Source organism: Oncorhynchus masou, chromosome 12 (genome assembly GCF_036934945.1).
Source record: "Oncorhynchus masou masou isolate Uvic2021 chromosome 12, UVic_Omas_1.1, whole genome shotgun sequence".
NCBI lineage: Eukaryota > Metazoa > Chordata > Actinopteri > Salmoniformes > Salmonidae > Oncorhynchus > Oncorhynchus masou.
The window spans coordinates 85,194,794-85,266,882 of NC_088223.1; positions in this window are offsets into that span (position 1 = coordinate 85,194,794).

Sequence of the window (72,089 nt, forward strand, 5' to 3'; positions counted from 1 at the left end):
GGAAGCCCGAGAGTCAGCCCCCAAAATTTATTGGGCGGGGGCTCACAGGGAGTAGGGCTACGCCAGGTAGGAGACCTGTGCAAACTCCCTGTGCTTACCGGGGGGCTAGAGAGACCGGGCAGGCACCGTGTTATGCAGTGATGCGCGCGGTGTCCCCAGTGCGGGTGCATAGCCCGGTGCGGTATATTCCAGCTCCTAGTATCGGCCGGGCTAGAGTGGGCATCGAGCCAGGTAAGGTTGGGCAGGCTCGGTGCTCAAGAGCTCCAGTGCGCCTGCACGGTCCGGTCTACCCTGTACCACCTCCACACCCCAGCCCTCTGGTGGCAGCTCCCCGCACCAGGCTTCCTGTGCGTGTCCTCGGCCCAGTACCACCAGTTCCAGCACCACGCATCAGACCTAATGTGCGCCTCGCCTGTTTAGCGCAGCCAGAGCCTTCCTCTCCTGCGCTGCCGGAGCCTCCCGCCTGTTCAGCGCTATCGGAGACTTTCTCCTCTCCAGCGCTGCTGGAGTCTCCCGCCTGTTTAGCGCAGCCGGAGCTGTCAGACTGCAAGGAGCTGTCAGTCTGCAAGGGGCTGTCAGTCTGCAAGGAGCTGTCAGTCTGCATGGAGCTGCCAATCTGCATGGAGCAGCCAGAGCTGTCAGTCTACATGGAGCAGCCAGAGCTGTCCGTCTACATGGAGCAGCCAGAGCTGTCCGTCTACATGGAGCAGCCAGAGCTGTCAGTCTTCATGGAGCAGCCAGAGCTGTCAGTCTTCATGGAACAGCCAGAGCTGTCAGTCTGCATGGAACAGCCAGAGCTGTCAGTCTGCATGGAACAGCCAGAGCTATCAGTCTGCATGGAGCAGCCGGAGCTGCCAGTCTGCATGGAGCTGCCAGTCTGCAAGGAGCTGTCAGTCTGCAAGGAGCTGTCAGTCTGCAAGGAGCTGTCAGTCTGCATGGAGCTGCCAGTCTGCATGGAGCAGCCAGAGCTGTCAGTCTGCAAGAAGCCGCCAGAGCTGTCTGTCTACATGGAGCAGCCAGAGCCGCCAGTCAGCATGGAGCAGCCAGATCTGCCAGTCAGCCAGACTCTTCCAGATCCGCCAGTCAGCCAGACTCTTCCAGATCCGCCAGTCAGCCAGACTCTTCCAGATCCGCCAGTCAGCCAGACTCTTCCAGATCCGCCAGTCAGCCAGACTCTTCCAGATCCGCCAGTCAGCCAGTATCTGCCAGAACCGTCAACCAGCCAGGATCTGCCGGATCCAACTACCTGGCTGAGCTTTCTCTCAGTGCTGGGCTTCCTCTCAGTGCTGGGCTTCCTCTCAGTGCTGGGCTTCCTCTCAGTGCTGGGCTTCCTCTCAGTGCTGGGCTTCCTCTCAGTGCTGGGCTTCATCTCAGTCCCGAGCTGCCCCTCAGTGCTGAGCTGCCCCTGTCCCGAGCTGCCTCTGTCCCGAGCTGCCCCTCTGTCCCGAGCTGCCCCTCTGTCCCGAGCTGCCCCTCTGTCCCGAGCTGCCCCTCTGTCCCGAGCTGCCCCTCAGTCCCGAGCTGACCCTCAGTCCAGTGGGGTTCTGGGTGAGGACTACTAGGCCATGGTCGGTGGCGAAGGTGGACTATCCTAGGACGCGAGGAGGGGGGACTAAGACATTTATAGAGTGGGTTCCACGTCCCGCGCCGGAGCCGGAGCCGCCACCATGGACAGACGCCCACCCGGACCCTCCCTATTGTTTTTATGTGCGTCCGGGAGTCCGCACCTTAGTGGGGGGTTCTGTCATGCCCTGGTCGAAATATATTATGTTTATTCTTCATTTATTCGGTCAGGCCAGGGTGTGACATGGGTTATTGTGGTGTGTTTTTGTCTTGGGGTTTTGTGGGATGTCTAGCGTTAGTCTATGGCTGCCTGAGGCGGTTCTCAATCATAGTCAGGTGATTATCGTTGTCTCTGATTGGGAACCATATTTAGGCAGCCATATTCTTTGTGTGTTTCGTGGGTGATTGTCCTTAGTGTCCTTGTTCCTGTCTCTACGTTAGTGTACACTAGTATAGGCTGTTTCGGTTTTCCTTACGTTCTTTTTGTTTTGTAGTATTTGTTTTGATTCGTGTTTTACGTTTTTTCATTAAACATGGATCGCAATCTACACGCTGCATTTTGGTCCGACTCTCCTTCACACCAAGAAAACCGTTACAACTGGCAGACTTTGCATACCATTGGCGAATTTGTATATGCACAAAATAAGGTGATTTTGTACACAGTCATATAATACATGGTATAAAAAAGTTCAATCTTAGGAGTGTACATGGGGATGTCACACCCTGACCATAGTTTATTTGTATGTTTCTATGTTTTGGTTGGTCAGGGTGTGATCTGAGTGGGCATTCTATGTTGGATGTCTTGTTTGTCTATTTCTATGTCTGGCCTGATATGGTTCTCAATCAGAGGCAGGTGTTAGTCATTGTCTCTGATTGGGAACCATATTTAGGTAGCCTGGGTTTCACTGTGTGTTTTTGGGTGATTGTTCCTGTCTCTGTGTTTGTTGCACCAGTCAGGGCTGTTTCGGTTTTCGACATTTGTTATTTTGTATTGTTCGTGTTTTCTTCATCATTAAAGATGTATCTAACGAACCACGCTGCATTTTGGTCCGATCCTTGTTCCACCTCTTCGTCAGAGGAGAAGTTAGAAGAACCGCGTTACAGGGGAGCTATATCTCTGCAGGTGATCTGTCTGTCTGGTCAAAATCACTGGTACAGGTCCCCCATCTGGTGGTATGGGTAACTTGTTATTATGTCTCCAGAGAAATCTAGATTCAAATAAAGGTCCTATCTATCAAATTACTATAGAACGAATTAGATGTTTTTAGCTGGGGTCAAACTGACTTGCATTTAGATTTATTAAGAGAAAGTTGATTGGCAAAGTCATGAAAAATTGGTAGAATTTAATAAACCACTTTTGGGCTACAATCAAAATATGCCTCTGGGGTCAAATTGACCCCAGTCCATAGTATGAAGGTTAATATGTGAACATGTAAAATTACATTCTGCTGTACTTTGCTCTTTACAATGTACTGTATGAGGCAGAAAGAAAATGGATTATCTTGTCGAAACAAAGCTGTTTTTGAAACCTGGGCACCTCCAATAATCCATTGGTCTGATTAATTCAGAGTACAAATCCCAGATAAGGATGGGCTTCTTTATTTCTATTATTTTGGTAAAGCATGGACCGAAACAGGAAAGTAATGTGAAACCTAGTAAACCGATTTAAAGTCTCTACCCTCTTCCCTCTGCTCAAATCCTGTGTGAATGTTTTTTGTCAATGCTGTGAAAATGGACAAATGAAAGGCTAAAGGGCTTTGCAGGTCTAATTCTCCCCTGTTTCTCCTTCACACATCGGTGTGGTCACATATGTTATCAGTAGAATACAAGAAAAAATGTGCAATTGTTCTGGGAAAATTGTAATAAGAATATATTGTCTGATTCACAAGTGATGCAAACAGGCAGCCTCCTGGGCACACACTGGCTGAATTCATGTTATTTCCACGTCATTTCAATTCAATTATGTTGAACCAATGTGAAATGGATGTCTATGCCCAGTGCGAGACAATGTAAAACCTTGACTCATAGTTATCACAATGAAAAACATATTTATTGGAACTTCATCATCTATTATCTGATCCCCATTTCAACATTTAGAGGCCTGCTCAAGGTCCTCCTGACGATAACATCAATGAGCACTCTTTGAAAAACTCTGCTTTTACCTTCCTTTGTTCTCAGCAAGGCGCTGAAGGAGTGATTCTCCTCTGAGTCTCACATAAACTAAATGGTATATTTATGAATGCTATTTCCACCTGCTTGAATAGAAATGAAATTGACCCTGCCGTAATCTATCTACAGGGAAAAGAGCTTCCCACGGGACTGTTAATATGTTGATGTGTTTTCTCTAGGACTTCCAGAACCAGGAAGTTAATGAAGTATACAAATGCTGCTAAGTCATGATTAAGAGCCTGGCTCAAACAGGAATAGAGATGTTCTGCTTTAAAAACAACTTGGCTCCTTAGAGAAACATGATGAATGTATGGATATGGGTGGATGCTACAGTATAATCAACATCCATGGCAGCCCTATAGTATCTTGCAACCAGATTTCCAATTCAGACAGCAGACAGGAATCTAACTTTTCACAATTTGACCCGGCTGTAAGAGTCAAAGTAGATGGCTTTGGCTTACCTGTACATAACTTTTTTTAATCAAGCTTTTGAGGCCCCTGTTTACAAAGTTGAAATATAAATTGAGCAAAACTTCACTTTTCTTCTAATCAGATTGGCAGATCTTGCCAATCATTTAGAGTGCAACAATTAAGCAATAAGGCATGAGGGGGGGTGTTATATGGCCGATACACCATAGCTATATACCTTAGCCGTGGTATATTGGTATATTGGCCATAAATCACAAGCCCCCGGTGTGCCTTAATGCTATTATAAAGTGTTTACCAATGTAATTAGAACAGTATAAAGTATTTTTTTTCATATCCGTGGTATACGGCTTTCAGACAGCATTCAGGGCTCGAACCACCCTGTTTATAATGTGAAATAGAGCATGAATTTAGGGTTGTTAAAGTTTTACTTTGAGTGGAGATTCATATTTCATCTCTGCTATCTTCTGGCTTTTCACCTAAAAACATACGGTACTTCTGACTGACTATGAGGCAGGACTTATAACACTGGATATCATCATATGCTCTAAAGGTTTGCAGACATTTGGCAGATTTTGCATTAACCCCCTGCAACCAGGGCTACATGTGAGGACACCGAGGACTGGGCCTCTGTAATTGTTTTGTAATTTGAAAATCAATTACAGGTGAACAGCTAAATACCGCTCCCAGCATTGATCAAAGCTCAGAAGGCTTATATTCTTGATCTGATTTAGTTCTAATCACGACTGCCTCTGTGAACGAGTGGAATCATGAACAGTGGTTTGTTCGTTATGTTCGCCTGCATCCCCCTAATTTGCCTTTCTAGCAGCACATTCACCACTCTCTCAAACAGATAACTCCGCCCTCTTGTGGCACAGGCCGAGGGTCTGAGGGTCTGAGACATGAAACGAACTACCCCAGCTCTGAGTCAGCTCAAGTAGCCGACTAGAGACGCACGCTGCAGACAGTGTGTTTGTGAGATGCAGGACAAAAGGCCATTTAAAACCATCTCGTGACTCCTGCCGTGTCTACAGACATCCTCCAACAAAAACCGACTCATTCGGAGAATGAGTGCTCAACTGGTAAATGAAAGTAAATAAAATTGTATTTGTCAGGTGTAGACCTTACCTTGAAATGCTTACTTACAAGCCCTTAACCAACAACGCAGCTAAAAAATAGAAATAAGAAAATATTTTGTAAATAAAATAAAAAGTAACACAATAAAATAACAATAATGAGGCTATATACAGGGGGTACTGGTCAATGTGCAGTCAATGTGCAGGGGTGCAGGTTCGTCGAGGTAATTTGTACATGTAGGTAGGGTTAAAGTGACTATGAATAGACAATAAATGGAAAATAGCAGCAGTGTAAAGAAGGGGGGCAAAGCAAATAGTCTGGGAAGCCATTTGATTAGATCTTCAACCTTATGGCTTGGAGGTAGTTACTGTTCAGAAGCCTCTTGGACCTACACTTAGTGCTCCGGTACAACTTGCCATGCGGTAGCAGAGAGAACACTCTCTGAGGCAGGTGGCTGGAGTCTTTCACAATTTTTAGGGCCTTCCTCTTACACTGCCTTGTATAGAGGTCCTGGATGGAATAAAGCTTTGCCCCAGTGATGTACTGGGCCGTACGCACTACCCTCTGTAGTGCCTTGTGGTTGGAGGCCGAGCAGTTGCCATACCCGTCAGGATGCTCTTGATGGTGCAGTTGTAGAACATTTTGAGGATATGTTTTATTTTATTTTTGATTTTACTTGGCAAATCAGTTAATTAAGAACAAATTATTATTTTCAATGGCCTAGGAACAGTGGGTTAACTGCCTGTTCAGGGGCAGAATGACAGATTTGTACCTTGTCAGCTCAGGGTTTTGAACATGCAACCTTCCAGTTACTAGGCCGACGCTCTAACCAATAGGCTACCCTGCCGCCTCTTATGAGGACTCATGCCAAATCTTTTCAATCTCCTGAGGGAGAATAGGTTTTGTCATGCCCTCATCGCGACTGTCTAGCGCATTCTGGTCAGATGCCAAGCAGTTGCCATACCAGGCAGCAACGCAACCAGTCAGGATGCTCTCGATGGTGCAGCTGTACAACCTTTTGAGGATCTGGAGACCCATGCCAAATCTTTTCAGTCTCCTGAGGGGGAAAAGGTTTTGTCGTGCACTCTTCATGACTGTCTTGGTATATTTGGACCATGTTAGTTTGTTGGTGATGTGGACACCAAGGAACTTGAAGCTCTCATCCTGCTCCACTACAGCCCCGTCGATGAGAATGGGTGTATGCTCAGTTCTCTTTTTCCTGTAGTCCACAATCATCCTCTTTGTCTTGATCGCGTTGAGGGAGAGGTTGTTGTCCTGGCACCACACAGCCAGATCTCTGACCTCCTCCATATAGGCTGTCTCGTCATTGTCGGTGATCAGGCCTACCACTGTCGTGTCGTCAGCAAACTTAATGATGGTGTTGGAGTCGTGCTTGGCCACGCAGTCGTGGGTGAACAGGAGAACACTGAGATGTATTCAATAAACAGCATTCTCACATAGGTGTTCCTTTTGTCCAGGTGGGAAAGGGCAGTGTGGAGTGTGATTGAGATTGCATCGTCTGTGGATCTGTTGGGGCGGTATGCGAATTGGAGTGGGTCTAGAGTTTCTGGGATGGTGTGTTGATGTGAGCCATGACCAGCCTTTCAAAGCACTTCATGGCTACCTATGTAAAAGTGATGGGGCGTTCTTCATTTAGGCAGGTTACCTTCGCTTTCTTGAGCACAGGGACTATGGTGGTCTGCTTGAAACATGTAGGTATTACAGACTCAGTCAGGGAGAAGTTGAAAATGTCAATGAAGACACTTGCCAGTTGGTCCGCGTATGCTCTGAGTACACATCCTGGTAATCCATCCATTCACGGCCTTGTGAATATTGACCTGTTTTAAAGGTCTTGCTCACATCGGCTACGGAGAGCGTAATCACACAGTCGTCCAGAACAGTTGATGCTCTTATTCATGCTTCAGTGTTGCTTGCCTCGAAGCGAGCATAAAAAGTATTTAGCTCGTCTGGTAAGCTCGCGGACAGCTCTCAGATGGGTTTCCCTTTGTATTCTGTAATAGTTTGCAAGCCCTGCCATATCAGACGTGTGTCAAAGCCGGTGTAGTAGGATTCAATCTTAGTCCTGTATTGACACTTTGCATGATTGATGGTTCGTCTGAGGGCATAGTGGGATTTCTTGTAAGCTCCCGGATTACTGTTATGCTCCTTGAAAGCGGCAGCTCTAGCCTTTAGCTCGGCGCGGATGTTGCCTGTAATCCATGGCTTCTGGTTGGGATATGTACGTACGGTCACTGTGGGGACGACGTCGTCAATGCACTTATTGATGAGGTCGGTGACTGAGGTGGTATACTCCTCAATCCCATTGAATGAACACCGGAACATATTCCAGTCTGTGCTAGCAAAATAGTCATATACTGTAGATATGTCAGTCAGGTGGCTAGCTGTTGGCAGAGACTTCTATTTCAGTAACTTTGAAGGGCTCTGGCTAGTATTATATAGCCAGCTAGAAGGAGGAAGTAAGTGGCTAATGTTAAATGGAGCATATATGCTTCTAAGTTCTCATAATAACTTTGCTTTACAGAGAGTAGGCTATTGAGACAGACAGTGATGTGGCACTCAGTGGTGAGGCTGAGGCAGGTTGCAATGCATAGAGGAGAAAGCAGAAGAGACAGAGAGAGGAAGCCAGCAGAGAGAGAAAGGTTAGTACACTGGTTCCCCATGTGAGGTCCCCTGACAAAATCTGTACTAATCTTATCAAACAAATTAGGAACTTTTAAAAAGAAGATATGTTTCAATATGAACATCTCCACATGGCCTGTCTTCCCTATAGGACTATATGAAAAATCTATAAAAACGCAAACAATACAGTTCTAAAAATGTAATACGTTTTAGTTTATGGCAGTGGTCGATCGCCTACTGGAGCTTACAGTTTACCCATTGTCCATCTTTTACCACTACATCACTGATATTAATACAGCATCGTAAGTAATATTCTAAGAATGAATGTGAATGTGATAATACAATCATCTGTGTGCTCCATTGATGTCTGTTTGTGCGAGGCTTGATTACCAATGCTTAGGAATACAAATGTGAATGCTATATCATTTGAGAAAAGAGATACAGTATCTATGTAAAGAGTTGAGGATTTTATGCAATTCATCATTACAACTGACTACCCCTGTCAGGGGTGTAACATTACAATTGTATGGCTAATAGACTATGTGTTATTAGTTCGACTGAGGTAAATGAACCTACAGCAGCCAAGGTGATAATGACTGGGGGCATTTTGCTTGTTTTTGCTGTTCTACAAATACCATTTTAACATGTTTTAATTGTATAGAAATGCAGTAAATGAGCTTCAACTTTCAAATCATTTCCCGGGCCTCACTAAAACTCAAACGCTGTTTAGTCATATAACCCTTAATTATTCTCTACATGCAGAGAGCATATCTTCAGTAGTCAACGGTCAGTCCACAGTCAGTAGAAAGTGTATTACAATCCACACTCTAACTGGCCCAACACTGTACAATCTAGTCATTGTTATTGTAGCTCTACATATGCATGACAGTTCCCTCTGGGACAATAAACAGGTGATGAGAGATGGACTTTATTTGGCTCTCACAAAGCTGGGTTAAAAGGGAAGGACAATGCTACCCTGGGGTGGCAGAACGAAACGAGCAAGTGGTGGACTCAACAATATCCTGGGAATGGTCACATCTAATCAAATCATCAAATGCACATCAAGGCATCTTCAAAACACATCTCCTTTTTCTATTTCAAACACTGGTGAGCAACAACAATGCCAGCCCACCTCCCCATTGAAATTTCGTACATCAGGCCTCCCGAGTGGCACAGCGGTCTAAGGCAATGCATCGCAGTGCTAGAGGCTTCACTACAGACCCGGGTTTGTTCACGGGCTGTATCACAACCTCTCGTGATCAGCTGTCCCATAGTGTGGTTCATCAAGCTCGAGCGACTCCTTGTAGTGGTCCAGGCCCCTGCAGGCTGACTGTGGTCATCAGTTGAACAGTGTTTACTCCGACACATTGCTGCGGCTGGCTTCCAGGTTAACCAGTTGGATTTAGGGGGCGCTATTTTAATTTTTGGATGAAAAACGTTCCCGTTTTAAACAAGATATTTTGTCATGAAAAGATGCTCGACTATGCATATAATTGACAGATTAGGAAAGAAGACACTCTGATGTTTCCAAAACTGCAAAGATATTGTCTGTGAGTGCCACAGAACTGATGTTACTGGTGAAACCCAGATAAAAATCCAACCAGGAAGTGCCGCATTTTTTGAAACCGCCTCATGCCAATGAGTCCTTATATGGCTGTAAATTAGCTACGAATGAGCTTATGTTTTCCACGTTTTCCCCAATGTGTCTACAGCATTGTGACGTCTTTTTAGGCATTTCCCTTGAAGAATGGCTGTAAGGGACCATATATGGCATGTGGTTACATGGTGTCTCCCGCAGAAAACCTTGCGTAAAATACTGAGGTAGCCATTTTTCCAACCAACTGCCTCGACGGATATATTATCGAATATATTTGTTAAAAACACCTTGAGGATGGATCCTAAACAACGTTTTTCGTGTTTCTTTCGATATTATGTAGCTAATTTTGAAAAAAGTTTGGCGTTAATAGTTGTAGCATTTTTCGGTCGATTTCTCAGCCAAGCATGGTGAAGAAACGGGAGCTTTTTCGCCTACAAAAATAATATTTTTGGATAAAATGAACATTTGCTATCTAACTGGGAGTCTCCTGACTGAAGGCATCTGAAGTTCTTCAAAGGTAAATAATTTAATTTGGTTGCTTTTCTTATTTATGTGAAAATGTTGCCTGCTGCCAGCAGAGCCTAGCATAGCATTATGCCATGATAAACTTACACAAATGCTTGACTAGCGTTGGCTGTAACGCATATTTTGAAAATCTGAGATGACAGTGTTGTTAACAAAAGGCTAAGCTTGTGTTTGAATATATTTATTTCATTTCATTTGCGATTTTCATGAATAGGAAAAGTTTCTAGGGGTATTTATGTCCGTTGCGTTATGCTAATGCGTTTGAGGCTATGATTACGCTCCCGGATAGGAGTTTGCTCATCGCAACTAAGGCGGCAGGGTAGCCTAGTGGTTAGAGCTTTGGACTAGTAATTGAAAGGTTGCAAGTTCATATCCCCGAGCTGACAAGGTACAAATCTGTTGTTCTGCCCCTGAACAGACAGTTAGCCCACTGTTCCTAGGCCCTCATTGAAAATAAGAATTTGTTCTTAACTGACTTGCCTAGTAAAAAATAAAAACTGGTTGCAGGCGGGTGTCATGTTTCAGAGGACAAATACCTCAAACCTTCGCCTCCAGAGCCCATTGGGGAGTTGCAGCAATGAGACAAGATCGGATTGGGGTGAAAAGGGGGGTAAAATGGAGGATTTCAAGTTCATTCCTGCAACATTCTGTCTTATAAGAGGAGTAATGTATAGTCTCTTACTGCTCCCATAGGTAAGAAAACCACACCAGAATATGTGAAGGGAAAACTGTAGAATATCATGTATCAACAGGAACACACCGTGAAGTCCAAAGTTATTAATGTCCTCCGAATTTTATTCAGAAATTAAATTTTTACTATTGCCATTGTCTTAATAAAGCTTATCTAAATGTCTAAGAGTACATCTCCTGGAGAGATGGATGTGTTGACATAAACAAACACACACACACACACACACACCTACAGAGAGAGACCTACATACAGTCGGTATCAAATCCACTGAAACAGAATTAATAAACTGGCATCTGAACAACAGTGGAGAGGACTGTTATGAATGAAGCAAATTGTTATACAGTGATAATCTATTTGGGTTGGTTTCCCCCCAGAGGCCTCACACTTCAAACATTATCTAACTGTCATCTGTCGCTATGACTGTGGGAGGTCGGGTTTTCCACCAACTCATTTCTTGCAAACATGAAAACAAAAGGAGATTTTAATGCTTTGTTTTCTGTGTCTTTGCTTTAGGTCTTGCTTTTGTTTGGACTTTTTGTTGTTGTGTTTTCTGAATCTGTTTTCATGCTTTTATTTTTGTGTTTGTGCTTTAGGTGTTGCTTTTGCATTTTGTACTAACAGGCCACCATACTTACAAACATGAAACAACACTTTTTCACATGTTGAAGAAATGTCTTTTGCAAGCATCTAGAGTTATCAAGCGTGGGTGTGAGATAGGTGGTTGAGTTGGGGATTTCCACTAAGGAACAAACAATCAAGAAGCGCAGGTAATTAAAAGTTGTGGTCAATGTCAATGATTAATCAATACTGTTTATCTAAGCCTCAGTGACCTGATGGAACGTGTCAGTGGCCAAGCCATGGAGCATTTCACAGTCAGTCTTGTTGCTAACACACGAGGAAGTGCTGATTACAGTCACTTCCCAGACCCAATCAATAGGACTTTGAAGTAATGGCAATGTGTTGCTGATCGGAATCTAATGAGAATTCACTCAAACCCCTTGAATTCCCCTGTTATACACTGTACCTGTAAAACAAGCAGATTAGTAAGACAGGAGTTAGTACATAATCCATCCAAAAAGATGGATTTATGACATGTCAACATTAATCAAGCCCAGGGGCACTGGCCTTAAAGCTGAGATCTGCACAATGTTTTGGCAATGGTGCAGGATACCCAGCTAGCACATAATGTTTTGAGAATCATATGTTTCTTTAGTGGGAATTTCAGTACTTCATCATAACGTTTCCTACAGGTTTCCTCATGGTTCTATTTAAAGTCTTGTTCTCAGAACGTTCAGAGAACATTAACAAACAACGATCTTTTGTGAGAATTTCAGTACTTCAGCATAACATTTTCTGCAGGTTTCCTCATGGTTCTATTTAAAGTCATGTTCTCAGAACATTAAAACAACTTTTCATTAAAAACACAAAAACACAGAATGTTAATTAAAAACATATACATTCCGTCCTCAACGTCAAAAAACTCTCTATATCCTCTATCTTGTTAAGTGTGTTCAGGTGTGTTGGCCACACCTACTAATTGTCCACGCCTCCTCTTAATGAGTTTTTGACTAGACTAAAATTTACAGCTTTGTATGAGTTAAATATATGACATTCTTGCTCCATCCTGGTGGCGCAGTGGTCTAATTCCATGTATGGAAAACAGAGGTGTATAGGTTCAAATCTCACTGCTGCTGTGCCACAATAGAAAATAAATGTGTTTACATTAATACCTAAACAAATGAAATTCTATCTGTGCTTGGAGTTCAAAACATCTTGCCAAAGCTAGCAAAATTATTAAAGGTCTTTCTGAAACATTCAGCAAAAACCTCCAAATAATCCATAATTTCTCTTCTCACAACATTAATAAAAACCTCCCAGGAAAACCTTCGGGGAACCATAGCAAAATGTTATCAGAACCTCCCTGCAACCTAAAAATCTAGATTCCTAGAACAGGTGAAATTGTACCGGTCAGGAAATGTATGGCTTCATTCCCAGAACCAAAACGATACCAAAAACGTAGTTTCCCACACCTTCAAAAGAACCAAATGTGCTAGCTGAGATGTTGTGTTTGTAAATAGAGAGCTGGGTCTTAGAAAATGTAACTATCACTGAGTTATTTGTAGTGTTTGGAAACTGCCCCCTCATCTTTGACTTGATTTGTTACCACAGAATTTAAATAACTGAATGGCCGTTACAAATACCCACCCCTCTGTTTACAAACACCAATGTTTATGTTGCACACCACCCCTCTGTTTACAAACACCAATGTTTATTTTTCACCCCCCTATGTTTACAAACACCAATACAATGCTATTTTTCAGAGAACGAGTTATCTACTAACTTTCAGCATGCATGTAGAGAATGGCATTGAACTTGTACTGCACTGATGACAGATGACTGGTTAAAATACATGGACAATAAGATGATAGTTGGAGCTGTATTGTTAGATTTCAGTACATCCTTTGATGTGGATCATATATTGTTATTGAAGAAACTCACTTGCTTTGGCTTTGAATCACCTGCCATCACATGGTTGGAGCATTATTTATCCAATTGAACCCAGAGATTGTAGCCTAGTGTTTAGGGTGTTGGACGAGTAACCGGAAGGTTGCAAGTTCAAAAACCCGCGAACTGAAAAGGTACAACTTTGTCGTTCTGCCCCTGAACAGGCAGTTAACCCACTGTTCCTAGGCCATCATTGAAAATAAGAATTGGTTCTTAACTGACTTGCCTAGTTAAATAAAGGTAAAAAATATCAAAAATGGAAGCTTCTCTAGCAGCAGATATTTACTGTGCAGTGTCCCTCAGTACGGTTAGGCTGTTACTCTTCTCTAATTTTTAAATTAAGTCTTGCCACTGGTCTTACACAGAGCTAGAATGACCATGTACAGTATATGTATGATTCCACACTCTAAATGTCAGCACCAAAAGCCACTGAGCTCACTGAAATGCTACATAAGGAGTAAGTATCAGAATGGGTGATTCATAATCAAATCTAATGGTATTTATTTCATAAACTGGTCTTAAATACATCTAAATAATGTTTGTTTTGTCCTCTCGTGTACTTTGTGTTTTTTCGTATTTTTTGTATATATATTTCAATTTATTTTCAATCTCTTCTCGATTTTTAATTCAATTATACCTTCCGGTAACCTGCCTCACCCAATGTGATACAGAATCGCTATTATTTTCAATTTTAGAACACATTCATGAGCTAGCTATTTAGTCATTGTTAGCCACTGCTAGCGGCTTTTACCTTCTGCACAGATACCAGTCCTGTTTTTAGCCTGGATAATACTCGCCTGTCTACCAAAATGACTTGTCTACCAATATCGGACTGTCACTCCACAACAATGCCGGATTCCTGCCGTAATCCCTGGACCACTACTTCTGATCTTCACTGCTAGCTTGCAGCTAGCTAGCTAGCTCACAGCTTGCAGCTAGCTAGCTCACAGCTAACTTTCACTCACCGTGGCACCCAGTACCGAAGCTATTCCCTGAGGCCCACCTCCCGGCCTACTCAGCTGTTCACCCAAACCCCACTCATACACGGCTAGAGCCCAAAACTCCACCGGATCCTTGCTGTGAACTCTGGACCTTGGCACCGGATCACCACTGCAACCGATTGGATATAGTGGCTAACGCCACTGCCACGAAGCTAGCACCAGTTAGCCGTGAGCCAGGCACATCTCCCGGCTAGCAAACTAAATTCCACAATACCTTGTTCGCCATCTGGCTTGGATTCTCTGTCGACAGGGCGCCCCGCTGCACCACCACGACTGGTCTGCTGACGAATACTCCATCCGCTGTGCCTCCATCCGGGCCTTCGTCGGAGCAGACGCTGTGTCGCTAGCGTAGTGTGGCTTCCCTGTCCCATCTACTGCTGCCCCCTGGACACTATGATCACTTGGCTACATAGCTGATGCATACTGGACTGTCCATTAATCACGGAACTCCATTCTGTTTATTTATTGTTTATCTGTTGGCCCCAGCCGCGAACTCAGGATCTGTGTGTAGTTAATCAGACCCTCTCTGCCTAGTCATCACCATTTTACCTGCTGTTGTTGTGTTAGCTGATTAGCTGTTGTTGTCTCACCTGTTGTTTTAGCTAGCTCTCCCAATCAACACCTGTGATTACTTTATACCTCGCTGTATGTCTCTCTCAAATGTCAATATGCCTTGTATACTGTTGTTCAGGTTCGTTATCATTGTTTTAGTTTACAATGGACCCCCTAGTTCCACTCTTCATACCTCTGATACCTCATTTGTCCCACCTCCCACACATGCGGTGACCTCACCCATTACAGCCAGCATGTCCAGAGATACAACCACTCTTATCATCACCCAGTGCCTGGGATTATCTCCGCTGTATCCGCACCCCACCATACCCATGTCTGCGCATTATACCCTGAATATATTCTACCAAGCCCAGAAATCTGCTCCTTTTATTCTTTGTCCCCAACGCACTACCAGTTTTGATAGCCTTTAGCCACACCCTCATTCTACTCCTCCTCTGTTCTGCGGGTGACGTGGAGGTAAACCCAGGCACCTTCATTTGTTGACTTCTGTGATCAAAAAAGCCTTGGTTTCATGCATGTCAACATCAGAAGCCTCCTCCCTTAGTTTGTTTTACTCACTGATTTAGCACACTCTGCCAACACTGATGTCCTTGCTGTGTTTGAATCCTGGCTTAGGAAGGCCACCAAAAATTTGGAGATTTCCATACCCAACTATAACATTTTCCGTCAAGATAGAACTGCCAAAGGGGGAGGAGTTGCAGTCTACTGCAGAGATAGCATGCAAAATACTGTCATACTTTCCAGGTCCATACCCAAACAGTTCGAACTTCTAATTTTAAAAATGAATCTCTCCAGAAATAAGTCTCTCACTGTTGCCGCCTGCTACCCACCCCCCTCAGCTCCCAGCTGTGCCCTGGACACCATTTGTGAATTGATCACCCCCCATCTAGCTTCATAGTTTGTTCTGTTAGGTGACCTAAACTGGGATATGCTTAACACCCCGGTAACACCCCGGCAGTCATACAATCTAAGCTAGATGCCCTCAATCTCACACAAATCATCAAGGAACCCACCACGTACAACCCTAAATCTGTAAACAAGGGCACCCTCATAGACGTTATCCTGACCAACTGGCCTTCCAAATACACCTCCGCTGTCTTCAATCAGGATCTCAGCAATCACTGCCTCATTTCCTGTATCCGCTACGGGTCCGCAGTCAAACGATCACCCCTAATCACTGTCAAACGCTCCCTAAAACACTTCTGCGAGCAGGCCTTTCTAATCGACCTGGCCCGGGTATCCTGGAATGATATTGACCTCAGTTGGGGATGACGTCAGTTGGGGATGCCTGGTCATTCTTTAAAAGTAACTTCCTCACCATCTTAGATAAGCATGCTCCGATCAAAAAATGCAGAACTAAGAACAGATATAGCCCCTGGTTCTCTCCAGCCCCCCCCCCCGCAGCTACTCGCCCAAGCCTCCCCAGCTTCTCCTTTACCCATATCCAGATAGCAGATGTTCTGAAAGGGCTGCAAAACCTGGACTCGTACAAATCAGCTGGGCTTGACAATTTGGACCCTCTATCTCTGAAACTATCCGCCGCCATTGTCGCAACCCCTATTACCAGCCTGTTCAACCTCTCTTTCATATCGTCTGGGATCCCCAAGGACTGGAAAGCTGCCGCAGTCATCCCCCTCTTCAAAGGGGGAGACACCCTGGACCCAAACTGTTACAGACCTATATCCATCCTGCCCTGCCTATCTAAGGTCTTCGAAAGCCAAGTCAACAAACAGATCACCATCTGACCATCTCGAATCCCACCGTACCTTCTCTGCTGTGCAATCTGGTTTCCGAGCCTATCACGGTTGCACCTCAGCCACGCTAAAGGTACTAAACAATATTATAACCGGCATCGATAAAATACAGTGCTGTGCAGCCGTCTTCATCGACCTGGCCAAGGGTTTCGACTCTGTCAATCACCATATTCTTATCGGCAGACTCAGTAGCCTCGCTTTTTCTAATGACTGCCTTGCCTGGTTCTCCAACTACTTTGCAGACAGAGTTCAGTGTGTCAAATCAGAGGGCATGTTGTCCGGTTCTCTGGCAGTCTCTATGGGGATGCCACAGGGTTCAATTCTCGGGCTGACTCTTTTCTCTGTATATATCAATGATGTTGCTCTTGCTGCAGGCAATTCCCTGATGCACCTCTACACAGACGACACCATTCTGTATACTTCTGGCCCTTCCTTGGACACTGTGCTATCTAACCTCCAAACGAGCTTCAATGCCATAGAATACTCCTTCCGTGGCCTCCAACTGCTCTTAAACGCTAGTAAAACCAAATGCATGCTTTTCAACCGTTCGCTGCCTGCACCCGCACGCCTGACTAGAATCACCACCCTTGGATGGTTCCGACCTAGAATATGTGGACATCTATAAGTACCTAGGTGTCTGACTAGACTGTAAACTCTCCTTCCAGACTCATATCAAACATCTCCAATCCAAAATCAGATCGAGAATTGGCTTTCTATTTCTCAACAAAGCCTCCTTCACTCACGCCGCCAAACTTACCCTAGTCAAACTGACTATCCTACCGATCCTCGACTTCGGCGATGTCATCTACAAAATGGCTTCCAATACTCTACTCAGCAAACTGGATGCAGTTTATCACAGTGCCATCCGCTTTGTTACTAAAGCACCTTATACCACCCACCACTGCGACCTGTATGCTCTAGTCGGCTGGCCCTCGCTACATATTCGTCGCCAGACCCACTGGCTCCAGGTCATCTACAAGTCCATGCTAGGTAAAGCTCCGCCTTATCTCAGTTCACTGGTCACGATGGCAACACCCACCCGTAGCACGCGCTCCAGCAGGTGTATCTCACTGATCATCCCTAAAGCCAACACCTAATTTGGCCGCCTTTCCTTACAGTTCTCTGCTGCCTGTGACTGGAAAGAATTGCAAAAATCGTTGAAGTTGGAGACTTTTATCTCCCTCACCAACTTTAAACATCTGCTATCTTAGCAGCTAACCGATCACTGCAGCTGTACATAGTCCATCGGTAAATAGCCCACCCAATTTACCTACCTCATCCCCATACTGTTTTTATTTATTTTCTTTTCTGCTCTTTTGCACACCAGTATCTACCTGCACATGACCATCTGATCATTTATCACTCCAGTGTTAATCTGCTAAATTGTAATTATTCGCCTATCTCCTCATGCCTTTTGCACACAATGTATATAGACTCTTTTTTTTCTTTTTTTCTACTGTGTTATTGACTTGTTTATTGTTTACTCTGTCAGGACCCGGTTACGAACCTGGGTCTCCGGAGTGAGAAACAGTCACTTAACCAACTGAGCCACGAATAGTCAGCAGAACCCAGAAGATGAGGCAGACACAGCAGTACTTAAGACGGTGTATTTAATAAAGTAAAAAGGAGAAGTCCTTCAATACAAAAATGGCAAATCCAAAAGGTGGTAGGAATAGCACAAAAAAGCCTCAAGAGATACTCAAAAACAAAAACAGAATTCCACAAGAGCATCCACCGGAATCGACAAGAATACACAGAACACTAGGGCTGGGTGCTAACATACAAACACAGAGCACAGAACTGAGGGAAACTAAGGGTTTAAATACAATCAGGGGAAACGAGGCACAGGTGCAAATAATAATGGGGAACAAGGGAAAAAACATGAGGTCAAAAAGCACAATGGGGGCATCTAGTGACCAAAACCCGGAACAACCCTGGCCAAATCCTGACATACTCCATGTGTAACTCTGTGTTACTGTCTGTTCACACTGCTATGCTTTATCCTGGCCAGGTCGCAGTTGTAAATGAGAACTTGTTCTCAACTAGCCTACCTTGTTAAATAAAGGTGAAATAAAAAATAAACAAAATAAAAATTCAGCTCACACACCCATACATATCCCACACGACACCAGGGGTCACTAGGGGTCTCTTCACAGTCTCCAAGTCCAAAACAAATTCACGGCAACTCACAGTATTTTACAGAGCCATGATCGAAAGGAACTCCATCTCAAATTACTCAAGCAAACAGCAATATTACCTTTAAAAAACATATTAAACAACATCTCATGAAACGGAGGAACTGTGAGGGACACACAAGCACATACACACACATTACTTTTTGTTGTTGTATTGTTTCTATAGCGTTGTTTCTTATCTATCAGTATATCAGTGTTTTGTTACTGATGTATGTTTAATAGTGGATCCCGGGAAGAGTAGCTGCTGCTTCTGCAAAAGCTAATGGGGATACTAATAAACAACCAAAACAAACAAGTAAATAAACAAACAAACACCACCACTCTGTTTACAAACACCAATGTTCATGGTGCACAGTGGGAGGAAATAGAGATTAGGGGTTGTGGCTTTAATAAGTACAAGGTTTGTAAGTCAGTACATAAATCATGTAGGAGGTACTATGATTATTCCACTAAGTATACCCGTGTGAGTGGCATTGTATTACTCACCCGAAGTATATTCTCGGAGACGGCTGTAACGCATTGGTAAGATCTTGACAATGCAGTTATTTAATGTTTGTCATCACTCAATTCAAGTCATGTTGGATTATCTACAGTTAAGAGATAAGATGGGAATGGCCAGAGATGTCTGAGACATACTCCACATTATCTGTGAGCATCTGCAATCGCTGTAGAATGCACTGCATCTCCTCTCCAAAAGTCCTGCTGAAAGAAGAACACTTATTAAGTGACAAGAGCAGCATGAGAGAGGCACACTAACCATGGCTTTGAAACACTGCCTTTGAAGAAGAGGGAGAAGAGTGATATTGTGAAGCCACCCTGCACACCACCAGTGAATGCGCACTCACAAGGCAGAGCAGATTGCTTCACAACGGAGCTAAATAAATGTGGGCTGCCCGTACATCTTGGGATCTGGGAGACGAGTGTTAGAGAGACAAAAGGGGACGAGGAGAAAAAGCAGAGGAGTCTGACAGCCCAGAATAAATGACTCAACATCAAAACCCCTCACATCTCCCACCACATCCCCCCCAGACTTGGAGGAACAGAACAAAAGCATTGTGCTACTCTGCGCGGCTGTTCATTAGGTGCTTGGATGTGTTTGCTGCATACTCTTTCGCTTCAAAGAAACCGACTCATTGCAACATCAGTGCCTTTCTGCAGGAGAAAAAAAACTTTTCTGGCAGAAGGACAGTTAAGTTAAGTTTTGGGTTACAAGCAGGCTGGCCTTGTAAACTGTGAGAACTCAAAGCCACATAATAATCAAGTGCTGTATTGAGAGAAGGACAGTATTTAAATGGATTACTGGTGGATGTTAAATAGCTTACAGATGGGATGTCTATGTAAACCTAAATAACCAGATAAATATTTCAAGACAAATAATGCCTCCATCCATTTTATTAAAATGTCAAATGTAAAAAAACAAAAATGAAATGACTTGAAGATGTAATTTCTGACATTGAAAGGAAGCATCTCCAGCTATTGGCAATGAAGACTGCAGGTATTGTGTGTCCTAGTGTGGGAGACAGTTAGTTACTCCAGGGGGTAAAATGTATTGTGTAGCCACGCTGGTGGAAAGAACCAATCATTTGGATGTGAATGACAACTTGATTTGTCCTTTGGAAAGAAAGAGTAATGACTGTCACAGCTTTCACCTTCAATTCCATCTTAATTAGTCAGAGGTGACCTATAGTCCAGGTACATCTGCTTTCCCAACAAAATATAACTGCTACATAACTGCTACACTGAGGAGGCAGGTAGCCTAGTGGTTAGAGCATTGGGCAAGTAACCGAAAGGTTGCATGATCAAATCCCTGAGCCAACAAGGTAAAAATCTGTCATTCGGCCCATCTTCCTAGGCTGTCACTGAAAATAAGAATTTGTTTATAACTGCCTTGCCTATTTAAATAAAGGTCAAATGAAATAAGACAAAGTGTTAGAAGTATTCCGAAGGGATGTTGGCCCATTTTAACTCCAATGCTTCCCACAGTTGTGTCAAATTGGCTTGAAACTCTGTGGTAGATTAGGATTATATTAATTAGCAATATATACATTGATTATACCAAACATTAGGAATATCTTCCTAATATTGAGTTGTTGTTCGTTCTTTACATGTATTTAACCCCCTTTTTTTGGCACTAAACAGTCTAAACTGTTCTTCCTAATCTATATGGAATTGTTTTAAGAAGGTCATACCAAGGATAATTTTGCCATTTGATTTTGAATATTAAGTATAAAAAATATATATTTGATAAAACATTATATATGTAGATATATAAGAAAGATCAGGAAACATTTGATATTTTGTAAGTTTATTTAATTAACCCCTTATTTTTGTCACTGAACAGTCTCCATATATTCTTCCATACATTTTTTCGACTTGTCCCGGGGGACCTTCAGACAGGTCTTGTGAGGTCTGTGGGTGTCCAGAGCAGAACAATATTAGTGTACGCGACAGACAGAAGTTGGCAGATTGGTTGTACCGACTTAAAACGAGTCCCAAGACGCTTCTGGGGGTCATAGAACACCATCGTGTTTGTGAGAGTCTCATCTTTCCATAGAGGGGTCATAATAGTTTGTAAGGTAAACCGTTTGAACACTACAGACGATTTTGTCAGAAGACCGATTTTATTTCGGGATGTCTCATGGTCTGACAAACACCACTATAGCTCTGTCACACTTCACTGCAGATGCAGAAGTGTTACATGGGCGGAACTGAGACACAGAAATATATATCTCTAGCTTAAAACTGACAGATTTTTATGGGGATTTGTTTTGCAAATTAGATTTCTGCGGGGGCACGGACATCAACCTAAGGGGTTAACCTGTCTTCTCCCTTTCATCTACATTTAACAAGTGACATCAATAAGGGAACATAGCTTTTACCTGGATTCCCCCGGTCAGTCTATGTCATGGATGGAAAGAGCAGGAGTTCTTAATGTTTTGTACACGCAGTGTATATTAGACATTATGTAAATAAAGCTGTTACATTGCCACTTATTTAATAAATACAGTTAATTTGATAGACCTAATTAAGGCTGCCATGTTTTACCCTCAATTATCCCTTCTTTGCTTAAATATGTATCTTGGCCCAGACAATGACCTTATTTCCTTTCAGCGACTATAATTAATATGTCTAGAAAGTCCAGACTACAGACACTCACTTTGACAGCGACTCTATTCAGACACCATTTCTGACAGAATCTTGTCCAGAAGTTGCACTCCATAATATCATGAAACTTTTCACCTAATAATGAATTCCTTCCCAGAGATGGTGGGTTTCAAAGGTTGACCATTTATTTTCTGAATAGTTATTTCTCATCTTGGAGTTGCCAAAAAAGGACTACTGGAGGCATAAATCCTGACTTGAGCTCAGGGCTCACAAGTATTGAAGTTACACCAAATTTGAAACGGAAATATATATCTAATCAGAGTGCTGCATGCCAGCTGTGGTCACTCCAGGACAGCATACACTCACTGGCAAGTTTATTAGGTACACCCATCTAGTACCGGGTCGGACCCCCCTTTGCCTGCGGAACATCCTGAATTCTTTGGGGCATTTTACAACGTTTCGGAAACGTTCCACATGGACCAACATCCATGCTGACGCGATTGCATTACTCAGTTGCTGCAGATTGGATGACGGTACATTAATGCTGTGAACAGCCTGTTCCATCTCGATGTTGTGTGCCCACTGGAGCCTCTTCTTCTTGTTTTTAGCTGAGGGTAATGGAACCTGGTGTGGTAGTTTGCTGCAATAGCCTATCGGTGACAAGGATCAATGAGTTGTGCGCTCCAAGATGCCATTTTGCACACCATTGTCGTACTGCACCGTTATGTGTCTGTTTGTGGCCCGCCTGTTAGCTTGCACCATTCTTGCCATTCTCCTTCATCTCTCTCATCAACAAGCTGTTTTTGCCCACAGGACTGCCGCTGCCTGGATGTTTTTTTGTTTGTCACACCATTCTCTGTAAACCCTAGACACTGTCGTGCGTGAAACGTCCAGGAGGGGTTTCTGAGATACTGGATCCAGCAGACCTGGCACTGACTATCATACCACTCTCAAAGTCGCTTAGGTCACTTACTTTGCCCATTCTAAAGTAGAATCTCACATTGACTGAATGCCTTGATGGCTGTCTGCCTGCTTCATATAGCAAGCCACAGTTATGTGACTCCATTTTCGTGAATGGGGTGGTGTACTTAATAAACTGGCCGGTGTGAAAATAAAAGTTAGTTGCTTGACAAAATTCACTTCAAGTAACATTTGATTCGTTATGTTGTAATAAACAACATCTTGAAATTACATTTGGTGAATATAGTCAGTATATTAAATCTAAAGCCATACCTGGTGCATGATATTGATAAAATGCCATAAGGTAGAGTATATCCTGTCTTTCTAATAGAGCAAGATTGGCAACAAATCCTACATCCTACCCATTTTGTTAATTGGTTAACGTGAGAAAAATAACTGCACAGGAAAGGGATTTTGCTGACATGGGGAATCCATTTAAGGAGCTATTCTTCTCTCCAAAGGAAACCCAAAATAAGCACCATTCTGTGGATTTGATAGAGCCTTAAGCAGGATGCTTGCTGCATAACCTAGATGACTGGATATTTCTGTCAGGAACCATTTAGTTTCAGATCCATCTGAGACTTGTACCTCCATCAGTGTGGGTTTGCTTATACAATAATCATATATGAATCAATTTATCCTCCTGTCCACCATGGTAAGCTTCTCCGGAACATGAAATACAGACACCTCTGCATTCGGTTCTTTCTGTGATCCTCCAGCCTTCAAGCTATTGATACATTGATTTAATTTGACACGCTTTCTTCACTGCGTCTTCCTTGTCTAATGGAAGACAGGATTACGATTTCACTGTTTGTCATTTACCTCACTGTAAATAAGTTAAATCCAATTTGTCACAGTGTTCTTACAGAGATGGTGTTTTCACTTTAACCAAAATAAAAGTGTAATGAAGGTGCGTTATACACCTGCGAACTGTTCCACCTTGACAGTCTGTTTATCCATTTTAATGGACACCCACAGTTAACTTCTCAGAGAACTTCTCTAACTTTACAGCTTCAAATCCCCTCGAGCAAACAGCTCAGGCATTGTAAATAAAGTAATCAAACTGAACCTTGTGCATTGGAAGGACACTTCAACTCTCAATGTCAAAGCAGGTTTTCTATGGTGATGTTTCTAAAATCCGTGCTACTCCATTTAGTATACGTTACGTTAGGTGACATTACATTGGCCTACCAATGTAATAGCGGTTGTCAATAAAATATGAATTGTAGGAAAATTGTAATTCGCATAATATATTACGAATTTGAAATGTGTATGAAATTTTATGAATTCCAGTTTGTTGTTGCTAAGATCAGATAAATTTGATTTGATTTGATTAGGTGGATGATGCTAACGATAGCTAGGTTGCTAATATTAATCAAATCAAATCAAATATATTTATATAGCCCTTCGTACATCAGCTGATATATCAAAGTGCTGTACAGAAACCCAGCCTAAAACCCCAAACAGAAAGCAATGCAGGTGTAGAAGCATGGTGGCTCGGAAAAACTCCCTACAAAGGCCAAAACCTAGGAAGAAACCTAGAGAGGAACCAGGCTATGAGGGGTGGCCAGTCCTCTTCTGGCTGTGTTGGGTGGAGATTTACAGCAGATCATGGCCAAGATGTTCAAATGTTCATAAATGACTAGCATGGTCAAATAATAGTAATCACAGTGAACAGGTCAGGGTTCCATAGCGCAGGCAGAACAGTTGAAACTGGAGCAGCAGCACGGCCAGGTGGACTGGGGACAACAAGGAGTCATCAGGCCAGGTAGTCCTGAGGCATGGTCCTAGGGCTCAGGTCCTCCGAGAGAGCAAAAGAATGAAAAAGAGAAAGAGAGAATTAGCGAGAGCATAATTAAATTCACACAGTACACTGGATAAGACAGGAGAAATACTCCAGATATAACAGACTGACCCTAGTCCCCCTACACATAAACTACTGCAGCATAAATACTGGGGGCGTAGACAGGAGGGGTCAGGAGACACTGTGGTCCCATCCGATGATACCGCCAGACAGGGCCAAACAGGCAGGATATCACCCCACCCACTTGCCAAAGCACATCCCCCACACCACAGGAGGGATATCTTCAACCACCAACTTACCATCCTGAGACAAGGCCGAGTATAGCCCACAAAGATCTCCACCACGGCACAACCCAAGGAGGGGCGCCAACCCAGACAGGAAGGTCACATCAGTGACTCAACCCACTCAAGTGACGCACCCCTCCTAGGGACGGCGTGGAAGAGCACCAGTAAGCCAGTGACTCAGCCACTGTAATAGGGTTAGAGGCAGAGAATCCCAGTGGAGAGAGGGGAACCAGCCAGGCAGAGACAGCAAGGGCGGTTCGTTGCTCCAGTGCCTTTCCATTCACCTTCACACTCCTTGACCAGAATACACTCAATCATAGGACCTACTGAAGAGATGAGTCTTCAATAAAGACTTAAAGGTTGAGACCGAGTCTGCGTCTCTCACATGGGTAGGCAGACCATTCCATAAAAAATGGAGCTCTACTGGAGAAAGCCCTTCCTCCAGCTGTTTACTTAGAAATTCTAGGGACAATTAGGAGGCCTGCGTCTTGTGACCGTAGCGTACGTGTAAGTATGTACGGCAGGACCAAATCGGAAAGATAGGTAGGAGCAAGCCCATGTAATGCTTTGTAGGTTAGCAGTAAAACCTTGAAAATCAGCCCTTGCCTTAACAGGAAGCCAATGGAGGGAGGCTAGCACTGGAGTAATATGATCACATTTTTAGGTTATAGTCAGGATTCTAGCCAGCACTAACTGAAGTTTATTTAGTGCTTTATCCGGGTAGCTGGAAAGTAGAGCATTGCAGTAGTATAACCTAGAAGTAACAAAAGCATGGATTAATTTTTCTGCATCATTTTTGGACAGAAAATTTCAGATTTTGGCAATGTTACGTAGATGAGATAGGGGTTAGGGTTAGGAGTTAATGTTAAGTTTAGGGTTAGGGGAAGGTTTAGCTAACATGCTAAGTAGTTGCATGCTAGGCTAACATGCTAAGTAGTTGCATGCTAGGCTAACATGCTAAGTAGTTGCTAAAAAAGTAGTTGCAAAGTTGCTTATTAGCTAAAATTCTGAAGTTGTCCGTGATGAGATTCAAACACGCAACGTTTGCATTGCTAGATGTTTGCGTTATAAGCCCAATCATCCACCCGACAAACCACCCTCCTTTTATTTTAGCCTTAAGTAACCTACAATCTTATCGGACGGGTTATATAATCTAACCTAATGTAACGTAACATATATCAAATGTAGTAGCTCATATGGCAGGCAAAAACCTGAGAAAAAATCCAAACAGGAAGTGGGAAATCTGAGGTTTGTAGTTTTTCAACTAATTGCCTATTGAATATACAGTGGCTGGAACACAGAAGTCCGACCAGTGGAGGTGGGCTGCAGAGGTTTTTTGGCAACATCTACAACCAGACTGCTTAGAGACCTGGGAATTAAGGGCCAGACCCAGCGTTCGGCAATCAAAGCTGTATCAGAGGCGGCAGAAGGCAGCAGTCAGTGGCTCTGGATGAAGAGGAAAGACCCCAGCTGGGCCCCGAAGTGAGAGGGCCAGGAGGTATGCGGTCAACAATGCTTGACTCAGGGAGGAGGACGCCCCTGCCATGCATAGTCCCATGGGATGTTGGCTATCAACAACAAGGCAACTCCTATGACTAATTGGGAATGGGGCAAGCGTAGGATTGATCACCCTGTCGCTGGCCGCCTTTGGGGAGGGTGTATAGTGTGAAAGGCCGAAACACCCTAGGAACCAAAGGTACACTACTGACGATGCGCTCCCCAAATTTCACCACGTTCACTGTTTATTAACTCTTGGAAGTGCTTGCACAACGGATAGTAACATCTCATCCTGTGTTCTTGGAATCTGTCTATGGGGTCATATAGCACTTCCTAAGGCTTCCACAAGATGTCAACAGTCTTTAGAACATTGTTTCAGGCTTCTACTATGAAGGAGGTGGGAATGAGAGCTCTTTCAATCAGGTGTCTGATATGAGCTGATCACGCGCACTCCCGTGAGAGCGACCTGCATTCCATTGCATTTCTGAAGACAAAAGGAATTATCCGGTTGGAACATTATTTAAGATTTGTGTTAAAAACATCCTAAATATTGATTCTGTACATCGTTTGACATGTTTCTACGGACTGGTACGGAACATTTGGACTTTTTGTCTGGACCTAGTGATCGTGCATCATGAATTTGGATTGGTGAACTAAATGCGCAAACAACAAGGAGGTATTTGGACATAAATGATAGACTTAATCGAACAAAACAAACATTTATTGTGGAACTTGAATTCCTGGGAGTGCATTCTGATCATCAAAGGTAAGTGAATACCACCCCCACAACATGATGCTGCCACCCCCGTACTTCAGGGTTGGGATGGTGTTCTTCGGCTTGCAAGCCTCCCCTTTTTCCTCCAAACATAACAATCGTCATTATAGCCATTGTGGCCATTTTTGTTTCATCAGACCAGAGGACATTTCTCCAAAAAGTACGATCTTTGTTCCCATGTGCAGTTGCAAACCGTAGTCTGGCTTTTGTACGGCGGTTTTGGAGCAGTGGCTTCTTCCTTGTTAAGCGGCCTTTCAGGTTATGTCGATATAGGACTCGTTTTACTGTGGATATAGATACTTTTGTACCTGTTTCCTCCAGCATCTTCACAAGGTCCTTTGCTGTTGTTCTGGGATCGATTTGCACTTTTTACACCAAAGTACGTTCATCTCTAGGAGACAGAACGCCCCTCCTTCCTGAGCAGTATGGCGGCTGCATGGTCCCATGGTATTTACACTTGCGTACTATTGTTTGTAAAGATGATCGTGGTACCTTCAGGCATTTGGAAATTGCTCCCAAGGATGAACCAGACTTGTGGAGGTCTACATTTTTTTTTTGAGGTATTGGCTGAATTCTTTTGGTTTTCCCATGATGTCAAGGAAAGAGGCACTGCGTTTGAAGGTAGGCCTTGATATACATCCACAGGTACACCTCCAATTGACCCAACTGATATCAATTAACCTATCAGAAGCTTTTAAAGCCAGGACATAATTTTATGGAATTTTCCGAGCTGTTTAAAGGCACAGTCAACTGAGTGTATGTATATTTCTGACCCACTGGATTTGTGATAAAGTGGATGACAAGTGAAATAATCTGTCTCTAAACATTTGTTGAAAAAAATACTTGTGTCATGCACAAAGTAGATGTCATAACCAACTTGAAAAAACTACAGTTTGTTAATTAACAAGTAATTTGTGGAGTCGTTGAAAAACGAGTTTTAATGACTCCAACCTAAGTGTATGTAAACTTCCGACTTCAACTGTATATACACATAAACATTCATACATATACACATATATACACATACATATATACATTCAAACATATACACACTTCTTTTGGAATATACCTTTATTATTCCCCACAAACCCTACCACTCTTCCCCCAATTGGAGTAAACTAATAAACAATAACACTTAGGCTTCTACCTTCAGTTTATACATATTATACACATTTTACAGACACAATCTATTTTACAATAGTTATGTTTTGTTTGTTTTTAGTCCTTCCTCAATTTCTGAGCCAGTTTGATTTCTATTTGTAACTGTGCTATATCACAAAATGTCTGAACCATTTTCCAGAACCAGTATGTTTTTCATTGGTTGTCTTCAATATTCTGCAGAGCAGGGAAGATTGTATTCTCCATATATATATATATATATATAACATTATATTGGTTGCAAGAATTTTGTGTAATAATAGTTTTGAATTCAGCATCGTTTTGCATGTCAATTAATAAATCATGTACCATGGAATCGGTACATCTAAAATCTCTTCCCAACTATTTTGCAACTGATATGGCACAGCTGTCAATTTTTTGATCCTTAAATGAAATTGAATGAAAAACATATAATTGTATTTTTTTTTACAATTTTCTTTAACCATTTTTGGTCTTTAATGCAGGGCCGACAGATTATTTGTTCTGTCTCCTCGGGTGGATTAAACTGAAATTGCAACTAACTTTCTAAGGCTTGCTTAAAAAATAACAACATTCTGGACAGTCCGTAAAGGCTCTCGTCGGTGGAAGGAAGAGTGGACCCAAGCGCAGAGTGGAAAGTAACACCCCACAAAACCCAAACGGAAAATCACAATTTATATATGATCCCCAATCAGAGACAACGATAGACAGCTGCCTCTGATTGGGAACCACACTCGGCAAAACAACAAAGAACTCTAACTCTTTCTATAGTCGCCGTTCCACTCTCGCTGCCTCCATTTGCTCCCTTGGATGGCGATACACCCCGGCCCGTGTCCAGGGTCCTTCCCCCTCCAGGATTTCCTCCCATGTCCAGTCCTCCTGGCCACGCTGCTTGGTCCTTCTTTGGTGGGGTGTTCTGTAACGGCTCTCGTCGGTGGAAGGAAGAGTGGACCAAAGTGCAGCGTGGAAAGTAACACCCCACAAAACCCAAACGGAAAATCACAATTTATATATGATCCCCAATCAGAGACAACGATAGACAGCTGCCTCTGATTGGGAACCACACTCGGCAAAACAACAAAGAACTCTAACTCTTTCTATAGTCGCCGTTCCACTCTCGCTGCCTCCATTTGCTCCCTTGGATGGCGATACACCCCGGCCCGTGTCCAGGGTCCTTCCCCCTCCAGGATTTCCTCCCATGTCCAGTCCTCCTGGCCACGCTGCTTGGTCCTTCTTTGGTGGGGTGTTCTGTAACGGCTCTCGTCGGTGGAAGGAAGAGTGGACCCAAGCGCAGAGTGGAAAGTGTTCATGATATTTATTTTCAAGAAACACTCAAACAAAAATAACAAATCCAAAAAAACGAAAGCGAACAGTTCCGTCAGGCACAGAAACTAAACAAAAAATAACACCCCACAAAACCCAACCGGAAAATCACAACTTATATATGATCCCCAATCAGAGACAAAGATAGACAGCTGCCTCTGATTGGGAACCACACTCGGCAAAACAACAAAGAAATAAAACATAGGTTTCCCCACCCGAGTCACACCCTGACCTAACCAAACATAGAGAATAAATAAGGATCTCTAAGGTCAGGGCGTGACAGAGTCATTTGTTTTCAAATAAACGAAAGTGATCAGTTGTAATCCAAATAAAGGGAAAAAGGCCATTCTTGAACATGGGGTGAGACATTCTTACTAATTTACTAAAGAACCATTTTGGGTTTAAGTATAACTTTTGTATGACTGATGCGTTTAGTGAGAGGTCAATATTTAATCATTTCTGCCCTCCAAATTCATATTCGTTAAATTAATAGGCCCATTTAATTTTGTCTGGCTTGCCATTCCAATTATTATTATTTTTTTTGTTCATATCATTTCAAAAGCAGGTCACTTGGTGTAGGCAAAACCATAAGCAAATAGGTCAACTGTGATATGAATGAAAAGTTAATCAGGGTGATTTTTCCACAAATAGACAGGGATTTTCCTTTCCATGGTCACAAGATCTTATTTATTGTTGCTGACTTTCTATTAAAATGTATTGGAGTGAGATAATTTCTTTCTTTCAGGGTTAAGTATACCGGGGTGGAAGGGTAGCCTAGTGGTTAGAGTGTTGGACTAGTAACCAGCAGGTCGCAAGTTCAAACCCCTGAGCAAACAAGGTACAAATCTGGTGTTCTGGCAGTTAACCCACTGTTCCTAGGCCATCATTGAAAATAAGAATTTGTTCTTAACAGACGTGGCTTGTTAAAAAAAAAATCCCACTCAGCCTATTTTATTGGTAAAGTTGCATTTTTTGTAATTAACACGTAATACTTCTACTCACTTATCATAAATTGGTTTTAATCCAGAGAGGTTAACAAAAGTATCTAGATCCTCTATGAGGCTCCTCAGCGTACAATGACACCTTTGTTTTTTTAGGCGTGGATTTCTAATCCCTTAATATTATTGTAACGGCCGTTGGTGGAAGAAGGTGAGGACCAAAGCGCAGCGTCGTATGTGTTCGTCATTTATTAAATAGAACTGAACACAAAATACAAAGTAATAAAAAGAAACACCAAAAAAGCTCCGTCAGGTGCAAAACACAAAACAGAAAGCAACTACCCACAAAACCCATGTGGGCAAGAGCGATCTAAGTATGGGTCTCAATCAGAGACAATGATAGACAGCTGTCCCTGATTGAGAACCATACCCGGCCAAAAACAAAGAAATCCAAAAACATAGAAAAAGGAACATAGAAAGCCCACCCTAACCAAAATAGAGAATAAAAGCCTCTCTATGGCCAGGGCGTGACAATTATTATAATTTTAACGTGACAGTACCCCACCCAAAGGTGCGGACTCTGACCGCAAAACCTGACTCTAAAGGGGAGGCTCCTTCCAGTGGCAGCTCCACCTCTCCACCATTCCACCTCAGTCTTGGCCCACTTAGGTGGCGCCGCTGGAGCGGCGGGCCCCAGACTGAAGACCCACTGGACTGAGGGGCGCCTCTGGACTGAGGAGCTGCGATTCTGGCAGCTCCGGACAGGAGGGCGGCATTGGCAGCTCCGGGCTGGTGGTCAGCTCTGGCAGCTCCGGGCTGGAGGGAGACTCTGGCAGCTCCGGGCTGGAGGGAGAATCTGGCAGCTCCGGGCTGGAGGGAGACTCTGGCAGCTCCGGGCTGTAGGGAGACTCTGGCAGCTCCGGGCTGGAGGGAGACTCTGGCAGCTCCGGACAGGAGGGCGGCTCTGGCAGCTCCGGGCTGGAGGGAGACTCTGGCAGCTCCGGGCTGGAGGGAGAATCTGGCAGCTCCGGGCTGGAGGGAGACTCTGGCAGCTCCGGGCTGGAGGGAGACTCTGGCAGCTCCGGGCTGGAGGGAGACTCTGGCAGCTCCGGGCTGGAGGGAGACTCTGGCAGCTCCGGGCTGGAGGGAGACTCTGGCAGCTCCGGGCTGTAGGGAGACTCTGGCAGCTCCGGACAGGAGGGCGGCTCTGGCAGCTCCGGGCTGGTGGGCAGCTCTGGCAGCTCCGGGCTGGAGGGAGACTCTGGCAGCTCCGGGCTGGAGGGAGAATCTGGCAGCTCCGGGCTGGAGGGAGACTCTGGCAGCTCCGGGCTGGAGGGAGACTCTGGCAGCTCCGGGCTGGAGGGAGAATCTGGCAGCTCCGGGCTGGTGGGCAGCTCTGGCAGCTCCGGGCTGTAGGGAGACTCTGGCAGCTCCGGACAGGAGGGTGGCTCTGGCAGCTCCGGGCTGGTGGGCAGCTCTGGCAGCTCCGGGCTGGAGGGAGACTCTGGCAGCTCCGGGCTGGAGGGAGAATCTGGCAGCTCCGGGCTGGAGGGAGACTCTGGCAGCTCCGGGCTGTAGGGAGACTCTGGCAGCTCCGGGCTGGAGGGAGACTCTGGCAGCTCCGGGCTGGAGGAAGACTCTGGCAGCTCCGGGCTGGAGGGAGACACGTGAGACCTGGTTCTGGGAACAGGCACAGGACTCAACAGGCTGGGGAGACATACAGGCGGCCTCTTCCTTGGCTGAGGCACCGGATACACAGGGCCGTGGAGGCGCACTGGCGGTCTCGACCGCATAGCTGGCCCCACCCGTTCTGGCTGGATGCCAGCTTCCACCCGGCAAATGCAGGAGGCTGGCACCGAGCACACCGGCCTAGGAATGCTCGGCCGAGACACATTGAGCATCACCCCATACCACGGGGCCAGATCAAATCAAATCAAATTTTATTTGTCACATACACATGGTTAGCAGATGTTAATGCGAGTGTAGCGAAATGCTTGTGCTTCTAGTTCCGACAATGCAGTAATAACCAACAAGTAATCTAACTAACAATTCCTAAACTACTGTCTTATACACAGTGTAAGGGGATAAAGAATATGTATATAAGGATATATGAATGAGTGATGGTACAGAGCAGCATAGGCAAGATACAGTAGATGGTATCGAGTACAGTATATAATATGAGATGAGTATGTAAACAAAGTGGCATAGTTAAAGTGGCTAGTGATACATGTATTACATAAGGATGCAGTCGATGATATAGAGTACAGTATATACGTATGCATATGAGATGAATAATGTAGGGTAAGTAACATTATATAAGGTAGCATTGTTTAAAGTGGCTAGTGATATATTTACATCATTTCCCATCAATTCCCATTATTAAAGTGGCTGGAGTTGAGTCAGTGTCAGTGTGTTGGCAGCAGCCACTCAATGTTACTGGTGGCTGTTTAACAGTCTGATGGCCTTGAGATAGAAGCTGTTTTTCAGTCTCTCGGTCCCAGCTTTGATGCACCTGTACTGACCTCGCTTTCTGGATGATAGCGGGGTGAACAGGCAGTGGCTCGGGTGGTTGATGTCCTTGATGATCTTTATGGCCTTCCTGTAACATCGGGTGGTGTAGGTGTCCTGGAGGGCAGGTAGTTTGCCCCCGGTGATGCGTTGTGCAGACCTCACTACCCTCTGGAGAGCCTTACGGTTGAGGGCGGAGCAGTTGCCGTACCAGGCGGTGATACAGCCCGCCAGGATGCTCTCAATTGTGCATCGGTAGAAGTTTATGAGTGCTTTTGGTGACAAGCCAAATTTTATCAGCCTCCTGAGGTTGAAGAGGCGCTGCTGCGCCTTCTTCACAATGCTGTCTGTGTGAGTGGACCAATTCAGTTTGTCTGTGATGTGTATGCCGAGGAAGTTAAAACTTGCTACTCTCTCCACTACTGTTCCATCGATGTGGATAGGGGGGTGTTCCCTCTGCTGTTTCCTGAAGTCCACAATCATCTCCTTAGTTTTGTTGACGTTGAGTGTGAGGTTATTTTCCTGACACCACACTCCGAGGGCCCTCACCTCCTCCCTGTAGGCCGTCTCGTCGTTGTTGGTAATCAAGCCTACCACTGCTGTGTCGTCCGCAAACTTGATGATTGAGTTGGAGGCGTGCATGGCCACGCAGTCGTGGGTGAACAGGGAGTACAGGAGAGGGCTCAAAACGCACCCTTGTGGGGCCCCAGTGTTGAGAATCAGTGGGGTGGAGATGTTGTTACCTACCCTCATCACCTGGGAGCGGCCCGTCAGGAAGTCCAGTACTCAATTGCACAGGGCGGGGTCGAGACACAGGGTGTCGAGCTTGATGACGAGTTTGGAGGGTACTATGGTGTTAAATGCTGAGCTGTAGTCGATGAACAGCATTCTCACATAGGTATTCCTCTTGTCCAGATGGGTTAGGGCAGTGTGCAGTGTGGTTGAGATTGCATCGTCTGTGGACCTATTTGAGCGGTAAGCAAATTGGAGTGGGTCTAGGGTGTCAGGTAGGGTGGAGGTGATATGGTCCTTGACTAGTCTCTCAAAGCACTTCATGATGACGGAAGTGAGTGCTACGGGGCGGTAGTCGTTTAGCTCAGTTACCTTAGCTTTCTTGGGAACAGGAACAATGGTGGTCCTCTTGAAGCATGTGGGAACAGCAGACTGGTATAGGGATTGATTGAATATGTCCATAAACACACCAGCCAGCTGGTCTGCACATGCTCTGAGGGCACGGCTGGGGATGCCGTCTGGGCCTGCAGCCTTGCGAGGGTTAACACGTTTAAATGTTTTACTCACCTCGGCTGCAGTGAAGGAGAGACCGCATTTTTCCGTTGCAGGCAGTGTCAGTGGCACTGTATTGTCCTCAAAGTGGGCAAAAAAGTTATTTAGTCTGCCTGGGAGCAAGACATCCTGGTCCGTGACTGGGCTGGATTTCTTCCTGTAGTCCGTGATTGACTGTAGACCCTGCCACATGCTTCTTGTGTCTGAGCCGTTGAATTGGGATTCTACTTTGTCTCTGTATTGACACTTAGCTTGTTTGATAGCCTTACGGAGGGAATAGCTGCATTGTTTGTATTCAGTCATGTTACCAGACACCTTGCCCTGATTGAAAGCAGTGGTTCGCGCTTTCAGTTTCACGCGAATGCTGCCATCAATCCAAGGTTTCTGGTTAGGGAATGTTTTAATCGTTGCTATGGGAACGACATCTTCAACGCACCTTCTAATGAACTCGCACACCGAATCAGCGTATTCGTCAATATTGTTATCTGACGCAATACGAAACATGTCCCAGTCCACGTGATGGAAGCAGTCTTGGAGTGTGGAGTCAGCTTGGTCGGACCAGCGTTGGACAGACCTCAGCGTGGGAGCTTCTTTTTTTAGCTTTTGTCTGTAGGCAGGTATCAGCAAAATGGAGTCGTGGTCAGCTTTTCCGAAAGGGGGGCAGGGCAGGGCCTTATATGCGTCGCGGAAGTTAGAGTAACAGTGATCCAAGGTTTTTCCGCCCCTGGTTGCACAATCGATATGCTGATAAAATTTAGGGAGTCTTGTTTTCAGATTAGCCTTGTTAAAATCCCCAACAACAATGAATGCAGCCTCCGGATAAATGGTTTCCAGTTTGCAAAGAGTTAAATAAAGTTCGTTCAGAGCCATCGATGTGTCTGCTTGGGGGGGGATATATACGGCTGTGATTATAATCGAAGAGAATTCTCTTGGTAGATAATGCGGTCTACATTTGATTGTGAGGAATTCTAAATCAGGTGAACAGAAGGATTTGAGTTCCTGTATGTTTCTTTCATCGCACCATGCCTCGTTAGCCATAAGGCATACACCCCCACCCCTCTTCTTACCAGAAAGGTGTTTGTTTCTGTCGGCGCGATGCGTGGAGAAACCCGTTGGCTGCACCGCTTCGGATAGCGTCTCTAAAGTGAGCCATGTTTCCGTGAAGCACAGAACGTTACAGTCTCTGATGTCCCTCTGGAATGCTACCCTTGCTCGGATTTCATCAATCTTGTTGTCAAGAGACTGGACATTGGCAAGAAGAATACTAGGAAGTGGGGCACGATGTGCCCGTCTCCGTAGTCTGACCAGAAGACCGCCACGTTTCCCTCTTTTTCGGAGTCGTTTTTTTTGGGTCGCTGCATGCGATCCATTCCGTTGTCCTGTTTGTAAGGCAGAACACCGGATCCGCGTCGCGAAAAACATATTCTTGGTCGTACTGATGGTGAGTTGACGCTGATCTTATATACAGTAGTTCTTCTCGACTGTATGTAATGAAACCTAAGATGACCTGGGGTACTAATGTAAGAAATAACACGTAAAAAAACAAAAAACTCTCTCATCTCTGTCGGCGCCGGAACTATACTATCAGTCACATGCTCAACCCGGTAAGCACGGGGAGTGGGCTCAGGTCAAACATCTGACTCTGCCACACTCCCGGTGTGCAATATTTTTGGGGGGTGGCTGCCTCTCGGCCTTCCTCGCCAGCCATGTTCCCTCGTAACGCTGGTTCCCTTCTCCTGCTGCCTCCGCTCTCCTGGCTACCTCCACCTGTTCCCATGGGAGGTGATCCCTTCCAGCCAGGATCTCCTCCCGTGTGTAAGATCCCTTCCTGTCCAGAATGTCCTCCCATGTCCATTCCTCCACGCTGCTTGGTCCGTTTGTGGTGGGTAGTTCTGTAACGGCCGTTGGTGGAAGAAGGTGAGGACCAAAGCGCAAAACAACAAAGAGACAACCGAAACAGCTCTGTCAGGTGCAACAAACACTAAACAGAAATTAACTACCTACAAAAACCCAGTGGGAAAAAGCTACCTAAGTATGGTTCTCAATCAGAGACAATGATAGACAGCTGCCTCTGATTGAGAACCACACCCGGCCAAACAACAAAGAAATCAAAAAGAAAAAAGAAAAATAGAATATAGAATGTCCACCCTAGTCACACACTGGCCTAACCAAAATAGAGGATAAAAGCCTCTCTATGGTCAGGGCGTGGAAATTATTATAATTTTAACAGCTAACATTTCATTGGCAATAATACAAAATATATTTAACCTTTATTTTACTAGGCAAGTCAGTTAAAAACTAATTCTTATTTACAATGACAGCCTAGGAACCATGTGTTAACTGCCTTGTTCAGTGGCAGAACAACAGATGTTTATCTTGTCAGCTTGGGGATTCGATTTAGCAACTTTGCATTTACTAGCTCAATGCTCTAACCACTAGGCTATATCCCGCCACTAATGATAAATAGATATGCGGATTTTGGACAACCTTGTTTTACTCCTCTTGACAGTTTAAAACTTTCTAAGATGTAGTCATTATTTACTATTTTACACCTAGGCTTACTACTACACATAACTTTAACCGATTTTATAAGAGATATGCCAATATTGAAATATTCTAGGCATTTATATATAAACTCCAGTCGTACGTTATCAAAAGCCTTTTCAAAATCAGCTATGAAAACCAGGCCTGGTGTCCCCGATATTTCATAGTATTCTATTGTTTCTAGTACTTGTCTTATATTATCTCCAATATATTGGCCATGTAAAAAACCTGTTTGATGAGGATGAATAACATCTGACAATACCTTTTTAATCCTATGCGCCAAGCATTTAGCTAGAAGTTTTGCATCACAACACAGAAGTGTAAAAGGCCTCCAATTTTTTTAATGGACTGGATCTTTATATATACCACATGGATCCAGTTTCAGTAATAATGAAATCAGACCTTGTTGCATGTCCGATAATCTACAGTTTATATAGGAGTGGTTAAACATACTAATAAAACAAGTTTGGTATACTTTCACTGGTATGACATCCAGCCCTGGATTTTTACTGGACTTAAAAGGCTTTACTTGCATCAAGAAGTTCCTCCTCTGTAATTTGGCCTTCAGATTAGTCTTTCTGTACACACCTGTGTTTGTCTTGGCTGTGTGCTTAGGGTCGTTGTCCTGTTGGAAGGTGAACCTTCGCCCCATTCTGAGGTCCTAAGTGCTCTGGAACAGGTTTTCGTCAAGGATCTCTCTGTACTTTGCTCTGTTCATCTTTGCCACGATCCTGACTAGTCTCACAACCCCTGCCACAGAAAAACATCTCCACAGCACGATGCTGCCACTACCATTCTTCACCGTAGGGATAGTGCCAGGTTTCTAGACGTGAGTTCAATCTTGGTTTCATCAGACCAGAGAATCTTGTTTCTCATGGTCTGAGTCTTTAGGTGTAATTTGGCAAACTCCAAGCGAGCTGTTTTGTACATTTTACTGAGGAGTGGCTTCTGTCTGGCCACTCTACCAGAAAGGCCTAATTGGTGGAGTGCTGCAGAGATGGCTGAACTTCTAAAATGTTCTCCCATCTCCACAGAGGGACTCTAGAGCTCTGTCAGAGTGACCATCAGGTTTTTGGTCACCTCTCTGACCAAGGCCCTTCTCCCCCGATTGCTCAGTTTGGACGGGCAGCCAACTCTAGGAAGGGTCTTGGTGGTTCCAAACTTCTTCCATTTAAGAATGATGGAGGCCACTGTGTTCTTGGGGACCTTCAATGTTGCTGAAATGTTTTGGTGTCCTGCCCCAGATCTGTGCCTGGACACAATGCTGTCTTGGAGCTCTAAATGAACTCAAATCAAATCAAAGAGAGAAATGGTCACATACATTATCAGATGTTAATGAGAGTGTAGCGAAATCCTTTTGCTTCTAGTTTTGACAGTGCAGTAATATTTAACAAGTAATCTAACAATTTCACAACAACTACATTATACACGGAGGTGTGAAGGAATGAATAAGAATATGTACATATAAATATATGGATTAGCGATGGCCGTGGGGCATATGCAAGATGTACAGTCGTGTCCAAAAGTTTTAAGAATGACACAAATATTAATTTCCACAAAGTTTGCTGCTTTAGTGTCTTTAGATATTTTGTCCGACTATGGGATACTGAAGTATAATTCCCAGCAGTGTCAAAGGCTTTCATTGACAATTACATGAAGTTGATGCAAAGAGTCAGTATTTACAGTGTTGACCCTTCTTTTTCAAGACCTCTGCAATCTGCCCTGGCATGCTGTCAATTAACTTCTGGGCCACATCCTGACTGATGGCAGCCCATTCTTGCATAATCAATACTTGGACTTTGTCAGAATTTGTAGGCTTTTGTTTGTCCACTCGCCTCTTGAGGATTGACCAGAAGTTCTCAATGGGATTAAGGTCTGGGGAGTTTCCTGGCCATGGACCCAAAATATCGATGTTTTGTTCCCCGAGCCACTTAGTTATCGCTTTTGCCTTATGGCAAGGTGCTCCATCATGCTGGAAAAGGCATTGTTTGTCACCAAACTGGTCCTGGATGGTTGGGAGAAGTTGCTCTCGGAGGATGTGTTGGTACCATTCTTTATTCATGGCCGTGTTCTTAGGCACAATTGTGAATGAGCCCACTCCCTTGGCTGAGAAGCAACCCCACACATGAATGGTCTCAGGATGCTTTACTGTTGGCATGACACAGGACTGATGGTAGCGCTCACCTTGTCTTCTCCGGACAAGATTTTTTCCGGATGCCCCAAACAATCGGAAAGGGGATTCATCAGAGAAAATGACTTTACCACAGTCCTCAGCAGTCCAATCCCTGTACCTTTTCCAGAATATCAGTCTGTCCTTGATATTTTTCCTGGCATGAAGTGGCTTCGTTGCTGCCCTTCTTGACACCAGGCCATCCTCCAAAAGTCTTTGCCTCACTGTGCAGATACACTAACACCTGCCTGCTGCCATTCCCGAGCAAGCTCTGTACTGTTGGTGCCCCGATCCCGCAGCTGAATCATCTTCAGGAGACAGTACTGGCGCTTGCTGGACTTTCTTGGGCGCCCTGAAGCCTTCTTCACAACAATTGAACCGCTCTCCTTGAAGTTCTTGATGATCCGATAAATGGTTGATTTAGGTTCAATCTTACTGGCAGCAATATCCTTGCCTGTGAAGCCCTTTTTTTTGCAAAGCAATGATGATGACGCATGTTTCCTTGCAGTTAATAATAGTTCACAGAGGAAGAACAATGATTCTAAGCACCACCCTCCTTTTGAAGCTTCCAGTCTGTTATTCGAACTCAATCATCATGACAGAGTGATCTTCAGCCGTCCTCGTCAACACTCACACCTGTGTTAATGAGAGAATCACTGACATGATGTCAGCTGGTCCTTTTGTGGAAGGGCTGTAGTACAGTGGAAATGTTTTGGGGGATTCAGTTAATTTGCATGGCAAAGAGGGACTTTGCAATTAATTGCAATTCATTTGATCACTCGTCATAACATTCTGTAGTATTTGCAAATTGCCATCATACAAACTGAGGCAGCAGACTTTGTGAAAATTTGTGTCATTCTCAAAACTTTTGGCCACGACTGTACATATAAGATGAGTAATGTAGGGTATGTAAACATTATATAAAGTGGCATTATTTAAAGTGACTCGTGATACATGTATTTATTACATCCAATTTTGAATTATTAAAGTGGCTTGAGATTTGAGTCAGTATGTTGGCAGCAGCCACCCAATGTTAGTGATGGCTGTTTAACAGTTTGATGGCCTTGAGATAGAAGCTGTTTTTCAGTCTCTCGGTCCCTGGTTTGATGCACCTGTACTGACCTCACCTTCTGGATGATAGCGGGGTGAACAGGCAGTGGCTCAGGTGGCTGTTGTCCTTGAGGATATTTTTTTCCTTCCTGTGACACCGGGTGGTGTAGGTGTCCTGGAGAGCAGGTAGTTTGGCCCCGGTGATTAGTAGTGCAGACCTCACTACCCTCTGGAGAACCTTACGGTTGTGGGCGGAGCTGTTGCCATACCAGGCCATGATACAGCCTGACAGGATGCTATGTAAAAGTTTGGGAGCGCTGTTGCGCCGAGGAACTTAAAACTTTCCACCTTCACTATTGTCCTGTCGATGTGGATGGGGGGTTGCTTCCTCTGCTGTTTTCTGAAGTCCACGATCATCTCCTTTGTTTTGTTGACGTTGAGTGTAAGGTTATTTTCCTGACATTACCCTCTGAGGGCCCTCATCTCCTCCCTGTAGTCCGTCTCGTCGTTGTTGGTAATCAAGCCTACCACTTTTGTGTCGTCTGCAAACTTGATGATTGAGTTGGAGGTGGTAATGGCCACGCAGTCGTGGGTGAACAGGGAGTACAGGAGAGGGCTCAGAACGCACCCTTGTGGGTCCCAGTGTTGAGGATCAGCGGGGTGGAGATGTTGTTTCCTACCCTCACCACTTGGGGGCGGCCCTTCAGAAAGTCCAGTACCCAGTTGCACAGGGCGGGGTTCAGACCCAGGGCCTCAAGCTTAATAATGAGCTTGGAGGGTAATATGGTGTTGAATGATGAGCTGTAGTCAATGAATAGCATTCTTAGATGGATATTCCTCTTGTCCAAATGGGATAGGGCAACGTGCAGTGTGATGGCGATAGCATAGTCTGTGGACCTATTTGGGCGGTAAGCAAATTGAGTGGGTCTAGGATGTCAGGTAGGGTGGAGGTGATATGATCATTGACTAATCTCTCAAAGCACTTCACGGTGACGGAAGTGAGTGCTATGGGGCGGTAGTCGTTTAGCTCAGTTACCTTAGCTTGGGAACAGGAACAATGGTGGCCCTCTTGAAGCATATGGGAACAGCAGACTGGGATATGAATTGATTGAATAGGTCCGTAAACACCCAGCCAGCTGGTCTGCGCATGCTCTTTGGACGCGGCTGGGGATGCCGTCTGGGCCTGCAGCCTTGTGAGGGTTAACACGTTTAAATGTTTTACTCACGTTGGCCACGGTGAAGGAGAGCCTGCAGGTTTTGGTGGCGGAAAATGTCAATGACACTGTATTGTCCTCAAAGTGAGCAAAGATCTTGTTTAATTTGTCTGGGAGCAAGATGTCGGTGTCAGCTACGGGGCTGGTTTTCTTTTTGTAATCCGTGATTGACTGTAGTCCCTGCCACATATGTCTTGTGTCTGAGCCGCTGAATAGCGACTCTACTTTGTCTCTATACTGACACGTAGCTTGTTTGATTGCCTTGCGGAGGGAATAGTTACACTGTTTGTATTCGGTCAAGTTTCCGTTCGCCTTGCCATTATTAAAAGCCCTGTCTCATTCTCCCTGTGATCCTTAGCTGACATTGCTCAGAATGTGAATGCCAGGGTGACTTTGGAAACCACTAAATTAAAGTGTAAAGTGTTTTTAGCTTCTGTATCCTTTCGGTAGAAGAGGCTCACCATCTACCGTTCTGTTGCTTCCGGCACTGAGCTGTCCTGGGTTTTTGATATGAAGTTCAACGCTGTTTTTCTGAGAGCATTTATATGAAAGGGAGTAAACACGCAACTCAAGTTGTTTTTGTATTATGATAACTGAAACATGGCCACACCATGGCATGCTACTCTCATGGAATATATTAAGCTTGGTCTGTATATTATTTTTCCTCAGTGTGTTTTGTGGTTCTGAAAAACAAAAGAGTTGTTATGAGCAAAACCTACTAGTCTGTTACTGTATTTCAGAACATTTCCAAACATGTTGTCAAATAATTTCACCCCAGTGTCTTATCAGATTATCAGTTGGCATTTTAAGCAGTTGTATTTCTTCTCCAAATAAGGCAGGACTCAGATGGACACTGAACAGAACATGATCTGTCCCTGTTGAACCCCTCTTGCTCTTGATTAGTTGCAAAAGGACACTGTTGCATTGGCAGACACATTACATGAAGCCAAATATGTCAGATATGTGATTAATTTGGATAGACCTACATATCTCCCAATGACATCAAGGCATGATTTCACGGGCTTATCTGAAGTCACAACTTGGGCCCAATCTATCTTATACTTTATGTGCAGTCCCCTTGCAATACTTACTCACTAAGTATGTGTGCTATTTATGTCAGGGCTATGTTGATGGCCCAAAGCATCTCTGACAACTTTAGATACTTCTCAATTTGCTTTTCATCAAATTCTTCAATGAGGATGTTGTTGTTTAGACTTGAGATCTGGAGCATCTATTAGGTTGTATTCTTGACAGAACGTCAGTTGGATTACATAGAGGCATTGATGTGTCTGGTTCTTCCATTGTAGCAATTAAAGGTTGCTACAAAAACAAGAACCTGAGAACCCGAAAGAAGCAGACAGACATATTTAAACTGTTTCATTGAATAGAGGGACAGCATTTTTTTTAGATGAAAGATCAAGTAGGGTTTTTCCATTAATAAAAAATGGATTTGAGATGAGCTTGATTACCTTGTTGTCACTCCATACTGCCAAGCCCTTATGGGTCCCAATCATTCCATTATGAATAGAGCAATTAGCTCTGATGGAGCCTCTGCCAATTCATCACAAGAGCATGTTCAATTTATCAACCCTTCTCAAGACTGAGCCCGATGGCACTCATATTTATACCCCTTCTGTCTGTCTGTCTGTCTGTCTGTCTGTCTGTCTGTCTGTCTGTCTGTCTGTCTGTCTGTCTGTCTGTCTGTCTGTCTGTCTGTCTGTCTGTCTGTCTGTCTGTCTGTCTGTCTGTCTTCAGCAACACTTAGCCAGCAGCACTTGGTCAAAACTGACAGAGACTGAGGGCACTTTGTCCTTGTCAGTTGAACATGTGGCAAGGGTTGAGGACACTACTACTTTCGTAAACACTTTACTTGACACTGAGAGTCATAACATGTTATGACATGGTCATAACCATGTCGTAACATCTGACATTACCTGTTATAATATGGTCATAACACTGTCAAAACACATATATATATATATTTAATTGGAATAAATGTGTAGGTGCCATGACCAGCCATAAAATAACACACTTTATGACACTTTATGTCAAGAAGCATTATGACCATAATAATCATATAAGCCAGATAGGCCCTTATATCTGTCATCAGCCAAAAACAGGGTATCTTGACCTGCTCCTGAAAACTGCTCCTGCATTCATCCCAGTTATCAGCAACAGAGCATTGGGTTAGGTGCATGTATCACGCCAATTTGTGCACGATTACAATTAAATTTAATAAGTTCAATTTACATTGTTTTTATAGAACATAAATACAGTTGAAGTCGGAAGTTTACATACACCTTAGCCAAATACATTTAAACTCAGTTTTTCATAATTCCTGACATTTAATCCTAGTAAAAATTCCCTGTCTTAGGTCAGTTAGGATCACCACTTTATTTTAAGAATGTGAAATAATAGCAGAGAAAGAATTTTTATTTTATTTTGTATTTAAAAAAAAATCACCTTTATTTAACCAGGTAGGCAAGTTGAGAACAAGTTCTCATTTACAATTGGCCAAGATAAAGCAAAGCAGTTTGCCACATACAACGACACAGAGTTACACATGGAGTAAAACAAACATACAGTCAATAATACAGTATAAACAAGTCTATATACGATGTGAGCAAATGAGGTGAGATAAGGGAGGTAAAGGCAAAAAAAGGCCATGGTGGCAAAGTAAATACAATAAAGCAAGTAAAACACTGGAATGGTAGATTTGCAATGGAAGAATGTGCAAAGTAGAAATAAAAAGAATGGGGTGCAAAGGAGCGAAATAAATAAATTAAATAAATACAGTAGGGAAAGAGGTAGTTGTTTGGGTTAAATTATAGGTGGGCTATGTACAGGTGCAGTAATCTGTGAGCTGCTCTGACAGTTGGTGCTTAAAGCTAGTGAGGGAGATAAGTGTTTCCAGTTTCAGAGATTATTGTAGTTCGTTCCAGTCATTGCTATTTTGTAAATGACATCGCCGAAGTCGAGGATTGGTAGGATGGTCAGTTTTACAAGGGTAAGTTTGGCAGCATGAGTGAAGAATGCTTTGTTGTGAAATAGGAAGCCAATTCTAGATTTAACTTTAGATTGGAGATGTTTGATGTGGGTCTGGAAGGAGAGTTTACAGTCTAACCAGACACCTAGGTATTTGTAGTTGTCCAGGTATTCTAAGTCAGAGCCGTCCAGAGTAGTGATGTTGGACAGGCGGGCAGGTGCAGGCAGCGATCGGTTGAAGAGCATGCATTTAGTTTTACTTGCATTTAAGAGCACACTGAACTCTATCAGAGAAGTAGTTGGTTAACCAGGCGAGGCAATCATTTGAGAAACCAAGGCTGTCGAGTCTGCTGATGAGGATGTGGTGATTGACAGAGTCGAAAGCCTTGGCCAGATCAATGAATATGGCTGCACAGTAATGTTTCTTATCGATGGAGGTTAAGATATTGTTTAGGACCTTGAGCGTGGCTGAGGTGCACCCATGACCAGCTCTGAAACCAGATTGCATAGCAGAGAAGGTAAGGTGAGATTCAAAATGGTCGTTAATCTGTTTGTTGACTTGGCTTTCGAAGACCTTAGAAAGGCAGTGTAGAATAGATATAGGTCTGTAGCAGTTTGGGTCAAGAGTGTCCCCCCCTTTGAAGAGGGGGATGACCGCAGCTGCTTTCCAATCTTTGGGAATCTCAGACGACACGAAAGAGAGGTTGAACAGGCAAGTAATAGGGGTGGCAACAATTTCGGCAGATAATTTTAGAAAGAAAGGGTCCAGATTGTCTAGCCCGGCTGATTTGTAGGGGTCCAGATTTTGCAGCTCTTTCAGAACATCAGCTGACTGGATTTGGGAGAAGGAAATGGGGAAAGCTTGGGTGAGTTGCTGTGTGGGGTGCAGTGCTGTTGACGGGGTAGTAGTAGCCAGGTGGAAAGCATGGCCAGCCGTAGAAAAATGCTTATTGAAATTCTCAATTATGGTGGATTTATCAGTGATGACAGTGTTTCCTATCTTCAGTGCAGTGGGCAGCTGGGAGGAGGTGTTCTTATTCTCCATGGACTTTACAGTGCCCCAGAACCTTTTTGAGTTAGTGTTGCAGGAAGCAAATTTCTGCTTGAAAAAGCTAGCCTTGTCTTTTCTTACTGCCTGTGTATAATGGTTTCTAGCTTCCCTGAACAGCTGTATATCACGGGGGCTGTTCGATCGTAATGCAGAACGCCATAGGATGTTTTTGTGTTGGTTAAGGGCAGTCAGGTCTTGGAAGAACCAAGGGCTATATCTGTTCCTGGTTCTAAATTTCTTGAATGGGGCATGCTTATTTAAGATGGTTAGGAAGGCATTTAAAAAAATACTCAGGCATCCTCTACTGACGGGATGAGATCAATATCCTTCCAGGATACCCCGGCCAGGTCGATTAGAAAGGCCTGCTCGCAGAAGTGTTTCAGGGAGCGTTTGACAGTGATGAGTGGAAGTTGTTTGACCGCTGACCCATTACGGATGCAGGCAATGAGGCAGTGATCGCTGAGATCTTGGTTGAAGACAGCAGAGGTGTATTTAGAGTGCAAGTTGGTTAGGATGATATCTATGAGGGTGCCCGTGTTTAAGGCTTTGGGGAGCTACCTGGTTGGTTCATTGATAATTTGTGTGAGATTGAGGGCATCAAGCTTAGATTGTAGGATGGCTGGGGTGTTAAGCATGTTCCAGTTTAGGTCGCCTAGTAGCACAAGCTCTGAAGATAGATGGGGGGCAATCAGTTCACATATGGTGTCCAGAGCACAGCTGGGGGCAGAGGGTGGTCTAGAGCAGGCGGCAATGGTGAGAGAGTTGTTTTTAGAGAGGTGGATTTTTAAAAGTTGAAGTTCAAATTGTTTGGGTACAGACCTGGATAGTAGGACAGAACTCTGCAGGCTATCTTTGCAGTAGATTGCAACACCGCCCCCTTTGGCAGTTCTATCTTGTCTGAAAATGTTGTCGTTTGGGATGAAAATTTCAGAATTATTTATTTCAGCTTTTATTTCTTTCATCACATTCCCAGTGGGTCAGAAGTTTACATAGACTCAATTAGTATTTGGTAGAATTGGCTTTAAAATGCTTAACTTGGGTCAAATGTTTCCGGTAGCCTTCCACAAGCATTCCACAATAAATTTTGGCCCATTCCTCCTGACAGAGCTGGTGTAACTGATTCAGGTTTGTAGGCCTCCTTGCTCGCACACACTTTTTCAGTTCTATAGGATTGAGGTCAGGGCTTTGTGATGGCCACTTCAATACTTTGCCTTTGTTAAGCCATTTTGCCACAACTTTGGAAGTATGCTTAGGGTCATTGTCCATTTGGAAGACCCATTTATGACCAAGCTTTAACTTCCTAAGATGTTGCTTCAATATATCCATATAATGGTCCTTCCTCATGAAGCCATCTATTTTGTGAAGTGCACCAGTCCCTCCTGCAGCAAAGCACGCCCACAACATGATGCTGCCACCTCCGTGCTTCATGTTTGGGATGGTGTTCTTTGGCTTGCAAGCCTCCTCCTTTTTCCTTCAAACAAAATTATGGCCATTATGGCCAAACAGTTCTATTTTTGTTTCATCAGACCAGAGGACATTTCTCCAAAAAGTATGACCTTTGTCCCCATGTGCAGTTGCAAACCGTAGTCTGGCTATTTTATGGCAGTTTTGGTGCAGTTGCTTCTTTCTTGCTGAGCGGCCTTTCAGGTTATGTCGATAAAGGACTTGTTTTACTGTGGATATAGATAACTTTTGTACCTGTTTCCTACGTTCATCTCTAGTAGACAGAACGCGTCTCCTTCCTGAGCGGTATGACGGCTGCGTGGTCCCATGGTGTTTATACTTGCATACTATTGTTTGTACAGATGAACTTGGTACCTTCAGCCGTTTGGAAATTGCTCCCAAGGATGAACCAGTCTTGTGGTCTACAATTTTTTTTCTGAGGTCTTGATGGATTTCTTTCGATTTTCCCATTATGTCAAGCAAAGAGGCACTGAGTTTGATGGTAGGCCTTAAAATACATCCACAGGTACACCTCCAATTGACTCAAATGATGAGTCAGAAGCTTCTAAAGCCATGACATCATTTTCTGGAATTTTCCAAGCTGTTTAAAGGCACAGTCAACTTAGTGTATGTAAACTTCTGACCCACTGGAATTGTGATACAGTGAATTTATAACTAAAATAATCTGTCTGTAAACAATTGTTGGAAAAATTGTTGGCCAAAACTATAGTTTGTTAACAAGTAATTTGTGGATTGGTTGAAAAACGAGTTTTAATGACTCCAACCTAAGTGTATGTTTACTTCCGACTTCAACTGTATGCTGTTGACACATAGGCTAGGGTGTAATGGAATGTTTTGTCTTGTGTGGTAGGTTTTGTGGGTTTTAACGCTCTTATGTATCTGTGATAACCAGCCATAAATTAACTACCATGGTAGGCTATGTGGGTTTTGACACTCTTAAGTATGTAAAAAATCAAATCAAATTGTATTCGTCACATGCACCGAATACAACAGGTGTAGACCTAATGTCACGCCCTGGTCAAAATATATTATGTTTATTCTTCATTTATTCGGTCAGGCCAGGGTGTGACATGGGTTATTGTGGTGTGTTTTTGTCTTGGGGTTTTGTGGGATGTCTAGCATTAGTCTATGGCTGCCTGAGGCGGTTCTCAATCATAGTCAGGTGATTATCGCTGTCTCTGATTGGGAACCATATTTTGGCAGCCATATTCTTTGTGTGTTTCGTGGGTGATTGTCCTTAGTGTCCTTGTTCCTGTATCTGTGTTAGTTTACACTAGTATAGGCTGTTTCGGTTTTCGTTACGTTCATTTACGTTCTTTGTTTTGTAGTATTTGTATTGATTCGTGTTTATGTTTGTTGATTAAACATGGATCGCAATCTACACGCTGCATTTTGGTCCGACTCTCCTTCACCGCATGAAAACCGTTACACCTAACAGTGAATCGCTTACTTACAAGCCCCTAACCAACAATGCAGTTTGAAAAAAACAAACGAATAAGACTATGAAATAAAACGTAACAAGTAATTAAAGAGCAGTAGTAAAATAGCAGCGGTGAGACTGTATACAGGGGGGTACCCGTATCAATGTGCAGGGGCACCGGTTAGTCGAGGTAATTGAGGTAATATGTACATGTAGGTAGAGTTACTAAAGTGACTGCATAGATGATAACAACACAGAGTAGCAGCGGTGTAAAAGAGAAGGGGGGGGGGCAATGCGAATAGTCTGGGTAGCCATTTGATTAGATGTTCAGCCTTATGGATGGGGATAGACGCTGTTTAAAGCCTCTTGGTCCTAGACTTGGCGCTCCAGTACCGCTTGCTGTGCGGTAGCAGAGAGAACAGTCATGCCTAGTGTGGCTGGAGTCTTTGACAATTTTTAATGCCTCTGACACCGCCTTGTATAGAGGTCCTGGATGGCAGGAAGCTTTGCCCCAGTGATGTACAGGACCGTATGCACTACCCTCTGTAGTGCCTTGAGGTCGAAGACCGAGCAATTGCCATACCAGGCAGTGATGCAACCAGTCAGGATGCTCTCGATGGTGCAGCTGTAGAACCTTTTGAGGATCCTAGGACTCATGCCAAAACTTTTCAATCTCCTGAGGGAGAATAGGTTGTGTTTTGCCCTCTTCACAACTGTCTTGGTATGCTTGGACCATGATGATGTGGTCACCAAGGAACTTGAAGCTCCTGCTCCACTACAGCCCCGTTGATGAGAATGGGGGTGTGCTCAGTCCTCTTTCTCCTGTAGTCCACAATCTTTGTCTTGATCACATTGAGGGAGAGGTTGTTGTCCTGGCACCACACTGCCAAGTCTCTGACCTCCACCCTTTAGTCTCGTCAATGTTGGTGATCAGGCCTACCACTGTTGTGTCATTAGCAAACTTAATGATGGTGTTGGATTCGTGCCTGGCCATGCAGTCATGAGTAAACAGTGAGTACAGGAGGGGACTGAGCACGCACCTCTGAGGGGCCCCTGTGTTGAGGATCAGCATGGCGGATGTGTTCATACCTTCCCTTACAACCTGGGGGTGGCCCGTCAGGAATTCCAGGATCCAGTTGCAGCGGGAAGTGTTGAGTCCCAGGGTCCTTAGCTTATTGATGAGCTTTGAGGGCACTATGGTGTTGAACGCTCAGCTGTAGATAATGAATAGCATTCTCACATAGGTGTTCCTTTTTTCCAGGTGGGAAAGGGCAGTGTGGAGTGCAATATAGATTGCATCATCTGTGGATTTGTTAGGGCGGTATGCAAATTGCAGTGGGTCTAGGTTTTCTGGGATAACAATGTTGATGTGAGCCATGACCAGCCTTTCAAAGCACTTCATGGCTACAGGCGTGAATGCTACGGGTCGGTAGTCATTTAGGCAGGTTACTTTAGTGTTCTTTGGCACAGGGACTATCGTGGTCTGCTTAAAATATGTTGTTAATACAGACTTGGACAGGGAGAGGTTGAAAATGTCAGTGGTCAGCGCATGCTCGCAGTACACGTCCTGGTAATCCATCTGTGTTAAGGGAATTTTTATCAATGATGACTAATAATGTATACATTTCAATCAGGACTGACTAGTCCAAATGCTATTATGTACTGTACATACAGTGCCTTGCGAAAGTATTCGGCCCCCTTGAACTTTGCGACCTTTTGCCACATTTCAGAATTCAAACATAAAGATATAAAACTGTATTTTTTTGTGAAGAATCAACAACAAGTGGGACACAATCATGAAGTGGAACGACATTTATTGGATATTTCAAACTTTTTTAACAAATCAAAAACTGAAAAATTGGGCGTGCAAAATTATTCAGCCCCCTTAAGTTAATACTTTGTAGCGCCACCTTTTGCATAAAGCAAGTTATTTTCGGTCATAAGAGACGGTAGCAGCAACATTATGTACAAAATAAGTTACAAACAACGCAAAGAAACGAACAAAAAACACAGTTGGTTAGGAACATGTAAAACATCAGACTCCTTCTTCGGTGCCATCTAAATATTTGTAGGTGTCAAATCCAGCCATAAAATAACACAATAGTGTTATGACCATATTATAACAGGCTATGACAAGTTATGTCAGATGTTATGACATATTATGACATGGTTATGACCATGTCGTAACGTGTTATGAAAGTGGGTGTCAAGTAAAGTGTTACCCAAAAGTAGTAGTGTCCTCAATTCTCAAGAGGGTATGAGTATCATCAGATATGAGTCACAACATGTGTAAATATATGGGTCATAACAGTGTTGAGAGACTAGTCAAGGACCATATCACCTCCACCCTACCTGACATCCTAGACCCACTCCAATTTGCTTACCGCCCAAATAGGTCCACAGACAATGCAATCTCAACCACACTGCACACTGCCCGAACCCATCTGGACAAGAGGAATACCTATGTGAGAATGCTGTTCATCGACTACAGCTCAGCATTTAACACCATAGTACCCTCCAAACTCGTCATCAAGCTCGAGACCCTGGGTCTCGACCCCGCCCTGTGCAATTGAGTACTGGACTTCCTGACGGGCCGCTCCCAGGTGGTGAGGGTAGGTAACAACATCTCCACCCCACTGATTCTCAACACTGGGGCCCCACAAGGGTGCATTCTGAGCCCTCTCCTGTACTCCCTGTTCAACCATGACTTTGTGGCCATGCACGCCTCCAACTCAATCATCAAGTTTGCGGATGACACTACAGTGGTAGGCTTGATTACCAACAATGACGAGACGGCCTACAGGGAGGAGGTGAGGCCCCTCGGAGTGTGGTGTCAGGAAAATAACCTCACACTCAACGTCAACAAAACAAAGGAGATGATTGTGGACATCAGGAAACAGCAGAGGGAGCACCCCCTATCCACATCGATGGGAGAGTAGTGGAGAGGGTAGTAAGTTTTAAGATCCTCAGCGTACACATCACGGACAAACTGAATTGGTCCACCCCCACAGACAACGTTGTGAAGAAGGCGCAGCAGCTGAAGAAATGTGGCTTGTCACCAAAAGCACTCACAATCAAGAGCATCCTGTCGGGCTGTACCACCTTCTGGTACGGCAACCTCTCCGCCCACAACCGTAAGGCTCTCCAGAGGGTAGTGAGGTTTGCACAACGCATCACCAGGGGCAAACTACCTGCCCTTAGGACACCTACACCACCCGATGTCACAGGAAGGCCATAAAGATCATCAAAGACAACAACCACCCGAGCCACTGCCTGTTCACCCCGCCCTCATCCAGAAGGTGAGGTCAGTACAGGTGCAAAGCAGGGACCGAGAGACTGAAAAAAAGCTTCTATCTCAAGTCCATCAAACTGTTAAACAGCCATCACTAACATTGAGTGGCTGCTGCCAACACACGGACTCAACTCCAGCCACTTTAATAATGGGAATTGATGGAAATGTATGTAAAATATATCACTAGCCACTTTAAACAATGCTACTTAATATAATGTTTACATACCCTACATTACTCATCTCATATGTATATGTATATACTGTACCCTATATCGTCTACCTCATCTTTATGTAATACATGTATCACTAGCCACTTTAAACTATGCCACTTTGTTTACATACCCTACATTACTCATCTCATATGTATATACTGTACTCGATACCATCTACTGCATCTTGCCTATGCCGTTCTGTACCATCACTCATTCCTATATCTTTATGTACATATTCTTTATCCCTTTACACTTGTGTGTATAAGGTAGTAGTTTTGGAATTGTTAGGTTAGATTATTCGTTGGTTATTACTGCATTGTCGGAACTAGAAGCACAAGCATTTCGCTACACTCGCATTAACATCTGCTAACCATGTGTATGTGACAAATACATTTGATTTGATTTGACCATATTATGACAGGTTATGGCAGCTGTTATATATCATGACATATATTATTATATGATGACATATTATGACAGGTTATGGCAGCTGTTATATATCATGACATATATTATTATATTATGACATATTATGACAGGTTATGGCAGCTGTTATATATCATGACATATATTATTATATTATGACATATTATGACAGGTTATGGCAGCTGTTATATATCATGACATATATTATTATATGATGACATATTATGACAGGTTATGGCAGCTGTTATATATCATGACATATATTATTATATGATGACATATTATGACAGGTTATGGCAGCTGTTATATATCATGACATATATTATTATATGATGACATATTATGACAGGTTATGGCAGCTGTTATATATCATGACATATATTATTATAAGATGACATATTATGACAGGTTATGGCAGCTGTTATATATCATGACATATATTATTATATGATGACATATTATGACAGGTTATGGCAGCTGTTATATATCATGACATATATTATTATATTATGACATATTATGACAGGTTATGGACTGTTATATATATATATTATTATATGATGACATATTATGACAGGTTATGGCAGCTGTTATATATCATGACATATATTATTATATTATGACATATATATGCAGCTGTTATATATCATGACATATATTATTATATTATGACATATTAGGTTATGGCAGCTGTTATATATCATGACATATATTATTATATGATGACATATTATGACAGGTTATGGCAGCTGTTATATATCATGACATATATTATTATATGATGACATATCATGACAGGTTATGGCAGCTGTTATATATCATGACATATATTATTATATGATGACATATTATGACAGGTTATGGCAGCTGTTATATATCATGACATGTATTATTATATGATGACATATTATGACATGGTTATAACGTGTTATGACACTGGTTGTCAAATAGAGCGTTACCTTACTTTTTACCATTTTTGTGGAAGAAGAACAGAGATTACAGCAGCTTTTGGCCAGCAGCAAGCTACCGCACAAGATCCTGTAACACTCACCCACAGCCAGAATGGAACTTTTAATATATCACGTCAGCGTGAACCATGCCAAGGTCATGCCTGCAGCCATCATGCCCCAGGAAGGCGGTCCTGAGGCTGACCAATGTTTGTCTGTGTTGTTTGATCAGGAGAGGAAGACAGCAGACAAAGGACCTGTGTCTACTCCCAAACATTCAGGGAATGACTGATGAGTGTTATTATGCTGTGTCTGTTGTGTTAACGCTGTGACTCATCCTGCCTTTGACAACCTCTCCTATTTCTTATTCTCTTTTAATATCAATCTCATGGATGGGGAAGGGAGGGAGGCGGTGGAGGGGTTACTCTGAGAAAGTTTAGTGTAACTGGCAAGTATCAAGATTAAAGAATGTGTGCAAGCAGTGATAATGACACAGACGTAGCAATTTATCAAGCTTGGTTGTTTTGCTGAGACACATCAAACTAATCACTTTCCCAGCCATCCCGCAACAGCTCAGCAATAACCCGCCCCATATCGATTGGTCTTTAATGCCTCGCAGAGGAACTTTAAATTTGACTCTCTCGTTTGAAATGTCAGAACAATCCATGATTTAATGAAATGTTATTCATAACAGGAATCAATACAGTAATGCCACAAAAGCAAGAAATAGCAATTCTTTTCTCCCTGGACACTAATCATTATGCATTCTGAGTATGCAGAGAAGGGATGTAATTTTTATTTTTAGCTATTGGGTCTCCTCACTCAAACAGGATAATAGAAGTATGAAGGCAGCTTTAATTAAAGCTATTGGAATGATAATATGTGGACTTGTTTTATTTAACCTACGTCAATAAAGTTTTTAAGATGGTCCACGAGATCAAGTGTTATTTTATTGCCCAATAACCTCTGCATAAGACAGAAAAAGACAAACTGTATCGGGTATTATACTGTAATGTGACTAACAGTCTTATATAAAGTGCAGTTTGGCTGCATTTTTAATGCAGAGCTGAACATAATGCTAACTGACTTAGTTTAAATGTCATCAGTGGATGACTTTATGTTTAATTCTCTCATTCAATTTTAGGCTCTTAATGATTTGTTGTGTACTCAGTTAATTTAATGAGGTTAATTTAATGAGCAGTTTAGTTGCTGGTGATGAATAACAGGAATCCAGTTATTCAATTGCACAATATTCTCTGAACTGGAAGACAATGGCATCCTGATCATACTGTATCTTGTTAAAAGTTAAGTGAGAATGATTGAATAAGAGAATTGGCAGTCACAGTATTTGGTTTAAGGCATATGGTACTTACAGAGGAATATCTTAATAGATAACTATTGAAATCTATCATATACATTTTCATTTCATCTTGAATGATTTTTATGCTACAAATTATACTATGAACGCATGACATACCTATGCGCTAATAATTGCTAACAAACATGACTTCATTCATAAACCTTTATATTGTAACTGTTTACTACTGACAAAGGACGGTGGCTATCAGTTGAAATTACTGCTGGAGTCTGTATGAGTGAAAGGGAAAGGGAGAGGTGTGTGTGTGCGTGTGCGTGTGCGTGCACATGTGCACACGCATTAGAGAAGACAGAGAAACAGAGAGTGAGAAAAGATAGAGAAGAGGGAGAGAGACAGAGAGACTGGGTTAAACATGATCAGAGTCACTGACAAGCATGAACCGAATATCAAACTGTTTCAAAATGTGGATGGCTGGCTAAAGAAGACCCTAGTGGAATAAAAGGAGGAACATTCAGTCCGCGCATGGAGAATCTGCAATGCAGGAAATGTAAAACTTGAAGTGTATTTGAGGTTCAAAAAGGCTATTTATAGTAAATGTAAATAGTAAATGTGAGATCACTTCCTTGGACCCCCAGATAAGACTGGATGAATAGTGGGGGGTATCCCAGATCATTTACTTGGATTTACTGAGAATATCATAAATGATCTGAGACACCCCCACTGATGATTCAATCTTTTCTGGGGGTCCAAGAAAGTGATCTGGGTACTGTACCTCGCCCACTCCAACCCATAATATCCAAATAAGTGATCTAGGATATCCTCACTGATGGTCCATGGAAGTTACCCAGAAGTCTAAATAAGTGATCTAGGATACCCCCACTGATGGCCCATTGAAGTTACCCAGAAGTCTAAATAAGTGATCTAGGATACCCCCACTGATGGTCCATGGAAGTTACCCAGAAGTCTAAATAAGTGATCTAGGATACCCCCACAGATGGTCCATGGAGGTTACCCAGAAGTCTAAATAAGTGATCTAGGAAGTCTAAATAAGTGATCTAGGATACCCCCACTGATGGCCCATTGAAGTTACCCAGAAGTCTAAATAAGTGATCTAGGATACCCCCACTGATGGTCCATGGAAGTTACCCAGAAGTCTAAATAAGTGATCTAGGATATATGTCAGGTGTCATGTCCAGATAACTTCCTTGGGCCGTGTTCAGTAATTTTGTAATCAATGTTCATAAATTCCAAATATCCTTATCTTTCTGATACCCATAGGTTGTAAAGTTCTGGTTTTAAATAAAACAGACAGAATTCCCAGCTCACAATTGATCAGATCCAGGTTTATTTGCGAGAGCTCTGCCGTACATACACAAATACGTTCCTTATATTAACATTCTAACCTACACACATACATACACATCAACATAGTGATTTTCTCATGAGTCTCACCACAGTTTATAACCACTCAGCTGACAGTTCCAGTCTCCCCCAGATACTAGAGCTCTGGAGGGGCTCTTCCTGTCCTATCTTAACTCCCCAGAGTTACAGCCAGGTCGGTTCAAACATAGGTTAATGCTCTTCTTCATTCTCTTTCTACACCCACATACATTCCTTTCTTCCTAGATCTATGCTACATAACCCCTTCCTAATGAACAAACATTATTTGTTCATTATTTATAACACTACTAGAACATTATTTATAACACTACTAGAAAGACAGGTTGGAATTCTGTTAGTTATAAATCTATGTTAAATGTATACATCATTTAGTCATTATTCATAAAAAATCCCATAGTAGAGCCTCATCTGGGATATTATTTGGACTTCCAGATAACCTCCTTGGACTATCACTAGGGTTATCCCAGATCATGTATTTATCTTTAAATAGTTCAAATGCTGCTTTTGAATCTTGTAATTTAGCACTCAAGTCCTATTTAGAGTTTGTGTAACTAAGCTATCGATCCCATATTTGATCTCTGATACACAAACACTCTTCTTCAGATGTTCACAACAGTTGTGTTGAGGGAATGCTCATATTGTAGCTGGGTAGCCTCACATGCCTCGTATGTTTTGTCTTTGTGTGGTTGTAAGGCGTTATGCTTGAGTTCATTGGTTTCCATGATGATACAGTTTGGTATTGTTCTGAAGACGTATAGGGGATTAACCTAACATAGCAGGCATAGAAGAAATGCCTGTAACTAGATCCTCCCTAGATCTTGACGAAAATATAAAAAAATATCATGGGAGGTTCTCTTCTGCACTGTTTAACCATTCCAGTAAATGTGGAGGAGGAGATAAGATGGAGCATCGCCTTGTTAATGTTACATCACAGGCTCTATCTTCCATTTCCCACTGAAAACCAGAACATCCGGTTCTGTCAAACCCACAGAGGCTAATACGTCATAAAGACCAGATTTGTAAATCTTGGCATTTACAAAAGTAATTTCGGTCTCTCTTTCAAAAAGAATATCCAGTACAAAATTTACAACATCATACACTACATGACCAAAAGTTTGTGGACACCTGCTCGTCGAACATCTTATTCCAAAATCACGGGCATTAATATGGACATGGTCCCCTCTTCGCTGCTATAACAGCCTCCACTCTTCTGGATAGACTTTCCACTAAGTGTTGGAACATCCATTCAGACACAAGAGCATTAGTGATGTCGGACACTGATGATGGGCGATTAGGCCTGATTCCCGGTCGGCGTTCCAATTCATCCCAAACGTGTTCAATGGGGTTGAAGTCAGGGCTCTGTGCAGCCCAGTCAAGTTTTTCCATACCGATCTCGATAAACCATTTCTGTATGGACCTTGCTTTGTGCACGGGGCACCCTCATGCCTTCCCCAAACTGTTTCCACAAAGTTGGAAACACAGAATTGTCTACAATGTCATTGTATGCTGTAGTGTTAAGATGTCCCTTCACTGGAACTAAGGGGCCTAGCCTGAACCATGAAAAACAGCCCCAGACCATTATTCATCCACCAAACTTTACAGTTGGCACTAGGCATTGGGGTAGGTAGCGTTCTTCTCATCTGCCAAACACAGATTTGTCCGTCGGACTGCCAGATGGTGAAGTGTCATTCATCACTCCAGAGAACGCATTTCCACTGCTCCAGAGTACATTGGCTGCGAGCTTTACACCACTCCAGCCGATGCTTGGCATTGCCCATGGCGATTTTAGGCTTGTGTGCAGCTGCTGGACCATGGAAACCCATTTCATGAAGCTCCCAAGTAACAGTTCTGGTACTGACATTGCTTCCAGATGCAGTTTGGAAATCGATAGTGAGTGTTGCAACCGAGGACAGACGATTTTTATGCACTGCGCACTTCAGTACTCGCCGGTCCCGTTCTGTGAGGTTGTGTGGCCTACCACTTTGTGGCTGAGCCGTTGTTGCTCCAAGACGTTTCCACTTCACAATAACAGCGTTTACAGTTGACAGGGTAGCTCTAGCAGGGCACAAATTTGTAAAACTGACTTGTTGGGTTCCCGAATGGTGCAGCAGTCTAGACAATGCATCGCAGAGCAAGAGGCGTCACTACAGTCCCTGGTTTGATTTCGGACTGTATCACATCCGGCCGTGATTGGGAGTCCCATAGGGCAGCGCACATTTGGTCCAGCGTCTCCTGGATTTGGCCAGGGTAAGCCGTCATTGTAAATAATAATTTGTTCTTAACTGACTTGCCTAGTTAACTAAATTTAAAAGAAGTTAAGGTGGCATCCTATGACGGTGCCACGTTGAAAGTCACTGAGCTCTTCAGTAAGGCCATTCTACTGCCAATGTTGTCAATGGAGATTGCATAGCTGTGTACTCGATTATATACACCTGTCAGCAACACCAATTTGAAGGGGTTTCCACATACTTTTGCATATATAGTGTAGATACCAATACTATTATACTAAAAATATGATACATACAGTTCCTTTGCGAAGGTATTCGGCCCCCTTGAACTTTGCGACCTTTTGCCACATTTCAGGCTTCAAACATAAAGATATAAAACTGTATTTTTTTGTGAAGAATCAACAACAAGTGGGACACAATCATGAAGTGGAACGACATTTATTGGATATTTCAAACTTTTTTAACAAATCAAAAACTGAAAAATTGGGCGTGCAAAATTATTCAGCCCCCTTAAGTTAATACTTTGTAGCGCCACCTTTTGCTGCGATTACAGCTGTAAGTCGCTTGGGGTATGTCTCTATCAGTTTTGCACATCGAGAGACTGAAATTTTTTCCCATTCCTCCTTGCAAAACAGCTCAAGCTCAGTGAGGTAGGATGGAGAGCATTTGTGAACAGCAGTTTTCAGTTCTTCCACAGATTCTGGATTGGATTCAGGTCTGGACTTTGACTTGGCCATTCTAACACCTGGATATGTTTATTTTTGAACCATTCCATTGTAGATTTTGCTTTGTGTTTTGGATCATTGTCTTGTTGGAAGACAAATCTCCGTCCCAGTCTCAGGTCTTTTGCAGACTCCATCAGGTTTTCTTCCAGAATGGTCCTGTATTTGGCTCCATCCATCTTCCCATCAATTTTAACCATCTTCCCTGTCCCTGCTGAAGAAAAGCAGGCCCAAACAATGATGCTGCCACCACCATGTTTGACAGTGGGTATGGTGTGTTCAGGGTGATGAGCTGTGTTGCTTTTACGCCAAACATAACGTTTTGCATTGTTGCCAAAAAGTTCAATTTTGGTTTCATCTGACCAGAGCACCTTCTTCCACATGTTTGGTGTGTCTCCCAGGTGGCTTGTTGTAAACTTTAAACGACACATTTTATGGATATCTTTAAGAAATGGCTTTCTTCTTGCCACTCTTCCATAAAGGCCAGATTTGTGCAATATACGACTGATTGTTGTCCTATGGACAGAGTCTCCCACCTCAGCTGTAGATCTCTGCAGTTCATCCAGAGTGATCATGGGCCTCTTGGCTGCATCTCTGATCAGTCTTCTCCTTGTATGAGCTGAAAGTTTAGAGGGACAGCCAGGTCTTGGTAGATTTGCAGTGGTCTGATACTCCTTCCATTTCAATAGTATCGCTTGCACAGTGCTCCTTGGGATGTTTAAAGCTTGGGAAATCTTTTTGTATCCAAATCCGGCTTTAAACTTCTTCACAACAGTATCTCGGACCTGCCTGGTGTGTTCCTTGTTCTTCATGATGCTCTCTGCGCTTTTAACGGACCTCTGAGACTATCACAGTGCAGGTGCATTTATACTGAGACTTGATTACACACAGGTGGATTGTATTTATCATCATTAGTCATTTAGGTCAACATTGGATCATTCAGAGATCCTCACTGAACTTCTGGAGAGAGTTTGCTGCACTGAAAGTAAAGGGGCTGAATCATTTTGCACACCCAATTTTTCAGTTTTTGATTTGTTAAAAAAGTTTGAAATATCCAATAAATGTCGTTCCACTTCATGATTGTGTCCCACTTGTTGTTGATTCTTCACAAAAAAATACAGTTTTATATCTTTCTGTTTGAAGCCTGAAATGTGGCAAAAGGTCGCAAAGTTCAAGGGGGCCGAATACTTTCGCAAGGCACTGTATATGGTACGTATATGCCGGTGAATTACAGTACCGACCACAGAAGGTTATTGGCACCTTAATTGGTGAGAACAGGCAAGTGTTAATGACTGGAGCGGAATTGGTGGAATATTATCAAGTTTCCAGGTGTTTGATGCCATTCCATTTGCTCCGTTTCGGACATTATTATGAGCCGTCCTCCCCTCAGCAGCCTCCTGTGGTGCCGACAGCCTAAAGATGAAAGGGCACTGATATGGACTTGCTGAAATCAAAGAAGTAATGACTTGGCTCAGGGTTCGGTATGATTGAATGTCTGAATTAGCTGCAGCGAGGAGAACTGTTCTGAACATACCATGAAATTGAATATCTTCCGCTGTTCTTCTGTTGCAGTAGCCTGGTTTCAAAGCACCACTGTGAATTGATCGGAAACTTTGCCTCTTTTTATCAGCCCAATCCACGGGGTGAAGAGAAAACATATTACATTTTTTTGGTGTCCACATTTTTTCAGAAGGGGGTTACAGGTGCAGGTATAACATTCAAAATTGTATTGAATCAGATATATTAATACATTCAGTTATAATACGTGCATTTCATATTTCATACTTTCCTAAGGGCTATTACAACAACATCAAACAATCAGAGAAAAGCATACAAAGACAGAATACAAAGACAGAATACAAAGACAGAATACAAAGACAGAATACAAAGACAGAATACAAAGACAGAGAACAGCATCAACAGTTTTATAATATTCTGTATTCACGGAAAATATACACCTGCGCCAAAGCGTAGTTTATATTGTTTAAGAGATATGCAGTATCAATGAACACCATTTCTTCCAGGGCAATGGGAGCCTCCATATTTTCTCTATTCTCAGCCAGGGAGTGGAAGAGTCATGTCTAAACCAATTTATAATTTGGTGAAATGTTAGTGCTTGGAAATAGAATTTAAAGTTTGGAACAGATATCCCAACTGCGTCTTTCCTTGTCTCTAAATGTGTTAGTTTAATCCGGGATCTCTTACCTTTACATATAAATATTGAAAATGTGCTGTGGATTTTATCCCAATAGCCGGAAGGGGGAGACATAGGAAGCATTCAGCGCACAAAAATCATCCAAGGTAATATATTCATTTTCACAATTGAAATTCTGCCGGTTAGAGCGACTGCGATGTTGGTCCATCTATTGAGGTCTGATTTAATCAACTACAGCATTCTGTAGATTTTTTTTGCAATGATTTTACCTAAAAAAGGTAAAACATTCATTCCTAAATATTTAAAAAGAGAAATTATTAGGATTCCATAAGTAAAGACAGGTTCAGAAAATGGCTGAAGAATTACAACATTTACCTGGAGCTAACTCTGCAAATAGCACTGCTTGGTGATTTGAAGAGCCATAGTTAATATATCAATAATATAACAATACTCTTAGTAAACATTTTCATCTTTAATTTACAATCTGTAGAAAAAGTGAAGAATAGAAAGGTTTACAGCACAGTTGAGAAATCGAAGAAAAATCTAAGATGTGCGATAGTGAAAACACTGGGTGGTGTCCTTACCTTTTTTAAATAAAAGCTAAACATCCATTCCAAATTAACCTTTCTGAACGCCTGTGTTAATCATTGAGTAATAGTTGACTTAATGTGTTCCAAAGAGTTCAATAGACCTCAGGAGGAGGACTGACCAAACCAGGTGATATGCCTTTATCCATGTTATCCAATACCCTTTTAAATTCATGGAGAGAAATTTCAGCTCCCAGGAAACCAGCTTCCTCAGTTGAGAGAAGAGGAGTTCTTATATATTTTTAAAAGGACTCAATCTGGCTTGGTGTGGATTTACAATCAGAAGTGTAGAATTGTTAATAGAATCTTGAGTTGATTAATTTGGGTTCTGATAGTAATTTACCTGATTCAGATTCAATGGTTGTGGTATCCACTAATTGATCTTTACTGTGAAGATTGTTAGCCAACAAATTGTTTATTGAGAACTCTGTAACATCATTAACAACTTTTTCCAATTCTGATATCTTCTTTAATTGTGATTTATTCCAGCCAGATGCAAATGCGGTTGCATTGTTCTTTAATAAAACCTTTGATGGCGTCACATAAAATCTGAGGATCGTTGACTAAATGTTTGTTAATCGTTATGAGTTAATTCAATTCAGTTTCAAGTTGTTCACAGAAAGTAGGATTTTCTAGTAAGTAAACATTAAAGCGCCATCTTGTGTCTCTTTTAGTAGATTCTAAAATGTGTAACTGGCAGTAGTAAGCATGATGATCAGATAGGCTCATATGTTGAATTTAGATTTTCTGGATGAAAGAAAATAGAGGATTAGATCATAGTAAATCGATTGGGGAGAATGTTTTGTGCCTGTTGGAATATAAAGTGTACTCTTTGACTTTGAGGTTATGAGTTTGCCAGGCGTCAATGAGGTTGTAATCAGAGAGTATTTGTTAGAAAGCATTAATTGCCTGTGGATTGTAGTTGGTCTTATTAGATTTGTCCCTCATGTACAAAATGGCATTCAAGTCTGTCCCGCTAACTGTTGGAATTCAGTTCATTCTAACAATATGCTATTCTGAGAATATATTTTTTTGAGAGGGGGTCATATCAATTTAGAGCATACACATTTATAAAGGCAATTTTATTTTTATTATGGATACATTTAAGGGAAGTGATTCTGCCTTTTTGGTCTTCATCTTTACCAACAATCGCTCTGCAGATCCTAAGATGGTGCCGAAGAACATGGCTGACGTTTTATATTCTCCCAACCAGTTGTGCTATTTTGTTAATTTTCTTGCGTTTTGTGTAGCTTATTTTTTTACTTATTGTGTACATAATGTTGCTGCTACCGTCTCTTATGACCAAAAATAACTTCTGGACATGAGAACAGCGATTACTCAGCACGGACTGGAAGAAACTTTTTCCTTTAACGAGTCCGATGAGAAGGATATCCTGCTTTCACTGGAACAGGCCCAGATCCACACCTTTTGCGTGAAGAAAAGACCCAGGAAAAAGGGCCGCAGATCGGGCAGCCTTCTGAGAATCTGGAGGTGAGCGAGTAAACTCTCATTGCTATCCGTTCTTCTTGCTAACGTGCAATCATTGCAAAATAAAATTGATTACCTATTATTAAGATTATCCTACCAACGGGACATCAAAAACTGTAACAGCTTATGTTTCCCCGAGACGTGGCTGAACGACGATACAGACAATATAGAGCTGGCAGGATTTTCCATGTACTGGCAGAACAGAGATGCTACCTCTGGTAAGACGAGGGGTGTGGTTGTGTGTCTATTTGTCTATTTGTCCATAACAGCTGGTCCGCGACGTCTAATAAGAAGTCTTGAGGTGTTGCTCGCCTGAGGTAGAGTATGATAAGCTGCAGACCACACTATCTACCAAGAAAGTTCTCATCTATATTATTCATAGCCATCTATTTACCACTTCAGAACGAAGCTGGCACAAAGACTGCTCTCAACCAATTCTATAAGGCCATAAGCGAAGAAGAAAATACTCACCCACCTTCGAGACAAGCAACACTGAAGCATGCACAAGAACAACAGCTTTTCTGGATGACTGTGTGATCACACTCTCAGTAGCCGATGTGAACAAAACCTTTAAACAGGTAAACATTCACAAAGCTCCGGGCCAAACGGATTATCAAGACGTGTACTCAAAGCCTGCGCTGACCAACTGTCAAGTGTCTTCACTGACATTTTCAACCTCTCCTTGACCAAGTCTGTAATACCTTCATGTTTCAAGCAGACCACCATAGTCCCTGTGCCCAAGGAAGCAAAGGTAATCTGCCTAAATGATTACCGCCCCGTGGCACTCATGTCCATTGCCATGAAGTGCTTTGAAGGGCTGGTCATGACTCACATCAACAGCATCCTCCCGGACACCCTAGACCCACTCCAATTCGCATACCGCCCCAACAGATCCACAGATGACACAATCTCAATCGCACTCCACACTGCCCTTTCTCACCTGGACAAAAGGAACACCTATGTGAGAATGCTGTTCATTGACTACAGCTCAGCGTTCAACACCATAATGCCCACGAAGCTCATCACTAAGCTTAGGACTCTGGGACTAAACACCTCCCTCTGCAACTGGATCCTGAACTTCCTGATGGGCCGCCCCCAGGTGGTAAGAGTAGGCAACAACACATCTGCCATGCTGATCTTTAACAATGGGGCCCCTCAGGGGTGTGTACTTAGTCCCCTTCCGTATTCCCTGTTCACCCACAACTACGTGGTCAAACACAACTCCAACACCATCATTAAATTTGCTGACGACACAAGTGGTAGGCCTAATGTCTGAGTCTTTAAAGGAAATTAAGATTATGTATATATAATTTGATATACAGAAGAATATACATAACTGTCTTGTGATTTATATTATCTTGTTTGATATTGTAAATTTAATTGTCCCTGGCCTATAGGGTGGAGGTCAGAGAACTGGCAGTGTGGTGCCAGGACAACAACCTCTCTCTCAATGTGAGAAAGACAAAGGAGCTGATCATGGACTACAGGAAAAAGTGGTCCGAACAGGCCCCATTAACATTGACGGGGCTGTAGTGGAGCGGGTCGAGAGTTTCAAGTTATTTGGTGTTCACATCACCAATGAACTATCATGGTCCAAATATACCAAGACAGTCATGAAGAGGGCACGACAAAACCTTTTCCCCCTCAGGAGACTGAAAAGATTTGGCATGGGTCTCCAGATCCTCTAAAGGTTGTACAGCTGCACCATCGAGAGCATCCTGACTGGTTGCATTGCTGCCTGGTATGGCAACTGCTTGGCATCTGACCAGAATGCGCTACAAAGGGTAGTGTGAATGGCCCAGTACATCACTGGGGCCAAGCTTCCTGCCATCCAGGACCTATACAAAAGGCAGTGTTAGAGGAAAGCCCTAAAAATTGCCCTAAAAATTGTTGTTAAGGGATTTTTTTTATCAATAATGACTAATTATGTATACATTTCAATCAGGACTGACTAATCAGAAAACTATTATGTTACTGTATAGATGTATGATTTTTTTTCTAACCTTAGTACTGAATATACTGTGTGTAAATATAATCAAGAATTAGAACAATGACTGTCTGTTCCTTAGTAGAAATGAATGAACTTATAGCCAGACTGGCTAGAATGCTTATCTACACTGGCAGACCTTGGCTTGGGTCATAAATTATCTTAGTAGGGAAAGACGATGTGGGAAGGCTTGAGAACTATACAGCCATTGTACTGCTGGTTAATGAGACGGGGTAGTACGAAAACTAATGATGTCATTTTCAGTTTATAATCTGTGGTAAACTGTATCATGTTCAGTACTCTCGAGAATAAACGCTGCTGGTTGATTTTTGAGACTGGTCTCTGTCCATTTTATGCAAATAAGAGTCTTACAAATTCTTAGGAATTGACAGAGTGTTTAATTTTAATTGGGTATTAAAATATAGAGGAATGTAATTCCTGTAACAATTGTCAGAGACTCCATTCACCCAAGTCAGACTGTTCTCTCTACTACCGCACGTCAAGCGGTACCGGAGCCCCAAGTAAAGGACCAAAAGGCTCCTCAACAGCTTCTACCCCCAAGCAATAGGACTGCTGAACAATTAATAAACATTGATACCCACCTCCTTTTTTGTATACTGCTGCTACTCGCTGTATATTATCTATGCATTGTCACTTCACCCCCACCTACATGTACAAATTACCTCAACTAACCTGTACCCCCGCACACAGACTCGGTACCGGTGCCCCCCGTATACAGTATAACCTCGTTATTGTTATTCTTATTGCGTTACTTTTTATCATGACTTTTTATTGTAGTCTACTTTCTAAAATATATTTTTTAACTCTTCTTGAACTGCACTGTCCTGCAGTTCAAGAAATTCATTAAGGGCTTGTAAGTAAGCATTTCACGGTAAAGTCTACACTTGTTGTATTCGGCGCATGTGATTTTGAGTTTCTGATGTATCATTATGATTACACCCTTAATTTTATTTGGGGCTGATGAAAAAGCAGCCCGTTTGTACAAATGGTTCTCTATTCATTGTGCGTCAATTTGGAGCAGGTGTGTTTCTTGGAGCATTGCTATATCAATATGGTTTCTTGTTGGAATATCAAGACAGCTGGAACATTTAATTGGACCATTGAGGCCTTTCAGATTCCATGAGAAAATAGCTAGAGTTGCCATTGTTTTTCTAAAATATCATCGTTATCTAGAGTTTAAATAAACCCATGGATGTAAAATAAAAAGCAGGACCCACAGGGAAACCCACCCATTGGTCGCTCACCACTCAGAAGATCCTCTCTACAGGCCATTGCCCCTCTCCACTTCCCTGCCCCGTTCTTCCCTAGCCCCCAGCTCCCCCTCCCTGGTTCCTGCCGCCCTGCCGCCCTGCACTATCATTACAAGTTTGCAGCATAACGTCGAGTGGCAGCCTTCCATTTAATTAGCAGCATTTCTTTGGGTCTGAAGGTATTAAGAAAAGAAAATAATAATAATGAAGTAAAACATAAAATAAGTAACCAATTCAGACCTTTACAGTTGATGGGTAAGAGTGGGTAATAAAATGTAATAAAATAGTGAAAACAAAAAGAAGATATGACATAACTATGTAGGTTTAAGGTAATTTAAATTATATTGCTAATAATAAATTAAGATCTATTTTTGACAAAAAAATAGGACAGTGGTAGGACCAATAGCACTTAATCCATGATTTTCATTTATAATCAGCAATATGCTTTGAATGACCTTAAACCTTCATTTTCCCTCTACGTTCTATATACTATGCACACAAAAGGAACAGGGTATGTGCAAAAAGGGGGACAGGAATCAACGAGAAGAAGAAAAAAACTAATTCTACCTGTAAATTGTTCTAGATCCAATGACTAAAATGCAAATGTAAAAGCAAAAAAGCAATTGTCTAGTAGTTGCCAATATGTGAATGGCCATCTCTTATTGCCAGTAGCAAAAAATATAAATATTAAATTAAATTAAAAATTGTAGAGGAATAGCTACCAATTTATATTGCCATATTTAGCCCAAATATGTTCAATGCACTGTAGCCACACAAGAAAGCAGTCCCAGTACGTATGACACCTGGTGACACATATGGTGCATTGTTCATTAATTGGCATGGTGTCATCACTGTGTAAATGTCCTAGAACACAGGCAAAATAGCAAGTTCAATGCTCAGCATCAATAGTTATATTGTTCTTTGTACCCAAACATGAGAGGTGTCCTCGTCCTAGTCTTATGCTGAGGGCAGCATCGTAGCCATAGGCTAAACTGCGTGATTGTGCATGGATAGCATACCTGAATAATGAGCCAGCCATGGGGTACCATCTGTCAGCTTGTCCCCTTGTGTGTTGTGTTTGATGTGCTTCTCAAAGAAGTATTGAGCTTCCTCTGCAGTGGTAAATGTGTGTGTATTGTGTTCTGGAAGGTCAAGATGAGTTTTTCCTGGTGGATGAAGCCTCTTCTCAGGTATTGCTTGCTTAGACGGGATCTCAGTCATGGATACCTATTGGATACCTACCTGCCATGGATACCTACATGCAAGGCAAACAATTCCCACTTGACTTCAAAGCTGTGGATCCATACAATCATACAGCAAGAGCAGTTGTAGAGTTGACCCATGCGGTGCGCGATGTTAATCAGCAGCATGGAATTCAGCTTCTCCTGCACGAACAGTTCACAGAAAATATTACTTATGAAAGACATTGCCCAATTCCACACCAGTTTCAAGTCCTGAGACCCGCAAATTGAATTTACTTGAATTTTCGTGGGATTCCGTTTTGTCTACTAGGACTTTGATGATCCTTCCTTTGATGATCCTGTTTCCAGGTCATGGAGTCGTACTGTACCTCTGTTATATTGGCTGTCTTCTTCAGACTTTCCACTTTAGTTGAATAGGTATCCATAGTGAGCACTGCCAATGATTAATTTAATGGTTTTAATTGTAAGTCGAGGGCAAACCCCTCACGAACAATCTCTCGTATAGTAGCGCTCAGCTCTTTCTGTTGTCTGGTGTTGAAAGCCGCCATGTTCCCACAGTTGAATTGTGGATGGGCAAATTCTAGCTGCTGGAGGGAAATAGACCTGCTAGTTATTACCTGTCACACAATTAACGTCCCACACGTTAATATGATGTTTAGTATTGACAAGTTTTAGGAAACAAGTATTTTAATTCATAGTCATTTGCTAAAGAACCCATGCCACCGGAACTGAATATCCAGATGGTGTCCTACTTCAGAAAATATATTTTAGGTTGAGAATCTGAACACTTGCTGAGTTTTGTTGAGGTTTTACCGGGGATATTCTGAGCTCTTTCCATACAGTGATTGATTCAAACGTCATAGTAGGATTTGGTATGAGAATAAAATAGCATGACAAATTGTCAACATCAAGCTATGGATTCACCCACCAGAATAACCCAGCACCCATAATCCCTCAACTGTGTCAAGTATATTCCAAATTATGTAACAATTGACACTTCCATCACAGGAGTAGCCCTCTCTCACACACACTCTCTTGCTCTCCTTGATAGCTATCATATTGAAACATTGAATATTTACTCCTTTGTGAGAATGACAAATTCCCAATGACATAAGTATAGTATTGTGCCTGTACTTACACACAACAGGGGCACCTTCTGTCTTTGTATTATGTGCTCCTGTAAATGTCAAAGGGATTGCAGAGAGGCTGCTTGACAACAATTGAAGCACCCACAGCTATCTTGTGACTGCTACTTGAAGTGTACTGTAAAATGTCAGAATCACAACTAACCATCAGCATTTTTAAAATTCAAAGAACAGTTCATAATTAAATGTGTCATAATGTAGCTTTTATTTGCTGTGTTCATTCCATACAGTGACTGATTCAAACATCATACTAGGATTTGTTATGAGAATAAAATAGCATGTCAGTCAACATCAAGCTATGGTTTCACCTCTCAGAATACCCCAGCACCCATAATTCCTCAACTCTCAATAATATTCCAAATGATTTGACAAATGACACTTTCATCACAGGAGTAGCCACCTCTCACTCTCTCTCTCTCTCTCTCAATACTCTCTCAATTAAATTTCAAGTTAAGGGCATTTATTGGCATGGGATACATATGTTTACAATGCCAAAGCAAGTGAAATAGATAATAAACAAAAGTGAAAAAATCAAGAAAAAATTTACAGTAAACATTACACTCACAAAAGTTCCAAAGGAATAAAGACATTTCAAATGTCATATTATGTCTATATACAGTGTTGTAATGATGTGCAAATAGTTAAAGTACAAAAGGGAAAATAAATAAACATAAAAATAGGTTGTATTTACAATGGTGTTTGTTCTTCACTGATTGCCGTTTTCTTGTGGCAAAAGGTCACGGATATTGCTGCTGTGATTCCACACTGATTTCACACAATAGATATGGGAGTTTATCAAAATTGTATTTGTTTTCACATTCTTTGTTGGTCTGTGTAATCTGAAGGAAATATGTGTATCTAATATGGTGATACATTTGGCAGGAGGTTAGGAAGTGCAGCTCAGTTTCCACCTAATTTTGATGGCAGTGTGCACATAGCCTGTCTTCTCTTGAGAGCCAGGTCTGTCTACGATGGCCTTTCTCAATAGCAAGGCTATGTTCAGTCTGTAACATAGTCAAAGATTTCCTTAATTTTGGGTTAGTCACAATGGTCAGGTATTCTGCAACTGTGTACTCTTTGTTTAGGGCCAAATAGCATTCTAGTTTACTCACTTTTTTTTCAATTCTTTCCAATGTGTCAAGTAATTATCTTTTTGGTTTTTCATGATTTGGTTGGCTCTAATTGTGTTGCTGTCCTGGGGCTCTGTGGCGTCTTTGCGAACAGATCCCCAAGACCAGCTTGCTTAGGTGACTCTTCTCCAGGTTAATTTCTCTGTAGGTGATGGTTTTGTTATGGAAGATTTGGGAATCACTTTCTTTTAGTTGGTAGTAGAATTTTCTTGATTTTGATAATTAGCGGTTATTGGCCTAATTCTGCACTTCATGCATTATTTGGTGTTTTATGTTGCACACAGAGAATATTTTTGTAGAGTGCTGCATGCAGAGACGCAATTTGGTATTTCGTCCCATTTTGTGAATTCTCGGTTGGTGAGCGGACCCCAGACCTCACAATCATAAAGGGACATGGGTTCTATAACTGATTCAAGAATTTTTAGCCAGATCCTAATTGGTATGGCATAGAAGGTCCTTCTTGGCTTGTCTCTCAGATCGTTCACATCATTGTTACCTGTGGCCCTGATTTTTAGGCTGAGGTATGTACAGTTTTTTGTGTGCTCTAGGGAAATTGTGTCTAGATGTAATTTGAATTTGTGGTTCTGGCAACTGGACATTTTTTGGAACACCATTATTTTTGTCTTACTGAGATTTACTGTCAAGGCCCAGGTCTGACAGAATCTGTGCAGAATATCTAGGTGCTGCTGTAGGCCCTCTTTGGTTGGGGACAGAAGCACCAGATCATCAGAAAACAGTAGACATTTGACTTCAGATTCTAGTAGGGTGACGCCGGGTGCTGCAGGTTGTTCTAGTGCCCTCGCCAATTCATTGATATATATGTTGAAGAGGGTGGGGCTTAAGCTGCATCTCACCCCCTAGCCCTGTGGGAAAGAAATTTGTATTTTTTAACAATTTTAACTTCACACTTGTTGTTTGTGTACATCGATTTTATAACTTTGTATGTTTTCCCCCAATACCACTTTCCATCAATTCGTACAGCAGACCCTCATGCCAAGTTGAGTCAAAAGCTTTTTTGAAATAAAGCAAAGCATGGGCAAAGCAAAGCATGAGAAGACTTTGCCTTTCTTTGTGTTTGTTTGTCAATTAAGGTGTGCAGGGTGAATACGTGGTCTGTCATACAGTAATTGGGTAAAAAGCCAATTGGACATTTGCTCAGTACATTGTTTTCGCTGAGGAAATGGACTAGTCTGCTGATAATGATAATGCAGATGATTTTCCCAAGGTTACTTTTGATGCATATCCCGCGGTAGTTATTGTGGTCAAATTTGCCTCCACTTTTGTGGGGTGGGGTGAGGTGAGCATTCCTTGGTTTCAAATATTGGGGAAGATGCCAGAGCTGAGGATGATGTTAAAGAGTTTAAGTATAGTCAATTGGAATGTGAGATCTCTATATTTTATCATTTCATTTAGAATACCATCATTTGTATTATGTGCTTCTACAAATGTCAAAGAGATTACATAGAGGCTAAAGAATAAAAAACACAGCTATCATGTGTGATGCTACTTGAAGTGTACGAAACTACCCTTAACCATCAAAATGTCTTAATTCAAACAAACATGGCACTTACAATTCCCACGGGGGACCAGTACAGATAGATATGAAAATGTACTGTATGAAAATATACTGCACTCACTACTGTAAGTCCCTCTAGATAAGATTGTCTGCTAAATGACATAAATATAATCCAAGATGCATTTCAATGTGGGTACTGGACTGATCTACTCCCGTATAGTTCAACGTAACTGTTAAATCAGTCATCAAGAGCCAGAGGAGCCACAGGCATCATACAAGATGCATTTCAATGTGAGTGGTAGACTGGTCTACTGTTTATCCATCTTGGTTTCACTGGAGAGTAGTGCTAAGGTCGACAGCACCTCCCATTTCTCATTTGGTAAGTAGTTATGCTGGACTTACACCTGTTATATTCCTTAAGAACCAAGTGCATTGATGAGCATAGTAACATTGTCAAAGCTTAGTATGGTGTACCATAACATCCATCCTACAGTCTTTTCCTGTTTTGTTCAAGAAACTTGTCGAGAAACCTGTCAACCAGTCAATATTTCCTCATTTTATGACAGAATACCCACGCTATAAGCAAGGATATCATTCCAATACAATCAGGTCTCTGGGTTGGAGTGACTGGCAGAAATATTTTTTGTTAGACATTTTCCACTCCTCTGTTGAGGTTTTTATCATGCTGCAGATGACCTGCGTTGACATGGGGAGGTGTCTGTAGGTGGAGAGCCTTGTTATTTTCCCACCCTGCACCTCATTAGTGTACTTGTGACCTTTCCAATTGAACAGAACAATGTTCAGGAGCTTTTTTAAATACTGAAATCTATCCC